The sequence below is a fragment of the Carassius gibelio genome, chromosome A5 (genome assembly GCF_023724105.1).
Source record: "Carassius gibelio isolate Cgi1373 ecotype wild population from Czech Republic chromosome A5, carGib1.2-hapl.c, whole genome shotgun sequence".
Taxonomy (NCBI): Eukaryota; Metazoa; Chordata; class Actinopteri; order Cypriniformes; family Cyprinidae; genus Carassius; species Carassius gibelio.
In genome coordinates, this window is record NC_068375.1 from 18,650,465 (window position 1) to 18,722,553 (window position 72,089).

The following is a 72,089-nucleotide window of genomic DNA, read 5'->3' on the forward strand; positions in this document are numbered from 1 at the left end:
TTGTTGCTTATCTTTCATCTTCTGCCTTCTGCTCTTCCTCCACATTTGCCTCTTGGCTGGTAGAAGAGTTATCATGACAACCAAGTTGACTGACTTTTGACAAAAAACAAAAAAAAACTACACTTAATCTGACATGCCAGAGTGAGATCAGTGTACTTCTACAGAGATGTTAACTGTAAGTCATAGATAAATGAAGTCTGTAGTGCCCTGTCACTGATTTAGGGATGAGCAAAATCAAAGCTGAGCAAAAGAAAGTGCAGAGACCCAGAAGCAAATGCTTTCCTCCACAGGTATCACTTCTTGCCTTGCGGCATACTGCAGGGGCTAAAATGTTCTGCCCAACCGCAAGCGGAATTTGAGCCAGCAAAAGGTATACCGCAGATTAGCTGCCTGCGCTGTAGCCGTGGGCAACCTCTGAGATTCACGTGTGGCCCCTTTCACGTGTGCGATTTCCTCCATACATAGCGCAGAATGGAGTCGCAGTGGATGACGGACTCAGATGCACTCTTGGGGAGAGGAGATGTCCTTCAAAAGAGGATGGTATCAGCAGATTTATCATAGCTTTGTTCCTATGGAAACTTATATGATGTCCAAAAAGGCCTGTGAACAACTGAACCGACTTTCTTTTGATTAAAGTACAAATGCGCTGAATGAGTTTTAACTTGTCTCCTAACTGATACCAATATATTGAATTACCAGGGTTAGAATCCCAGATGTGAGGTCTGAGATACAGAAATTCAATATTTTTGCCACCCTTAATTAGCTTCAAATGATAGTCACTGCATCCTCACTCTTTTCCCAACGCTCTCTCTCTCTCTCTCTCACACACACACACACACTCATAAATACTGTGATTCCCCGCCGAGTGCCTGAGGAGATGAAAGCCATCGCATCTGCACCCACCTTAGTGTTGTGCAGTGCCTCTCAGGAGGGGTTCCCAGCACGACACAAAGCAATAGTGCAACCAACACACACACTTACCTCATAATCATCATGTAGATAACCCCTCAGGAAATCTAAACAAATACATATCTCACAGGTCACCAATGAAATGTATAGCCATCTGTAGGACTAAATGGATTTACAGTAATAACCAATCAAGGTTTAAATCTTTTACTGCACCCAAGACCACCATAAAATATTTTTTTATAATAACAGAGATGGTTAAAGTCACAATGAAACAGAAGTACCGACAGATCTTTTCTCGCGTATTATGTATATATATGGGGATTATCGGAAAATTAAAAAAATGTAGGGGAGGGGACTTAGTTCTGTCCATTGGTTGTTGATTGGTTTGTAAGATGTGGAGAAAGATGAACGTGAGCTTACAGGACTGGGGTTAAGGTGGACTAAATTACTGAAGTCCTGCAATACATCATCACTGGAAAATTTAATAATGGAATTTTGATTGAAAACTACAAGGTCAAAAAACAAATAAAAATAAAAAATAAATAAATAATTCCCAATAAAATAAAATACATTTAGAAAATTGATGGAATGAATTTTCATTTCACACCAATGTTAAAATATATCACTCCAGAATGGCTTCTTGCATTAATGTGGGCTGTGGGTGTTTATAATATTATTAGTGAAGGACCATCACCTTTTCTATGTCATGTATTAGAGTTATGGATTATGTTTACAAACAGCATTTTTAAACGATAGCCTAACAGCAATAGATTGTGTTGATCTTTAAAACACTCTCACTAACACCATCTCCCTGGTCTCTGCACTCGACTAATAACATTTACACTTTTGTCTGGGCAACTCTGTGCCCTTCGGTACTCTGGCTCCATTCATTCTTCTGAACAATCGCTTTAAGGATTGTACCAGCGGGGCCATAAGTGAACACCCCGGTAATGGTGTGGGAACCTTGGCCATCTGGATGAATATTTACTCTCTCATTATGGCAGGGTGATGCAGATAAATAGCTGTCCATGCTAAAGATGGGATGGAGAATGGAAAGAGGAGCAGGGCGTGAGTGAGAAAATGGCTGACAGTCAAGGAAGCAATTACTGGACAGAGACAACCGTTATGCACACTGTGAACTCAGGCAGATATGAATTTATACAGGACAGATATGCATATATTTATACTGTGTGAATATTTCAAATAAAAATTCCTTTTTACCTGAAATGTGAAACAAACATCTTGAATGTTGAAATGAAAGTGAAACATTATTTAGCTGTTTTGTGCGATGTCAATATTCACTTTGAGTATGTAATTTGTAAATTAAAGTGATACTGAAGGTGAAGATATCTTTTATAGACTAGTCAAATAGATATATTATTTCATTAATCTGACCAGACATGTTCACATTTCCTTGTATTGTTCCAGATAGTTCCAGTAGTTTAATGTGACTGCCATTCTCCCCTCATTATTGGCTGTTCTGAGCACATGGGCCAATACTAGCCAACCATGCAGCAATGACTTCACCACTGCAATGATCTCATCTTGCTTCTCCAACAGTTTTACCCTACTTTCCCATCAGGCCTTGCTTTTCTACCTTTATGCATGCTTTTTATGTCTCCATCTTTCATACACACACACAGTCAAAGAACCCCTCCTCAATGCACTGATTAGAGAACCTGTGCACTGAAGGCCTTTAAAGGGGCAGCAAGCTGGAAAATAACCACATGCTGTCCTGGGCAACTCCACCACTCCCAGTTATTCAGTTTCCAAGGGAGCCATTCAAGAACTTAAGCTGCAAGGCAGGCTCCCACCCTAGGTCTGTCATTCACCTAGCACCAACCCTCACTGGGTCAAACATTGGAAGAGCTTCTCTTTGATGAACAATAGGGAACATGCGAAAAGTGACTGATGGATGCATGGAATGAAGTAGGGCAGTGAACCTTAGAAAGTGTCCCAGGAGACCCCTTTTGTTCATCTCAGCAGAGACCAGCTAAACAGAGGTTAAATATTTATTTAAACATATTCATATTCTTGATGAGGGTCTACTGTTTCCGAACTGATCAGACTTATTAAGGGAAATCAGGTGTTACTTACAAACTAACTGTGTATTCTCCAACTATTTCACACATTCCTTAAAATAAAAGACCCCCTCATTAAACACATCTTAAGGCCAAACACTTACTTGTAGATCCAAGACAGTTTTGAACTCTTGCCCTTGTAAACATTCCTGGGCCCATATTCACAAGACATTTTATCTTACCACTAAGAGTTCTCCTAAATAGCAGTAAAAGTTTTTAACAAAGAGTTTTCTCTTAAAACCTAATCATAAAGCTGCTGAGACGAACTTTTACTATGGAAAAGAGAGAAGTCTTAAGCGAAGAATAAGGATGGGTTTGACCTCGTTGCTATGGATGATATCAGCATGCTTACTAACTATGCCCACAGTTGTTGTTGTTGTTGGGATAACCTTCAAAACTGAAGGTGATACCTTTATAAAAGATAATTATCGTCAAATATTTCTAAAATGTTTACGTTCTGAGGCAGATTGCCAGCAACAGCCTTTTATGGATAGTTTGTGGCTTGGTCTTAGTGACTTAGAAGTCCTCTTCACTACTCCTAGCGTTTCACAGACAGATCTAGTTTTAGCACTAAAATGCTTTGTGAAATACTTTTAGATTAAGGACCAACAATGTATGAGTCCTTAATTTAGGACTGACACACCCATTATTTTTTGGAGTTATGAGCTACTTTTAGCCTTATGGTGTTTAGAGAATATGGGCCCTGATTATTGAACCTTTGACCCATGGGATGTCAACCATTCTACTTGCCCTGCCCTCCATATGAACCTAAGTCAATAGATAAACTGGTAAAATGGCTCATTTTGTGTGGAAAGGGAGGTGCTTGCTTGACCAGTTCATGTTCTAAGAACATACACAATTTGTTTCTAGCTTGTTTCTGCTCTCAGAACAGACAATAGGCCTTGTGTTTCTTAAAACCCCATGAGGGACTACTATCTAGGAGCTTGTTTGAGCTTGAACACAGGCCTGGTCAAAGATGGGAATGGTCATAGCCCTTAACAACTTTAACCTATGACCTTTTACTAAAGGACCTGCCCCAATGGCCAAAGAACACGGTCACAGAATATGTGATGTAGAACTAGAAGAGAATGGCAACATTTCTTTGTATAGAGATTTTATATTTTCAAATATAGATTTATAAAAAGATTTATATCAAAGCTCTCAATTTACACTAGTTACACTAGTGTTGTCAGTCTCGTGAACGTGGGTCACAGTAATTTCTGGGCAAGATTTCTCAGCTAATGGCTGATGCAGAACTTATGATGTGTGATATTTTAATTGTGGACTATTAAATTGCAGCGTGGAATGGTCACAAACATTGTACAGAGACACCTGAATTGTTGCTTTGTATTGGGGTCCAGAAAGGGCAATCTCAAAGTAAAACATGTCAAAATAGCCTTTGTTACAGACATGGCACACTTGAACAGCCCTCCAGGTCTACTCCAACATAACAATATTCTCAGTAAGACTGATGGACTTTTGCCCCGACCTAAAATTTTGGGCCTCTCAACTGAATAAGTAGAGCTGCAGGGGCAGTTGACGCTGGCGCCTGGGCCTCTGAATAATCCCATGCATCTCCCCACAGCTCCATTTCACCCCATACCCCAGCTCTTCTCCCTTCCCTGAATTCCTCCCACTGTCCTCCCAACCCTGACTGTGCACTGGCAGGTAAGGACTCCGATCAGGCCGCCACTCACACTCCAGGGTGATGGATTAGAACACGTCCACCCGCCGCCTGCTTTCATCTTTTGCCAGTGCTTGGATAGGGGGCTCGTCCGGAACAGGAGCACTTTCTCCTCTGGCCCTCCCCCCCTTTCGTCCTACCTCGAGGAGGTGGCTTGGGGTGTGGGGCGGGATACAAACCAAGTGGCATGAAAAGGAGGGTAATGGGGGAGGGGCGCCAAGAAAAGCTGTGGAGAAAAAGAACGGACATTGTCCTTTTCAAATGGATGGGAAACGATTCAGTGGGATTTGCTGGCAATTATACGGTGCAGGACTAATCAATTCAGACTATTCTGGCTGTGGAGTGGACTGATCCAATAGAACAAAAGGTCGGTCAGCAGGAGAGGTACCTGAGAAATGGGTCTGCTCGGTGTAAGTAGCATGGGGCAACACTTCTCCCTCCTGAACAGCACCAGAGCATATGGACTGGCTATGAACTTATTAGCCAGCGGATTAAGGGGTAAAAGCAAGGACTCGGGGGGACACCACAAACCTCTTTCACTTCGGCACTTAGGGGTCTTACCCCTAATAATAAGATGATGATACCATTAAAAAGACCTAAAAAATATTCCTGCTGAAAGCACACATACTTCAAGAGGGGTGGTAGTTTATCATGTGTCATCCATGCTTAACACACAACCCACAAAATCCTTATCACGCTAATAAAAGGGATCATATTGCCCAGTATATTCATGAGCAGATCCCTCACACAAGGAGCTTCTACGGTGTGTAGGCTTCTATCCGGACTTTGATGTGATGAGGCGGGTGACAGGTGATCCTTGGCCCTTTCATGCCTGTCAGCAAGGCTCCATGCCTTCAACAACCTCTCATCACCTAGAGACAGTCAACAACCTGCTTCAATGGGCCTGAGGGACCCGAGGAGGCTCTATCTGGTGCCTACACAAGATGAAGCTCACAACACTTAGGCCCCGTCCACACGGAGACGCGTTTCTGTGAATACGCACAGATATTTTATCAGATAGGCGTTTCGTCCACACGGATCCAGCGTTTTCACAAGGTGAAACCGCTATTTTTTTAAACCAGGTCCCAGAGTGGATAAATTTGAAAACGCCGTCTTTGCGTTTTCGTCTGGACGGCTAATCCATATATTTTCTGAAACGATGACGTCATCAGTCCACGTCTCCCCACTAGTCAGACACCTCTACATCCCGTAACAGTAACAAAAACATGTACAAACACTGAACAATTGTCTTTTTATTAACTAACATTAACACTGATTAATAAATGTATTGTTCCATGTTTGTTTGTGTAACACGCGCAAGGTTTACGAGCATAGTCCAAGTCTTCTTCTCTGTTTTTAGTGTATCTCTGTGGCAGAATTACAGCGCCACATAGTCTGGCATGTATACTACATCATTTTGCGGTTTCGTGTGGACGCGGATATTTCTTGAGATGAGGAAAAAAAAGATCGGATTGGGGTAAGCTCCGTCTTCGTGTGGACGAGGCCTTAGTTCCAAGCAGGGTTAGTATTGTCATCATCTCAGCATGAAGGGGATAATCTATCAGTCCTTTGATAATTCTTACCACAAACTAAGGACCCTGTAGTGTGCATGGAACTGGAAACACCTGGTCATGAAGACCAATCCATAGAGAATGGACCTAAAAGTCCAAAAAGACAATAACGTAGAGGACAGCTGGAGTTATGACATTCCATGTTATTGTCCATTTTTATATTCTATGTGATTCCTCCTTACTCTGTTGTGTGACTCTGTGTAAACTGTTTTAAGTATTCACTCTTTCTCTAATGTCTGTCTCTCTTTCTCACAACCTTTCTTTAAATGAGCATTAAAAGCGAGAGGCAAGAGTTTAATAGTGAGAAATTTTACTTTGTGTGGATGTTTGTTTTTTACTTCGCCTGTACCATCCCCTTTTTCTTTTTCTTTTTTTTTTTATACCATGGAGGTCAACTTCCATAAGGATTCTTTACAGAAGAGCTAAGAGTTTGCTCTTTAATGAGGGGGGATCTCAACAGAGCTTCGAATGCTTCAGTCATTATCATCTGCTTGTCACATGATGCTGGGGTTATCAACTTCAGAGGCTTGCATCTTCACTGGCATCTCTTGAAACTTCAAGGGGAATCATAGAGTATACCTCTTGCTTGTAAACGTAAAGACAATTCGGCTCCTCCATTTCCCTTCCCACACATAAAAATAGGATGAAAACAGTCGATGGCCTTGCTGTATGATCAGTGATGTCATTTCATTCCAATTTTTCGCTCACAAGTTTCTGCACATTTTTACCATTGGAGTCTTTCTATAGAATGATTTCAAAGCACATTCTTTGACAAAAGAGCCACGGGTAGTACAGAGCTCTCTATGGTATGTCTCAGCATAATTGAAAAGCTCTATTGGCTGGCGAATTCATGATCTAACTGTTAACGGCTAAGCCTGTGTACTATAGCATGTTTTTATAATGAAGACAGATAAAACGCATAAGAGGCCCAAGCTTTTGTGACTACACCTTTGACATTCAGCCATCATAAAATAGATGCTTAGCTAGCACAGAGCCACATCCTTTCTAGTCTGGCTATATTAACTTAATTAAATCAAGTTAGATCCTGTCTTCTGTCTACAAGTCTTTCAGCTCAACCCATCAGTAATGACATGGACATACTGCATTTAGGCTATCGAAAGCCACTACAGCCATCTTGAGTGCTAATGTACAGTGACCCATGTCCAGTAAGGTCACGGATGTTTGGGTATGTGACCGTGTTCTGATGCAGAGGGTTTGGGGGCTACGGGAAGCAAAAAGTTGTTGACACCCCGACATGCTCATACCGTGACGGACACATGGAGAACTTTTGCCTTCCCCCCTTCTTATTCTTCCTGGTGCTGTCAGCCTGGGTCAGTCGGCTGTCAATGTGGCTATGTCTGTGTGAAGTACCGTGGCATCACGCCTGCCTGTCAGTGTGTGATAGCATGCCTGGAGGTGACCACAGGGTTGTGTGTGTCCCAACCTCACCCCTCTGGTAGCAACTGACATTGCCCATCCATTTCTCTCCATGGGTTTGTCAATCAGATCATCAGTTAAAACAAAGATTGAGATATTGGTAAATTATGAAAAAAATCTGTCTATAACTACATATTAAATTTACCTACATCATTCTGTAAAATTCTGAATATTTTATTTATTTATTTATTCATTTATTTATTTATTTATTACGGGTTAAAACAAAAGAAAAAATTTGACAATTCCATTATCATGCACCCTATCTCATGTTGTTCCAAACCCATATGACAATCTTTCTATGAAAGTATAGAGAACCAGGGATGGTCAAATTAAACTACAACAACAACACCAAAGCACTTCTGAAACATTGGTACATATCTGTGTCAGAAGCTAAAATTTTGTTATTTAATTTATTTTTTATATCTCAGTTTTTAAACAGCTTTTAAATCTGATTTGAGCTTGTTTAAATGTGGTGAGTCATGATCAGCCATGTGACGCCCATGAATTGACATTTTTAGCATCTCTTGCGTCAAACCTGGGTAACACATTTTCAAGTTCCATATTTGAATATGAATTAAATATTTGACTACACAAATGAGATTTGAGAGCAACAGAGGGGAACAAGAATTTCAGAGAATAATGACTCAAATGTTGATCTCCAACACACAAAATTATTGCATGTATGGCCTCACAAGGACTTGACCCTTATTGTTAATAGCCTACTAATCCAATCATTTACTTGCTTGCCTTTCAAAAACTTGATTTAGCCAGAATTAAGATAAAGGAGAAAATGACAAATAAAATGTTAAAAATCTGGATTGTTGTTAATGCATATTATTTGTGTAGTATACTGTAGCATCGTCCATATTGTAATATTTATTATTTAATGTTGTGTGTATTGATCATAAAATATATTATTTTAATGATTTTTTTAATGTAAAGTTCTCACTGCTTCACATTAACAGTTCCTCAAATATATATGTGAGTATTAAACTGTAAATGATGAATTCATGCTCTAAGATATAACAATTATTATTATTTTTTTCTAAATCCAATAATATATGAAATAGCATTCATAAATGGATTGCTGCAAATTCATTTTACACTCACAGGTTATTCCATGTAATTAAAAATCGATTAGACAAATTTAGAAAATCCTTAAAATGGCCATTTACCTTATATACATTTTTTAAACCGCCACCAAACATGATAAAACATATAAGCTACTGATATAAATTGAGAGGAAGGGTGATGTAGAGGAAACAGAGTGACAGAGTACTGATCAAGCTTCTATTGTCATGGATGCAGCTTGTCAATCCTGAAGAACAGAAGCATGGCATCTACATTTTACGACGCACTTCCTTCTTTACTTTTCCTCCCTCGTCGCAATTACGGGTTCCCATGTCACTCACCAACACCAAACACTGCATGGAGGATGAGACGAAAAAAACCTTGTTTGAAGTTCAGCTCTCATTTGAATGACAAAAATTAGGCCTGCTAACACACCGATAATAGAATCAATTTGCACACATTTATAGGCACCAGAAATTAAAAGCGACAGAAAATGAAAGTCTCCAAAACAAACGAAACCGCAATATCCGACAAAAAACTGATTAAAAAAAAAAGTCTGATGACAAACAATGTGAACAGTTCTGTAATCCTGCTATGTGCTTCTTTCCTTTCCTAAAAATTCCTTTTAACGCAACAAGGGAAACTGGCAGACGAGGGCATGCAAAAATTAATAAAACAGAGTCCAGATTTACCTTTGAAATCTCTGAATTAATCAGCAAGTAAACTATTACATTAAAGCATATAAAAGACCTCTTTTTCTTTTGCTTTCTCTCTCTGTCACGCTCACTATACACATGAAACAAAAGCTAATTGAAGCGTACTGTTAAAAGGGTCTGAATTTTTAAGAGGGGCTCATACAGCTTTTGTTGATTTAGGTTTTGCACCATCTATCAATGGGTTCACAGGACGAGGTTTAATCAGGTAGGAAACCCGGACAGAAAGAGGTGGGACGGGGCATTGTGTTGGCGTGAAAGCAGAACCGAAAAGGGGCGTCATTTTACGTTTCTTTACTTTCACCTGCTGGGATCCATTTGGTCTCTTTCAAGAAGAAAAAGGGGCGAATGCAATGAATAAAGAAAGACAGGCGAGTAGCCCATAAAGGCAAGTAGCTTAATCAACAGCCACTTGTAATCACCACAGTATTAAACTCGACTGTCTTTCAGTTTACCACAGTTTGAGCTCCATCTTTGCCCATGTAGTTACAAACACATAATCAAGTAGTGGAAAGCTAAATAAACTCTCCGATTTCTTGGTTCTTTAAGTATGTTATGTTCAGAATGTTGCTAAACATGCAAGGGAGAAAATGCATACATTTAACAAAAGCACATCAGAGCAATTTTTCTCGGCACGGTCACCCATTCAAACAATGAGCTCATTGCGCCATCTTGGGGTGGAAGTGGGAACCTAAAATAATTAAAAGGTGTTAAGAAATATACAGATTATATATATATATTTATATTATATATTATATATTATATTTCTTGTTTTATTCCATTTTGTCAAATTTTGTACTCTTATGTTATTTAAGAAAAAAAATTAGCAGACATCCTGAGGGAAAAATAGAATAAGGGATGTGAAACAAATTCAGATTTTCAAGGGCAAAGAATCAGCGCTGTTTTATTAGATTGTGAATGATTTACCATTAGTTTTTCAGCTTAGTCTATTATGAAAATCACTTTGGAACTAATGACCACAAGGGGGCCATCTGCAGTTTTAATATAGAGTCTAATTAAAGTCAAATCCACACAGAGGCACGCATTTCACACACACGCACGACTCAAATATTATTATGGAAACTACCTTTTAAATTATAAAACCAGCATGCAGTATGATAAAACAAAATCATGTGGAGTTGTTTGGAGGGAAATATTTCAGATGTCATCTAAAATTTAAAATGCATTTATTGTCTGCTTTGACAGAAGTGCCATGAATTGAAGTTTGACAGTTTTCTGATGACCTACCAAGAATATCCCATAAGCTTAAAAGTCATATTGTCATGTTAATCAATAGGACATTTATTTGCCTTACAAACCAAAAGTTAAAATAATAATTTGCCATACAGTAACCTATTGCTTTTCTCCCCCTGAAACAACTGTCATCAATTTGTGTAGAAAATGACATATTTGAATGGCATATTTTTCATTTGTCAATGTCAGTAAACCCTTCTTACTCTAAGATGACCACACTGTCATTTCGACACCCTTATTTTGTCGGGAAAAGAAAATGTTCACATGTGAAAGCCACATAAAACACATTTAATGTGCAGTATGCCTGAACATAAGAAACCTATTATAAAAAAAAATAAAATAAATAAACATACCACCGACAACATACAGACACACCCTCACAACACACACACACACACGTATGGCAGGGTCAGAGACCCAGTACATTGTGGAGACAGGTCATACATTACTCAGCCAGGTTTGTACATGCATCTTTCCTTGAGAGTGCACTGGCTATTTAGAGAGCTACAGACATGGCACTTGGATAAAAGGGTCATTCTGCAGGCTTTGCAGGGCTGTGTACTGTGAAGGATTGGATTTTCACATGAATGCTTGCACTCTCAGGCTGCCCGTCCTCTTCTTCGTCCACATTGAGATAGCTTTTGAATGACAGATCTCAGTTTCTGATTGCTGTCTGATTATCTATTCACCTCCAGCTATATTGACAGGGCACACTGCTATTGAGAAGCGTGGCAGAATGAGAGTGGTCAGAATTTAGATTTGGGCATACTGGAGTGTCCACTTAATTAATTTTTTATTAGTCACCAGTAGTGAGGGAAAATTATTCATTACTTTTATAAGCTTTGCAATAAATTAAACACTTAATAAAAGCATAGTTTACCTAAAAAATGACAACTAAGGCTTACTTGACTAGCCCTAATTATGTTCCAAAGCTATATTACTTTCTTTCGTCTGTGGAACACAAAATGTATTTTTAAAAATGTTTTTTTGTTTGTGTGTTCCACAGGAGAAAGAAGGTCATTAAGGTATGGAACTATATGAGGATGAGTAAATTATGACATTTTTATTGAACTGTCCCTTTTAATATAATCTGATAAAATGTGATTTAATTAAAGCCTCCCATAGAATCTTACAAGCAAAGAAATTAAAAAGGAATTGTGCACCTGAAAACATCAATGAATGAATGAATCATCCATGGACGAACTGTCAAATCAAATCAAAGTCACCTTTATTTCTATAGCACTTTATCCAATACAGATTGTGTCAAAGCAGCTTCACAGAGATAAACAGAAACATTTCGGAAGTGATTCTGGAAACTGGAAGCTGTATGCAGCTCTTAAAGACAATAGTGTCATTATTTAGTTTAAGTCAGTTTAGTGTTGGTTTAATTCACAGAGAAGTTAATCAGCTATAAGCAGTTCTACAAAATGCAACAATGTCATTATTTATCTTAAGTTCAATGTTGAATTATGTTTTTTTCAAACTAGCCGTGTAACCAGTTTTGAAACTAAAACTTAAAGTAGGCATTGTAAAGCTTGAAATGCCCTGAAAACAATAGGCAAATAAGATGCAGTATTAAGCTGAGGAATCTAGACAGAGCCCAATTAGAGAGAGATGGTTAGGATGGGACCTGTGGTGTGTGTGTGTGTGTGTGTGTGTGTGGAGAGGATGGAGCTGATGGGGGAAGGGTGCACGATGCCAACCTGAGACATTTTGACTCCACACTTGGATTCACAGGCATACATTCACTCCGTTAGCAGACTAATACACTTCCACACACACATGCATAAACACACACACAATTGGCCATTGCAGGCAACATGATCTGGGTGGCAACACAGTCAACACTGTGCATGGTGTTATGACGCCATCATGTCTAGTGCAATCCCTTTTGTCACAATGAGGACCAGAAACCAATAGCATCCTGCTATCATCTAAAACGTTTTATGTGAATATTCATTGTTTCTGTCAAATGCATTTTCGAAATAGTTTGGTTTTGTCAATATAACACTTCCAATGAGCCTAACAGTACATCTGACATAAATCGTCAACGGGTTTTCAACCTGAAATTGTAGGTAAGCTATGAATACATTACATCCCTTGATCATGGCACAGTGCCAGCCAGTCTGCACGCAGAATAGAGAATTGATGAGGTCATGTGATTTAGTAGCTGTTTGCTTCATGGAGAGAGCTGCACTTGTCCATATTGTAGCAGCTAATATCACAACAGCCCTCCGTCGGTGTCCATGGCAACGGGCGACAGAAAATGAAAGGAGGAAATTAAATCATGCTGTCATGGGGGCGCATGCATTAATTTTGCATAAAGAGTGGATGATATGTGAATGCCTGGGCTTGCCTTTGTTCAGTGCTAGTGTCTGGTACACATCCAAATATGACAAAGCCGAAACCAAAAACTTGGGTTTAAAAGCAGTTGAAAAGAGAAAGAGAGAGAGAGATAAAAAAATAAAATAACTATCAATTGTCAACTATCAGTTGAAAAATGGTTCTTTTCACTTCAGGAAGAGTACTTTCTCTTTTTTTTATCTATTAAATATAAAATATTATAATTATAAAAAGACATTGATTTCTTTGTAAAAAATACAATAAATGGATAACATAATTCTTTAATGTCTAAAATGTTAAAATTAAAACAAAGAAATAAAATAACATGTCTTAAATGTGGATTTATACATCACTACAGTGCAAGAAATTGACATTATATATTGATAAAAAAATGCTGTGTTATTAAATATTAAATCTACCTATGATGTCAATGCTGTCAATGACTTCATCTAAGTGTAAAAATACTAAATCTGATAAATGAATATAATAAATTGTGTAAAAAAAAAAGAATTTCATTATACTCGCCTGAAGAGGAATAATATGTACAACATTTTACAAAAGAGGTCCAAGGTATTGCACCGTGGGTATAAATAAACATCTTCCGGCATATTGCACTGAACTTAGTGAGCTGGGGTTCTCTAGAGTTGAAGACTGGTGTTAAGTTGATAAGGGCCAAAACGGAGCATCTGAACGGATGTTCTTGATCATTTTGATGGTTAACGTTGAATGACGTTCTGCAGGTAGTAGTAGTAATAGCCTTTTAAATCCTATGGATGGCTTTGTGATGCAAGGTCACTATTACAGAGCCTATTGCAATCAACTATAACAGAGATAAAGGGCAGGGTCAATACCACAATAGAACACACTACATACACCTTCAATATGTGCATAAGACATACTTCAGCCTGAATACAACAAAACAAGTTTATTATTTGGTTAGACCAAGGAGCTTATCAAGGAGCTTCGGTGCAATAATTTTCAACTTTGTGCCTTGCATATCGAGGGGCCACCGTGACAGCTGTTCATCACGGCGACAGTAACACAAGACATTTCTATCGCTCCACACCATCAATTTGCCAAGCCTGGACATTGATTTATTCATAGCCATCAGTATGCATAAATTGCCCAAAGTACAGAGAGGAAATATTGACAGAAGATAAATAAAGATAAACTGAGTCACAGTGGACAGTGTCAGATAAATCTGATTTCTGTACAACCCAGTTTAAACAAACTGAAACAACAATACTAAAAGACATCAGTTGATAACTAAAGTCATCTGCCAGAAAATAATTCACAATTTAAGGATTAAAGCACGAGACATTTTACTCATCTCCACCTGTATTGAATACCAATACAGACAAAATGTCAAAATTGTAAGATTCCTTGGCAGCCTAAAGCTGCGTTTCCAGGCTGAAGTTCAGATCAGCTGCTGCGTGACAAACAGATCATGCAAATGACCTCTGATAGATTCAGAAGTGGGAATCTTACAGTCTATCTGTCTATACCTGTGCTACATGGAAATTAGATTTTAATTCGACCAGACCGCCTGATAACAGTAAAACACTGATTGAGGGTCGAAGCTGCCATCGAAGATGTATTTATACATGAAGTATCGTCTTCGAGTATCATGATCCATCACTTTACCAGTTTTTGCATCTTCCCAGCTGCCTATAAGGCAGAGCTTGGATCTCATCAATAATGCAACAGAACATCATGTTTATGCAGTTCACACAATGACAGAGCACTAGTACATTACAGTGATTGTAGCAACAAACTGACAACATCTCTACAAGCATACAACAGCCTGAGCCCACTCAAAAGCATAAAAAAGTTATTTAGGTTAAGATACAGTTCTGTAACAGGAGAAGAAAGTGTAAAAAAGGCAATGAATACTCACCTTCTGATTCTGTTTTGAGCAGGCTCTTATCGCTTCATGGTAGCACAGCACACAGGAAAAATAACTGTAGTGCAATGGTGATATGCAAATTAATGGATCACGCTGAATACAAGGACATTTATTATTCATAAATTACTCATGTTTATGCAAATTAGGGTACGCTGCCCTACGCAAATAAGAGGTTGGAAATTTATTCCGTCTTGCTTAATACGCTTTAGTGGCGTTTTAAAAAGGCAAAAATTAACTTACTGTTATTCATGTTTAAAAAAAGTTAATTGTCATCATCATACATTTTTGTTAAAAGTTTTTATTTGTGTGTAAAAAATAATTCATTTTACAAGGTTCAAACATTTAAATCAAATTCATAGGACAAATTAAACCTAAATAATGTTATTAATTATACAAAATAAAAGCTGGGTTAAAAAAAATACTACTTGATGGAACCACCTTTCCAACAAAGGGGATGACTAACACTTGGCGCCCCCATGTGGTCATCTGAGAGAGCGTCTCTGTGTTCTACATGTCCCGATACGATTGTGCTGAAATAATAAAGAGTTATATTTACACTACAAAATGGACCAGTCTCTAAAAATCGACAACACGCATTAGTCCACATTGATGTTTGGCTTGAAAACCGCCACAGATTTTCCCAAAACATTATCAACCTCTTTTTCAAATTTATTAAGAAGTTTAAAGTGCCAGAATCCAGTGACCAGTGTTTTCATAGCCTCCTTCATTTTCCACAGTGAAGATACAGTGACCGTGTGTAAATCACAGTAGGCTCAGCTGTGACCACTGTCGATTCGAGTTTCGGAATGCTAAGTTAGATCCTTCTTGAGTCACTTTAGTCTTTCTTTACTCAGATTGTTGATCGATCGCACGCACTTGTGTCAGTTTGGTCAACACTAATCGAGCTGAAACATCTCTCATAAAGTTACTCGAGGGTTTAAACAGTGTTCAAATTGGGGGGAGGGGCATAAACATTAAGGGGGAAAATGATTCTAATAAACACAATTATAAATCTGCATGTGTGGAATGAATGAAAATGACTTTAACTGGGTGTGATTCGCCTCTTGTTCAGTATGAGGCTCTGTCTGTGGATCAAGGAATGTGGTACAAAATATCATGGTTTTGAAAAATTGAGCTATTGATCTCCTTCAGATTTTTTGGAGGGCCACTTTCCTGCTGAGTGTAGCTCCAAAACACCCTGCTGGAAGTCTAGTAACGTTGGTCATCAAGCCCTTGATTAGCTGGCTCAGGTGTGTTTAATTAGGGTTGGAGCTAAACTCGACTGACCTTGACACCCCTGGGGTTTCAAGTGAAAGAATTGCTATATTTTGTTAATATGAACCATAGACTAAAAACAAGTTTGATGTGGATATTTTAAACAAACTGTTCAAAAGAGTCGATTCACATAAATGAGTCAGATTCGTGTGAGTGAGGAACACAATCGACATCATCCAAGAGCGACTAAAGGAGGCGTGATTCGTATGCGACGCATCTCGCGCATGTCTACTGTTGAACCAAGGCAGAAGGTTTAAAGAAAGATTAATAGCTCAATCGTTCAAAACCATTTGATACACAGACAGAGCCTAACTGCGTGCCCAAGAGGGGTGAGACTGAAATTTTGTAATAATTTTAATGAGATCTGAAAACATTGCTTTAGTTAACTGTCTCGGTAACGCACTACAATAACTTGTAGTAATTCGTGAGTAAGTTAGTAGAAAAAATATACTAAACGAAATGTTCTTGTACCTAACGTTACTGGACTTCTGCACGAGAGTTCAATGCACGTTATCTGGTGTGTAATCCTAGTTGTATCTTCTATCGACAGCCTTGCATTCAACATGTATCACAACAGCTCTCAGAAGAAATTCTGGACTTACGAGAAAGAGGAAAACCTGGATAAATTAAGACTAGAAGCTAATCGGAAGTTTTGTTTAAAAGGCATGTCTAGTGGTAAGGTAAGTGACACCTGCAGGGATTCTCTATATGTATTTATTTTACATGCTAGACTACAAAATATCTATCTATCTATCTATCTATCTATCTATCTATCTATCTATCTATCTATCTATCTATCTATTTTTAAAGTATCTGTACAGTAATTCAGTCATTTATAGTGTTAACCGCATAAACATCAATCACACTTTGACTTTGTTCTGTCTTTCAGCCTGGAATAAATGAATCCATGTTTCTTGATGAACAAGAAGAGAAAGTGCTTTTCAGACACTATGAAAATAGACTGCTAGAATTCTGCGCCATGTTCAAGCCTATGATGCCTAAAACTGTTGTGGTAATAATGAATATCACTTTTATCAGTTAAAGGTGGGATCATCTAGCGTGCCGTTCTGGCTCTTTGTATTTTAAAACCTGTATATGAATTTCAGGGCACAGCTTGCATGTATTTTCGAAGATTCTATTTGAACAACTCTTTAATGGAGTATCACCCTCGGACAATAATGTAAGTGTATTGAGTTGAATGAGATGTACGATCATGAGTTATTAAAGTTCTGACCTCCAAGTCCTATTTTGCAGGTTGACCTGTGCATATCTGTCGTGTAAAGTGGATGAGTTTAATGTGTCCTGCACTCAGTTTGTGGGGAACCTTCCGGAGAGCCCTGCAGGACAGGAGAGGGCTCTAGAACAGATTCTGGAGTATGAGCTGCTGCTCATCCAGCAGCTCAGTTTTCACCTTGTTGTTCACAATCCTTATCGGCCCTTGGAGGGCTTTCTAATTGATCTGAAGGTGAAGCTAAAGTCTGGTTGTAGATCGTCCCACCCCAAATGCACATTCTTGGTTGAACCAATGTTATAATGTCGGGCTGCACATTTAAAAAAAGTTGCTAAACATTATTTAAGGGCATTGTTTCTCTATTCTCAGACCAGATACCCATTGTTAGAAAACCCAGAGATGCTGAGAAAGAGTGCAGAAGACTTCCTCCACAGAGCAGCAATGACGGATGCCGGGCTCCTCTTCTCTCCGTCTCAGATCGGCCTCACTGCCGTCCTCAACAGTGCTGCACGTGCTGGCCTCAAGATGGAGGCGTAGGTTCCTCCTTCAGCATTGAGATTCTAGCAGTTGAGATGGTAGGACGTTAAAAAGTATTTTCTTTGACATTTACAGATATTTGACCGAATGCATGGGGCTTAAGGAGGATAAAGAGACCCTCTCAAAGATGTATGAGTCAATGAGACGTAAGTATTCTTCTTGTCTTTTTTTTTTAACTGTTAAAATGTTACTAAATAAGGGATGAATGCCAAAAACTTCTGCAAAACCACCATAAAAGGTCTCCGATATTCAGTGGGTAAATCTGTGGCCTGTAATTTCATCAAAATGATTTTATGAGAGGTTTATTTCCTGAAAGATCTATTGTGTTGTGAAATGCCATTTTGATGAATACCGATCCATTCGAACCCTTTCATACCTTTACCCTATGAAGACTTCATGTACACTACTCAGAAGTCTAGAATGATTTGACTGAATTTATATTTCTAATGGTCATAAAAACCTTTTTATGTAAAGACTTAAATGGCCAACAGACATGTAACACTGAAGACTGAAGGAATGGATGCGGAAGGCTCAGCTTTGCATCACAAGAATAAAGTACGGTTTAAAATTTATAAAAAATTATTTGAAATACTTGTTACTTTAAATACTTTTTCACTATATTTTTGATTAAATGCAGCCTTGGTGAGTGAATTCTTTCAAAAATATAGAGAGAACTTACCAACGTAGTGTACTGTATATCCATCCATCAGAAGTTTTGATTTGTTATATGTTGTGCATAGTAACTTATTGGACAAATTAGTTATTTGGAAGTTTGCTGTGCTGAGGATACAATGTCATCAAAGATTATTATTTACCTGTTATTGATGCATTTAGGATATAAATGTACAATGTGGACCATAATATTGTGTCTGTTTTCGTTATAGGAATAACTAGTCTTATTAAAGCATATGAGCTTCCCAGAGCTGAGGAGGTCAATACCTGCAAACAGAAACTGGAAAGGATTCATGCTGAATTTGCCACAAACTTGTGAGTATTTGCTGGAAAATATAAAATTGATGCTACAACCCGTGTTTAATTCGATCAGTCTGTTTAAAAAGCACACAAAATGAATCATACTAAGAGTTTTATTCAGCCAGGTTAGTAATTTTTTTTTTTTTGTATCTAAGATGCAAAAGTAGTTGGTTTTTGAGTATAAAATAGAAAAATAAAAATGCGTGAGCTACCTGAAACACACACACACACACACGCAGACAAAAGGTAAATCTGCATCATACTTTTCATAGATTTGCTGGGTCATAAAATGCAGCTAAATGTACCACAGTGAACAACGCGAGCGGTTTCAAGTCAGGTGTAGTGAATATACACCTTCTTCCACTAGCATTGATATATCACCATGTTTTTAGGACATGGCACATTGGTTAATCCAGACTTGTACTATGGTAATCACTGATTACAATGATGTATATCAGAGTACCATGGTATTGCCATTTCTACTGTGTAATGGTACCGTCGCCATACAATGCATCTACTTGTCAAATCGACCAAAGGGCATTATAAAAACGTAAACTGGAGATAAGTTTTGAGGTTTTAGATAATTCAATACGTAGTAATACACATCAAGAAACAGCCAAATTAACTGAGTTTGACAAACACAAACAGGCTGATATAATATGAGATAGTTTTCTAGTCCATAGGTGTTGATGGTTGACTCCTTTATGATGTGAAATAAACCAGGAAGCCCACCATCTGCTTGCCCCATTCTGAGGAAAAGTTTTAAAATGAATATGAGCTGGAGTTTGTTGTCATTGTAGGTTAGGTGGAAGAACAGGGGGAAGGTTATTAGAAGTGAACGCATGCACCAGCCTTGTGTAATCTATCCTCCAAAATTGAATCGGTCTCACTGATCAGCTCATGTATCACATACAAACACTGGTTTGGAGATAAAAGCCAGGATCCAGCATCATTTCAAGTGAAGCAGCTCAGAAGGTAAGATAGGAATCTTTAGATCTAAGCCTACCTGCATCTGAAACCGCAGTTGAAAATTGAGTGTAGAAGGTTTCTTAAGGCTTGCATCGTAAGTGCATCTCGCTTCCCTGATGGACAAGAGCAATGCAGTGCCAAAGTTCTTGCTTGCTACAGATGCCAGTCAGTCTAGGGCTCACGGCTCCCAAGTTGATTTTGCAGACGTCTCCATGAGGGGTTAAATCAACAGGCATTTCAGATTTACGCTCCGTTTTGGTTATTCTGTTGAAGATTTCCGTGTAGGAAAATCCAATAGGTAATTTCTTCAGAAATAACATCTCTACGCATCTCTTTGATGGCTCAATTTTGAATCTGTTGGTTTGAGAGATTGAGATCGGCAGTGTGTTGCCTAACTAGAGTCCGAGCATCCACCTTATTCTTGCTGTCTTCGCTACCAATGTTTTCTCTCAGAGGATCTGGATCGTGGTTGCTACAGCCATAAAGGTACATTCAGTTCTGCAAAATAAAGACAAAATTAGGCATGGTGACCTTTCAGGATTAAGTCTTGAGGGATTGATGATAAGATCAACTTGATCTTCACAGTGTGTGCATAGAATTTCTTCTAGTTCACAACAGTTATAAAAGTCTGATTATTTCTGTTGATACTACAGTTAAAGAGCAAATTGACAGATGAAAACTACATACGATTGTGTAGAAATAGAGTTATGAGCTACGATGTTGCACAAGTTTGCATGCTTACATGTGTGTGAGAGTGATGGGTCACTAAAGACAGTTACTAAATGAATGCAGTCTTCTGACGATGACGGTTTATGGTTCTGATGCTTTCCTCTGTCCATGTCCTTCAGGAAAAGAAAACATGGATATGAAGATGATGATCACGTCGTGAAAAGGCAGATGGTTGCTGAGGAAGTAAGTTTATTTGAAGATCATTTGTTCCTCCGATGCACATATTCGGCTACCGCTTGATGCGTATGGATTTTCTGTTTTGCAGGAGTGGACTGATGAGGATTTGGATGCATTGTGATGATGAAATAGTTTTTTTAAATTGGCAACATCCTCAACAGTTATTTCATTGAACAGTTTTGAGTTATTCCTATTGCCATCAGTGACGGAGGATGCAATTGTCAAACTAGATTTGTAAATATTTCAGCAAAAGTCTTCTGTAAAAATAAAAAAAATATTTTTTTATTGTTCACAATTGTTGGGTTATTTTATTAACACAATATTACCAAGAGCATAGTGCATTTACAGTACTGTTCAAAAGCTTGGGGTCAGTATTTAATGTTTTTTAAAGAAATAAAAGCTTTTCAGCAAGGAAGCGTTACATTGATCAAAAGTGACAGTAAAGACATTTATGCTTCAAAAGTATTAAAAAAAAAAGTATCATAGGTTCCACATAATGGTTTTCAGCTGACAAAAAATAATAATAAAAAATTTCAACAAATGCATATTAAAATGATTTCAAAAGGCTCACGTGACACTGAAGACTGGAGGAATGGCTGCTGAAAATTCAGCTTTGTCAACACAAGAATAAATTACATTTTAAAATCCACTGGATGAACAAGAATTGCCTGCAATTTCAATTACTGCTGTAACATTTGTACTTTTTTCAGCCTTTTAAGTTTTCTGGGTTTTGCTCAATAGATACATAACAAATGCTGTTGATAACCATAATAATGGTCCTTTATTCAAAACCAAGAACTGAAAACAGACAAAAACTCGGAAGTCTTATTTTCAAAAGCCATTTGCATGAGCTGATCTGAGACAGTCAGTACTTTATAAAACATTTTTAATAAGTGCATGCATTCCTGATACAATCTGTACTAAATTTTACTGCTGTAAACTTTTATTTTTTTTTACCTTAAATTTTCTCCTGAGAATGTGTCTGGCTTTGAATGCGTCTCAGGGAAGACTGAACCAATCAAACATTGTACAATATGGAAAACAAATCCAGTTACCTCAAATTATATACTCCTGAATCCAGCAAAAGAATTTATTGTTCTGAAATAAAATAATCATACTCTCTGAGGATGATTAAAAAAAAAAAAAACTCCAGTCTACAGCACAATTTAAACGGAACAGTAAAAAGGAAAAAAAGAACACTAGGCTGAGCACATTTTGCATATTCATAGCCATGTAAATCAGTAACAAAATTACAGTATAAAAAGCATTTTAGCTCATAATCCAGTTATAGAGGAGAATCGTTGCAGCCTTGTGTCAGTTCCGTTTCAGATCAAGCAGATGAAGAGATACACTTTTGCAGCCTGTATTTAAAAACCTCATTCTGTTGACTTGATGGGTCATTCGTTTGACCCCTCTGTTAAACCGATATGTACCCAAGATACCGAGAGCAGTCGAACCTAACGAACTGGTCGTGTGATTATAAAGTCATTGGTGAACGGACTTGTTTTGCAGCTGTAGTTTGCATAGTTCTCGTGGCACAGACAATGAGGCGGAGGAAACGGGATTGATGGAAATACGTGGAGGGTGGGAGCTGGCATGGGGATGAGGGTGGAACATGCTGGGATCCCATTGGCTACTCCATGAAGATAGAGACAAACTGACAGATAAAATGACGGAGGTGGAACTACCTGGTGATGTTGGATATGGCATATTGCTCCTGTTTCTGCTGGAGGAGCTCAGCGATGGCCAGCAGCTTCTTCAGCACATGCTGTGAAGAAAGGAAAAAGCCAACAAGCAATGACTGCATTGAAATGAAGTGAAGCCAAAGGAAATGCATTTTTTTTTTTTTTTCTCGTTTTCTTAAGATCACAACTTGTGATGCTGACAGACATTTTCTGGTCTCTGGTGGCCTTTTCATTAATGTTTACTGAGCTTCAATGATGCATAAAAACAACTAGATGGAGAACAACAGAACTGAAAAGAGTCAACACCATCTTAAAACTGCAGCACACATGAACTACAGGCCTCAGTAAACTTCCAAGGAGCCTCAAGATCACCTTATATAATTTAAAGTAAGATTAAACAATTTAAAGTAAATGTTTTGAATAATTTGATGACCGGCTGACTGCACATTATGTTTTATCTATGCCCTAGCTTTACTTATCTTAAGAGAGACACATACCTGCTGTACTCCTCTCTCATTGCTGAGGGTGCGAAGTTCATCAGAATGAGTAGCACAGATCTCATGCAGGGCAGCAAGGTCACGGGACAAATCAGTCCTAAAGTGCTCAGTAGATTCCGGGAGATCAGGAACATTCTGGAGAAACAGTACAGAAAGAATGTTATAGGAAAGCTACTTCACACAGAGCTCACATACGTAGCCGCAGACAACCCATGCTGCTTTAAAAATGGATTCAGGGCAGTTTACCCCCAGCTCATCCAGAAACATGATCATCCTTTCTTTGTTGTTCTTGATGAAAGGATTCACCCCCTCCATATAAGGCTCCTGCAACACATCACCACAAATGCATCTCAACATTAGCATTCACGGGACTATTTGACCTATTCAGCTTTACTCATTTTCTAGCAGTGTGAAAATCCAAATACCTTAGCACCAAATTCCACCAGATTGGCCAAGTTCTGCACAGACTTTGCTACCAGGGTGAGCGTTCGGCCTGCTGTGGAGGATGGAGGGTCTGCAAAGACAAGACACATTTTCAGCATTGCTGATATCATACTTAACAAGTTTGGGTACTGATGTTCATTTCATTTTGTACACTTTTTTTGGACATGACTTTTACACATTAAAGGGGTCATATGATGCAATTTAAATTTTTCCTTTCTCTTTGGAGTGTTACAAGCTCTTGGTGCATAAAGAAATTCTATAAAGTTGCAAAGACTAAAGTCTCAAATCCAAAGAGGTAGTCTTTATAAAAGTTACGAGTCAACCATGCCCTATTAAAATGACTCGTTCTAACTCGCCTCTATGTCTCCGTCACCATGTGGTGACATTGGCACTGCCAAATGTTCACGCAAACAAAGGCAGCATAACTTTTATTCTTGCTGTTGCCGCCACCACCACCATGTTGTTTAGACGCTGTGTTTCATTGTTAAAGCGAAACTACTTTGTTTGGCCTTCCAACAGAGGACAAAACTAGAAATCAGTGGTTAAGTTGTATTTACAACACTGTTCCAGAACAGATGAAACCAAAAACCGTATTTTCCGGACTATAAGTCGCACCTTTTTTCATAGTTTGGCTGGTCCTGCGACTTATAGTATTCAGACATGTGCAGTGCATTTTACGGAGGACGAGGACTGTTTCCTGTGAGGGTAGCCTACGATGCCGATGTCTGTTTTTATAAAGTGGCAATATCAACTTTGCAAGTACAGTCTTGCGCTTCTGACTCACAGCGTGTTAGTACGTTTACATATTTAAAGAATTTGCCACTGATGATTCAAACGTGAGTTTTGAGCAGCGTAGAGTAGCGCTTGTTGTTTGTCATTTCTCCGATCACAAATGCAGGTATCTGCGACATGGCTTTATGTTTAAGCAGCGCGATATGCAGGACAACATGTAAAAATACAGTAGAAGTCATTATAATTAGTAAGTATGTCCCTACTGGATGCAACAAATGCCTCGCTTGTAATGGGTTTCATTGTTTCTATTTCGTCGTGCCTGGACACGTCACTAGGGTGTAACATTTCCGTCACAACCTTGAGACATTCAGCCAATCACAACACACAGTATAGCTGGCCAATCAGAGCACATCTCGCTTTTCAGACTGATGAACTTTGCAAAAATCAATGTCTTTCAGAAATGTGGGGCATAGAGGAGCAACAATAATGTACATTATGTGGTTTTTGAAACGTAAACCGCATAAACGCATTGCATTACACCAAATACACAAAAATAATTTTCTTTTCAGCATCGTCATATGACCCCTTTAAAATTCAGTCTTTTTTTTGTCGTATCACATTAACTTGGGTTTGCTAATGTAGTCTGTTGTTCATTAGCTTAACTAAATAGTCTATGAAGTCTAATGGTAACTAAAACTGACAATATATTTGTGGAAACTGGGCTACATCTTTTTTTTTTTTTTTTTTTTTTTACCTTTGCTGTATAGAAAAAGAAAATAATCTACTGACCCCAGACTTTTGAACCCAAAAATTCTCAAAAAATGTAAACATCTATGAATTTGAACACTTCTAAACAACTTCATATATACTTAAATCTGATAACCTGAAGGCACAGAGTACTTTGCCTCACTATGACATTTTTTTTGCCTTTTACACATTTGGACCGTTAAGTGCTCTTCTATCAGACTGATGCTAAGAGGTGCAGAATGAAATATCTGAGTGGGTACTTGACCTATGCTGCATCTGAAAGAAGCACTCACCAGCAATGATGTTGAACATTCTGGGGTTGAGAATGGCAGGGCAGATGAGCCTCAGGAAGACAAAACCACTGGAGGACAGAGGCAAACACATTTTGACACTTTGCAAGATGTTCCTTTGTAAACAGGAGCAAATGTAGCTTGATAATGTGTTACCTCACAACTCGGGTTCTCATCGTAGTGTTGGTAGGCCATTTCTCTTGCACAGACTTCTGTAGACAGCCATAGATGTACCTCAGGGTCCTTTGACGGGGAGGAAAAAGACAAACTATGAATACTGAGGCCGTATAAACAGCATTTTATGATAAAAAAGTATATAATCAATTTAGTATGACATAATAAGGATGCACTGAAATAAAAAATCTGGTCTATATGATAAGCTAAAAATTATTTTCTTGTTGTGCCTGACCAATAAAAACACACGTTAAAATTTTATTTTGTAAAAAAAATAAAAAAATAAACATGTTATATTCAAGCATATTGAATTATATTATAGTGATTTTTTTTTACGTGTCAGTAAAGACATTTATAATGCTACAAAAATTTTAATAAATACAGTTCTATTGAACTTGCTATTCATCAAGGAATTTAAAAAAATGCATCACAGTTTCAACAATAATATTAAGCAGCAGCTTTTAAAATTGATAGTAAAAATAAATGTTTCCTGAGCAGCAAATCAGCACATTAGAATGATTTCTGAAGGATCATGTACCACTGAAGAAAGGAGAAATAATGCTGAAAATTCTGCTTTTGCCATCACAGGAATAAATTACATTTTAAAGTATAATAAAACAAAAAACATGTATTTTTATTTGTAATATTATTTCACAAAATTACAGTTTTTACTGTATTTTTTTATCAAATAAATGGCTCCTTAGAGATCATAATAGACTACTTTTAAAACATAAAAAAATCTTTCCAATCTTAAAAGTTTTACTAGTAGTGTATATTACATAAGAATATATTCTGTTAAAGAATTAATATTATTGCATTGTCCATTTAAATGAGTAATTCAAAATCTAAATTAAATATCTAATCTTGACCTAGAAATATTCAATATTTGGCAAATAAAATATAATAAAAAAAATAAAATAAATAAATAAGTTTTTGCATCCCTACCCTACATAGAAGTTATTTTAAAGCTGCAGTAAGTAAATTTTGTAAAAAATATCTTTTTTTAAATATTTGTTAAACCTGTCATTATGTCCTGACAGTAGAATATGAGACAGATCATCTGTGAAAAAAAATCAAGCTCCTCTGGCTCCTCCCAGTGGTCCTATTGCCATTTGCAGAAACTCCATCGCTCCCGGTAAAAAAATAACCAGTCAGAGCTGCGGTCCGTAACTTTGTTTGTGTTCAAAATGTAGAAAAATGTATATAATAAGCAAGTACACCATGAATCCATTTTCCAAACCGTGTTTTTAGCTTGTCCTGAATCACTAGGGTGCACCTATAATAAGTGTTTATATTCGGACTATTTTAGATTGCTTCGGGGGTACCGCGGCGGAGTAACCCAGTACCTTTGTGATTCTTCATAGACATAAACAGAGAGAAGTAGTTCCGGCTACGATGTTCTTCCGCAAGACGCAAGCAGTTCTGTTTATTAACCGCTAGAGCATCAAAAGTTACCTACCGCAGCTTTAATGAAACGTTATGCCATGGGAAATGGTACAGTACCACATTTATAACTTTGTATTACAAGGCAGTAATGCTGATAGGACACTGCATGGTGATGTGCTATCATGCTTACGGGGGCAAGATTTCAGCAGCCATGAATATCTTCTCCACCAGCTCCGACAGGATGTTGAGTAAATGAGCTAGATTCAGGTTAACATCCTCATTCTTCTCCAGTTTAGACGGGTTCAGCTATGGAGGAAGACCAGAAAACACTTCACAAGAGGGAAAGGGTTTCTCACTGCTAGTCTAATTTATTCACTATTCAACAGAAACCCAACAAAAGCCGATTTGCCCAAAGCTTTAGGGAGGGAACATGTTGATGGATTTGGCTCAGAAAACACTGAACACAACACATCAGAACAAGGAGATGAGGACCTCTACAGATCTGAGGCACAATGAAGCATGATGTTAACAGAGAGACATGATCGTTGTGTTTAGTTCCATTACTTCACAGGACTGCTTGCTCTCCATGATCTTCAGTATGGTGTCTTTGAGTGCGTGGTGGACGAAAGGAGTTGCTGTGGCCTTCATGTACTGCTCCATCAAAGTACTGGCCAGAGTCGTGGCACGGAACAGTGTCGTGGCTTCATCTGCAACACCAAAACAAAAAGATAAATTGTAGGGATGTTCACGATAAACAATGGCCAATTAAAAAAAAGGTGCACAATCCTTTTTTATAGCAATGAATTAACGTTACACTAATCATTCCGTTTATACTGAACAGTCTAAACCTTTTAAAATTCTGTAGAAAATGTAAATGACTGTATCATAAAATAAATTGTTCATTTAAATATATAAAATTACATTATAATTACACCACTATTCAAAAGATTCTGGTCAGTAATCGTTTTTTAATGATTTTTAATGGAGGCTAACCAAGGCTGCATTTATGAGATCAAAAATAGTCCAAATGTAATATTGTGAAATATGATACCAATTTTAATTAATTTATTCGAAAGGTAGAATATTTGGAATATTTTAAAATGTAGTTTATTCCGGTTATTTCCTTCAGAAATGATTTTAATATTTGCTGATTTGCTGCTAAAGAAACATTTTTTTATATTTTTGTGGAAAGCGCGATAATATATTTTTCAGGATTCTTTGATCAACTGAATATTAATTAGGCCATGCTAATGTTGCTTCATAACCTTCCTGCATAGTCAAGTCACGATCTAATTAATATTCATGAGTCAAAGTTTTACCATCATTGAAAAATCCATCCACATACCATCAGCACTCCTAATACTGGTATCGTGACAGCTCTTCTCTGAACACACTGCACATTTTCAATGTTACTGATTGGTCAGTCTATTACATAAACAATCGTTCATTGTCTGAAAAGTGGCTCTGTATAAAATGCACAAATAAAACTGTCAAAGCTTTGTTATGCGGCTGAAAGATGATGAACAAGCCTGAGGGAAGCTGCCTAGCCTCAGTGCAGCTGTGACATCTGTTTGCTGTTGAATACCGGAACTGTGAATATTACAAAGAGAGCCCTACCCTCCATATTAATTTCTCTGTCATTCAACGTCCTCAGTAGTGGAGCTTCGACTCGCTCGTGTCTTAAGATACGGAGCAGGATGCTGGCCAGCAGGGTGCGGTCCTGCCCACACACGTGAGCCAACGCATAGATCACATGATAGTCTCTCTGCAGGATGAGCTGGGGATGGACAGTGAGAGAATGTCAGCAAAAGATACTTTTATCATGAGGTTAAGTGACAGTAATAGTTCAAACCTAAAATCCTTTAATATCAGATCATATCTTCAACTACAAGGCTACATCCCCTTCTGTGAAAAGTGTAGAAAATGACCATGTGTAAGCACACCTCTTTGAATTCACTGTACTCTTCCTCAGGCATGATCTTCTCCATGGAGTATCGCACTCTTACTCGGAGTGAGCCTGGCTCGATTCCCTTCAGCGGCACATAGGAGCTCAAAGGAAACCACTCATCGATCATCTGGCCCCTCTGCAGTTTGCTCAGCTGGCAACGCATGAACACTGAGACAATATAGAAGAGACACTAATTAGAGAGGAGCAGAAGGCCTGCTTTGCTTCATCTAGTACCAGCAGAGGGCGCACTTTTGCAAGGAAAAGTAGCACAGGGGATGTTAAAGAAAGTCGAAATTGAAATTGAGCTCTATGGTAATCAATAGTCAATTACCACAGACAATAACTTATACAAACTGATGAAAAAATAAGTCTCAAATCAAGTTGCATTAACAATTAAAATGAATAGACCCAAGCACAAATCATAATTCTATTCAATAAACTACTGCTCTAGGTTTGGGGTCAATACTTCTATTCAGCAAGGATGCATCTCTGTTTCAGATTTCAAATAAGCAGGTTTCTTTTTTAACCTTCGATTCATCAACAAATCCCCGAAAAGAATGCATCATGGTTTCCACAAAAAATGTTTTGCAAATATAATGATAATTAATAATAATAAATGTTAATAATAAAAGCACCAAATCAGCATATATATATATATATATATATATATATATATATATATATATATATATATATATATATATATATATATATATATATATATATATATATATATATACACACACACACACACACATTCCTTTTGTCACACCAGCCACTCAAATGTCTTACTGTATACAGTTTTATTTTTGTGTGGTTAACACAAAGACTTTTTTGCAGTCAGAAAACCATCCTTATATTCAAAATCAATAACAACAAAAGTCATCTAGTCAGTATCTCATTTCAGTATCTAAAATAGCTTGCAGTGTTAATATTTAGACCAAGTGTGAGGTATTCTCAAAATACATTTAATACAATAATTAATTATATGGAAATCAACAGGTAATGATACTCACAGATGTCACTTTCTTTGCTCTTCTTGGACTTGTTGCTTAAGCTTATTTCAAATCTGTTGATTTCGCTCGACAAGTCACTGTGAGAGAAGAACAGTCATCGGAACCTTAATCGAGCATCACTTTTTCAAAGCCTCCCAATGAGTCTTGAGAATCACGATGAACTCACTCAAAGATGAACTCCTCGGTGAACACAGGGTTCTGGCCCTCTCTAGGATGAGTCTTGGCCACCTGCACACTGTTCAACGAGATGGTGCAGTAGGGGTTGGTGAAGTGTTTGATGGGAAGTTTGTGGGCCTCCTCCACATACAGTACTAAACTGCTAACCTAAGGTGAGAGAATGACATGTAAATGTTAGATATGTCTGTGCTCCGTTATGAATAAGTGATGAGATGTCAGAGGCAGATGACATGTGGAGCTCTTTTCTAAAAATATGCCTGTGGTAATGAAGATGATGATGTTCTTGTTAAATTAAGCCGAAACTGCGTGACTGGGATCAGGTGCTCTGAAAGCGGTTTTCATCATCCTGCTCACCAGCATCCAGACAGCTCAGCTGTGGCCCCTTCTGACAGCACATTCAGAGTCATCCGAACACCTTAACTCATGATTACAGGAACGGAAGCTGGCACTTAATGAAAACTGTGAGACTTCTCTCTTACCTGACGCAAACGCTTGCTGAATGTGATCTGCAAGGGTTTCCTAAGGTTACTGCAGAACGTCTGCAAGCATTTCATCCATTCCTGTGAATGCAGGACACAAGGTTTGTTTAATGACTTTCGTTATTTAACACTTTTACACAGGCTTGGTTCAGACATGCAGTAAACTCAGCAGTAACAATTATGTGGAATTTGTCAAATCTGTTTAGTGTGTGTTTAGTGTGTAGTGTCTTATTTTCTTTTTAATTTGGGTTACATTTGAAATTATTTTTTATTTATAAACTAATACCTTTATTAAGATAGGATGTGTTAAATTGATCAAAATTGTCAGTAAGGACACAAAATACAAAATATTTATATAAGTTACAAAATATAATGTTATTTCAAATAAATGTTGTTCTTCTGAACTTTCTATTCATCAAGGAAGCCAGAAAACAAATGTAGCATGGTTTGCACAAATATTAAACAGCACAACTGTTTTCAACATCGTTAATAATAAGAATTCTTTCTAATGCACCAAAAATTTGAATGATTTATAAACTATCATGAAATACTAAAGTAATGGCTGCTGGGAGTTTGCCATCATAGGAATTAATTACATTTTTAAATATATTCAAATTGAAAATCTTTTAAAAAATAAAAAAAATATTTGACTGTCTTTTCTGTATTTAATGTAGCCTAAGCGAACTTTTACTTTTAATAGATTTGTACATTTTTCAAATTAGTGTATATATATATATATATATATATATATATATATATATGAGAGAGAGAGAGAGAGAGAGAGAGAGAGAGAGAGAGAGAGAGAGAGATGTAGTACCTGTGCCAGTTCAGGTGTCTCCCCAGCAAAGTAGAAAATGTACTGCTCCTCGCTAAAGTGCTGAATCACAACCTGGAAACAGTTTGGCCTGGGCAAAAAGACAACATCAACATGAAACAAGTGCATCAATATTGCTCCTCGGTAAACTGGCCCCAAATACTGTGGACACTTAAGCTATACTTAAATGTTTGAATCTTAGAAATGTCTTTCTAAATATGCATGCAAAATATCATACCAAGCGCATCTGCAAACAAATAATGATCAGATTTAAGGACACCAGGGACTTGAGTTGCATTATAATTTCATACCTGCCAAACAGACTGTCGTGGACCCCGTACACAGAGCAAACGCTCAGATCGATTAGTCCCTTGGGTTTGGTGGCTCGTTTCTCACTCTCAAAGTAAATGAGCTGAGCGTCGTTGCCCTCCAGGATGAAGTACAAATGCTTCCAGCGCTTACCCTTACCTGTGGAAGTACAAGTGAAAATGTCAGCAAGATGCTTCAGACACATTAATCTACTTGAACAGTTCTGTTTAAAAATTCTGTTTAAAGCAGCCAAACCACGGGAGAATATCTGATTTATGTCATGAATTTAAAAGATAAGTAAATTAATTATTGCACAAGGAGCCTGTATGATAAAATATTTTACTAAACATAAAACCAGCTGAATACGAAATACAGCAACAGCTTAAAGGGTTAGTTCACCCAATAATCAAAATGATGTAATTAATAACTCACCCTTCATGATGTTCCAAACCCGTGAGATCTCCGTTTATCTTCGGAACACAGTTTAAGATATTTTAGATTTAGTCCGAGAGCTCTGTCCCTCCATTGAAACTGAGTGAACGGTATACCGTCCATGTCCAGAAAGGTAAAACAAACATAATCAAAGTAGTTCATGTGACATCAGAGGATCAGTTAGAATTTTTTGAAGCATCGGAAAAAAAATTTGGTCCAAAAATAGCAAAAACTACGACTTTATTCATCATTGTCTTCTCTTCCGTGTCTGTTGTGAGAGAGTTCAAAACAAAGCAGTTTGTGATATCCGGTTCGCAAATGTATCATTCGATGTAACCAGATCTTTTTGAACCAGTTCACCAAATCGAACTGAATCGTTTGAAACGGTTTGTGTCTCCAATATGCTTTAATCCACAAATGACTTAAGCTGTTAACTTTTTTAATGTGGCTGACACTCCCTCTGAGTTCAAACAAACCAATATCCCGGAGTAATTCATTTACTCAAACAGTACATTGACTGAACTGACGTAATGGCGTCATTGGCGATGATTCAAGTCTTCGGTTTACCTGAGCTCATAACATTAGCACAGAATCAGTTCAGAATCAATCACCAAAAGAATCAGTTCAGTTCAGACGCTCTGTGTGTCGGTCTGCTTCACGCTGAATCACACATGCGCAGTATCATCAGTTCAATGGTTCACGAATCGGACGCGTCTGACAGATATGGTTCTTGACTCGAGAACGAGTCAATCTTTCTTTTGTTATCTGGCTCGGCTCTGTGTTCATCTTCAGTTCTCTCTTCACAGCAGTTCAGTCAGTGTACTGAGTAAATGAATTACTCCGACAATGCTGAATAAAGTCTTGATTTTTGCTATTTTTGGACCAAAATGTATTTTCGATGCTTGAAAAAATTCTATCTGACCCTCTGATGTCACATGGACTACTTTGATGATGTTTTTCTTACCTTTCTGGACATGGACAGTAGACCGTGCACACAGCTTCAATGGAGGCACTGAGAGCTCTCGGACTAAATCTAAAATATCTTAAACTGTGTTCCGAAGATAAATGGAGGTCTTACTGGTTTTGAACGACATGAGGGTGAGTTATTAATGGCCATTTAGATTTTTGGGTGAACTAGCCCTTCAATGTCAACAAGAAACAACAGATTTCAATTTGATTCACAAGCTCTTGATTTGAGTCAAATTTTTAGAATAATTTAAATATGTCAGTTGGTTATTTATCAGGTTCAGTATGTGTCAATTTTTCAAAGGGGAAAAGTCCATCAAGTTCATGGACACTGAATGACTCTTCTGAGCGAAGTTTACCTGTTTTATCGCCCTTTTTCTGCAGAAAAAAAATTGACTGATTATATGAGACATGATGCATTTCTGTAATTTATACTGTCTTTTAACATATTTCATAATGTTAATTCTTGTTTATTTGGTACTGTAACTAGTAGATCTGTCATGCCACGTTAAGCACCAAATAAACATTAATTGTTAGAAATTTCCTGATAAAGCTGGCATAATTTGAAAGCCAAGACTTTGTTTTATATCACAAGTACCAGCACAAAAGCTTATCGTGACTGTTTAATGACAAGCATCCTGCAGTTCATGTTTCGTGAAGTTCTGTTCATGCATCAACTGAAAACAGTAAGAGACTAAAAGATTTCTGGGAACTTAGGATTGAAGAATCAATAAAAATTGACAATGGATTAAAACAACCAAGCCCTAATCAGAACTCTATAAAAATAAATGTGGCAATGCACAAAGAGGTGTATATCGGCTAAAATACTTACGAAACAAACAGGTACTCACTTCCTCATTTATTCTTATCATCAATTGTTAAGAGGAAATTGAATTTGTACATGTGGAGCCTGTATAATGCAGCCAGGATTTGAGACATGAAGATTTTAGCACACATTAAACCCCCTGAATATTAAATACAAACAGCTGAATACTAACCAGACAAGATGTCAGAACTAATTCAGATTCATAGCCTTTGATCAGTGAGCACACCCCACAGAGCGCCGAATCTCTTATTAAGCAAAGTCTCTGTCAATGAACAGGACAGCTGTGTTCAGGTAAAAGCGTTGCTGTTTGTTCTGTGTAGCTGATCCTGAGCTGACTGTGATGAGTCTTCCTGTGCATTTCACAGGTGATCAAAGACTGTCATGGTTTGACAAAACCACACTCACATGGGGCTTATGTGCTACAAATTACCCACATCCTCTCGTCCCACTGAGAATGACTGAGCACTGAATTCAAATGTAACAAATGTGTGTCAAAGAGCCTGATAACAAGTAAAAAGTCAATGGATGCAGCTGGCTGCATTAAAGTAGCCTGCAGTACCTTTGTTGAAGAGAAGATATCCTTTCTTGACAATGTTTTTGTAGAAAGCATCTTTTGTTTTCCGTCGAATAGTGTTATAGATTTCTCTGCCGTCGACAAAGTCGGAGAGGACTTGCTCTTTTTGCTAGATGGCAAAAAGGACACAGTATTATGCTTATTATTGAGACTATCTTCAGTGATTTCTGATATCTGAGTTTATTGGTATGAGCTTTCATTTACCTGGACCGAGACAGGATCTTTTAGAGTGTAGCCCTCCACGATCTGCTCTTTTCGGTAACGTTCGATAATATCGTCAACACTGCCAGGAAAAGCATTGTTTAATTAGAGACCAGCTAAATGTAAAGCGGAGTGGCTTTTAGTACTATGTGTAAAATTACATAGTGTTACATTTTTATTAAATCAGCTCTGCAGCATAATATATGGGACCGGGTTTAATCTCTAAAATGCTTTGTTCAGCATCAGGCAGCAAAAATATTCGGACAGGCATATTTTTAGAGTATATGACTGAAATCTGTTTAGTTATTATTAGTGTGAGTATAAATGGGGTTTGCATGCAAGTTAATTAAAATAAAATTTTGTGCATGTTCTAAATTATTCACCTATCTATGTAATAATCAAACACTTAAGTTAGATGTGTTCTTTTGTATACAGTTGTGGAGCAAGTTTTTAATCTTTGCAACCAAATCATTAATATCATAATTGTAAAAAAAAAAATGGAAATCCTTTTTTAGCGATCATTGTGCAATATGCAAACACTGCTATTTCCTGATGATGGAATCCAACATGGTGCCCTCTGCTAACTGCTTTGCGTGGTATTGCTATGCTTTTGTTTGGATATTGCTGTTATGTATGTGCACACATTCTGTTACTATTGTTGGTGAGCTCACCAGGAAAAATCCCAGACAACTATGTTGTCATAGCAGTGAACTATTGTATTGTATTATAAGATGAGAAGACAAAAAGGTGTTTCAGAGCAGGATATGAGGTTCTGTTTTCAGGCAGACCACACAGGATGCTTTCAAGTATTGGCACTTTAAAGCATTAGTCTGCAGTCTTACCTGTCATAGTACCGCCCTCCCATCATGTACTGGTTGTTGGGAGTGGGGCTAATCTTGAACCTTTGGATGTTCTCATTGGTACGAAAGAAGAGGGAGTAGTCGCCCGGTGTGTTGTCTGATGGCCTGACTAGAAAGCTGCAGACCTGACCAACTGAACAGAGAAGCAGCATATTAGAGGTGGTTTAAAACAGATTTAATTGGAAGTTTAAATAATGCCAGCTTCTGTTATCCTCTAATCTAATAGTTATCTTTAATGAATTTCCCCTTTATGTTTGGGGGGGGGGGTATTAAGAGTGTGTAATCTAAGATAATAAAGCCAAATACGGGTCTAAAAATTACTACAAATTATGCATATAATACCTTATAATGAAGCCTTTAATGCATTAATAAATCAAAAGTGCAAAAGTCTGTTCCTGCCACAAAACAATTGTATAACTTCAGTGGGTTTGGAATGACATGAAGGAGTAAATGCACTGATAGGCAGACAGTTATTTTGGCTAATAACAGATAAAAGACTAGCATATGATAAATGTACATTCACTTTGACATTTGCTAAAGATTAACTTTAATTAAGATTAAAGATTAACTTTAAGTGAGTGTTAGATAAGGGCAAAGGTAATCTAAATATAGAGAATAAACATGTATAATTAAATATCCAATATCAACCGAACACCTTTATTAATTTTTTTTATTTTTTTTATTTTTATTTTTATAGAATATTGGCAAATAATTACAGAAGCCTGTTTCTGCCACAGAATAAAATGAGATAAAAAAAGGTAATTGGAAGTTTGACTCTCACAGACTTTTTCCCTCAAATCTCTGAATTTATGTCACGCAACTTTAAATTCACATTGCAAAATTGCGAGATATAACTTTAAAATTTGTAGTAAATGCAATATGTAGTTTTGCAATTGCAAGAAATTAAAGTCAGAATGGTGAGATAAAAATCGATTTAAAACCAGAATTGCGAAGAAACACACACTTATAAATAATCATACATTTTTCTTTAGGAGGAAACTATTACTTTAATAATGTCAAAATATATGTTAGTGAAATTCATTGCTGTCTGGTTGTAGCACATCATCTGATATCACCGATATTTTTTTTATTATGTTTATTACACAAACATGTAACAGCCAGTGGTTTATGTCACACTCATGTACCTGTCATTAGCAGGTTGTATGCTTCTTGTTTGCTGATCTTCCTGTGGTACCAGCTATGAAGATAAAAAAGGAAAAACAAGAGGAAACAGGAAATGAAACACAAGCAAGCAGGGCAGAGAGGGCAGCACCCCAGGCCTCTGTGAGTCAGAGCAGCGTACTACGGTCACAAACCCGCCTCTATCAAATCAACAGCCTGAGGCTCAAACACTCAGATTCATACACATAAGTGCAATATTTTCCCCTGATTCTGCACATGTTTCTTCTGCTATTGTACAATGAACTAAACTTAACTGGGCAGAAGAGATCTACATGTGAAACTACAAGTGGGTCACAGAGAGAATTCTCACTTCTTGATTTTGGTCAATTTGGATACGATTATTAGTATTAGACAAAGAGGACAAGCTTTGGCTGGTTAACATGAACAGTTTACAATTAGATGTTGTAAAACACCATTCTGAGGGCAAAAAGCATGTTGCTCTATTGACAGTTATTCAAAAATAACCATATATTCGGACCAAAAGGCAAAAGATAAAAATCACAATTGTTTTTTTTTGTTTATTTTTTTCCAAGTAAATGTTTCACCAGTTCCCATTTTTAGAGGGCTATTATAAGGTCAAAACAGGCTTGTGCGATAGTCCCGTAGGCAGTGTGCCAACGATAGCCCTATTACATTTCGAGTGTCCCGAGTTCAAGTCCCAGCTCGAGGACTTTTCCCGATCCTGCCACCCCCACCCTGCTTCGCTTCCTGTCAAAACTTAATGTCCTATCAAATTAAAGGTAAAAATGGCAAATGAAATAATATATATATATATATATATATATATATATATATATATATACTTACATTTTTCCCTCATGGGGATCCTCTTCTCGTCCCTGAGAATAAATTCAAATCAATCTATGAATCAATGTGTGAATCCTCAGGAAGTTTACTGGAATCTTTTGTAAGGAGCTTTCGAAGAACAAAAGCTCAGAGACACTTACCACCTCCTCCACAAGATCATCCACGATAAGGCCCTGTTCTTCTGTCCGAACATTGGTTACCCACATCCAACCGTCATCCAGTTCATTGTGAACGATAAAAATGTCTCCTTTGAGAAAACTTAAGACAGACAATAAAGTTTAGGATTATATAGAAGAGTAAAAACTGAACAATAGAATGAAATGATCGCAGAAATTCCAACAAATTGTTTAAGATTATAAAGGCTATAAAAACTTGTTATTTTTCAGATCAGCTTTTTGAAAAAGCTTCTGCATTTTGAATGTAACAGGAATAATAATTGTGAAATGTTTCCCAAAATATGTTTCTCAAATAATGAAGTTACTAGAGGGTTCCTGTAAGAGGTAATACTTAATGATATTTTGAAATTGCTTTTTCAGAATTATAAGGCGGCTTGAAATGTTTAAATTAGGTAGGGACTTAGTCCGTTACACAGGATTTTTCCAGCTTTTATTGCAATCTAAATTGCTTGCTTTTTGTAACTTTCTGTAAGAGCCACTGAACACCACAGAGGAAGAAGATTATTCCAACCAGCGAATCATCTCATCCCTGGTCCAGGAGAACCCCAGCTCTACACATTTTTGATGTCTCCCTTATTTAACACCTAATTTCTGTCAGCAGCTCATTACTAGAGGCTCCAAGACCTTAACTGCATCCAAGTCTGCCAGCTTCACTTCTATTAAGTACATGGAATGAATAACCACGTCCAAATACTCATTAAATGGCATGCAAAAATACTAAAAAATGACTTTCATCTGACAGTGTAATGCACACTTTAATATTGCATGAGGACACAGGAAAGTCTTCTTATACATAAATGGTGGGAAACAGCATCATTTGTCATTTTTAGACCCGCACTTAGACTCGTTAGCTTATATTACAGAACACACTTTTAATACTTTTTTTTCCAAGCCTTAAAGGGGAAATCATTCAAGATAAGTATTAGTTTAAAGGATAACAGAAGCTGGCATTATTCCTAATATTAATTCCAATAATTTTAAATGTTAACACAGACTTAAACAGAGGTTGCATTATTGAATTTATTCTGCAACTACATTGCACAATATGGTTGAGATTCATGCTTGGATTTACTATATTTTGTGACATTAAACATGCAGAAAAAAGTCTGAATCCTGAAATGCGAGAGAGGGTTTTTATACCTGATTTCATCAGTTTCTGGCACTTTGGTGTATGGAAGTATGGCCCTCACTCGCCGCCTGTCCTCTACTGGCTGTAAGGAGAATGAAATGTTAAAGCAGCACCACAAGGGACCACAGCACATACTACCGCTATGGTGATCAGCACTGACAGATTAACAAAACCTAATCTGGATGCACAACCTCAGATATAGCAACAAATAACGAAAAGCACATGGACGCGTTATCAATTGTAAAGTTAGAAGTTCTGATGTACCTCTGGGGGAGCCACTGGAGATGACAGTTTTTCACCTTTCAGTAGGCAAGACACATAGCTGTAGTAACCAATGAGGTCTGACAGGGACGAGAAGCGCCGTCCACCGATGTAGTAATCTCCACACATCGCAATGATCCTGAACACACACACAAAGCAGAAACGGTTTCGCCTTTCCGCAAATACAACAGGAGCACATAAGCACTTGTAGTGGTTGTAAAACTCAAGTTTTGCATGTTTACTGAAATGTAAGAGCTTTAGTCAACTGCAACATGACAATGCGACTCTCAAGCATTTGCCATGGAGAATTAAAATTGATATATTACTGGAAGAGTTGTTTGTTTGCTTATTGTTTGTGTCATTATGAGCTGCACAAGTTGGTTCATTATAGATGAAAAATGGCTTGAACTGTAGGTTCTTCCAGGTTTAAACTAAATGACAAATAATGTCAACCGTATGAAAAAGCTATAATGTGCAGCCACAATGTTAGGGTGCTGGAATGGGTTTTCAGGGAATTGCTATGTGGTTGCTTTACCGGCCCAAGTCACCTCTAAGTCTCTGTAATATTCTGATCTTTAGATATGTGAATGTGTACTGTGGCAAGGTTCAGTGTGCTTGATCCTGACAGCCCAGCTCACCTGAAGTGATTGACCACATTGGTCACACTGAGAAATGACAGTACAAAGGATCCAGGCCGGCGGTCGCTTTCCCTGATGAGGTAGCTGCCCGGTACCCGAGCCTGACGCAGTCGCTCTTCTGCAATGGTTCTGTCCAACATTCCATGGTACCATCTGAAAGAAAGCAAGCCAGCACAGATGACGGAAGTTAGTCGACAGTAAATCAGATTTTAGTGTCTTCCTCTATTTGGTCCATCAGCATTCATTTTAATGCAGCCCTGAATGTTGGAAAGTGCTGAAGTAGGTTTTTTTGAAAGGCTCTTTTTGGCCTGTTAACATAATCAAGCCTATATTTAGTACATTATATTCCAAAGCTCTTTGCAGATTTGAGAAAAACCTTTGCTATGATTCAGTAACTGAAAAAAAAAAGAAACTTGCAGAGATTGCATTAGAATTATTATTTTGTATTATTTGAGTTTTTAAACTCACTCAACAGAGATATGACAGAGCTCCGGACGCAGAATGTCTCTTGACAAAAGCTCATGCGGAAATATCCAAAGTGAAATCTTGCTCTAAAAAAGGAGCCTCAGCACAGCGAGAAAATGTAAAAAGCTTTTACCGCAGAGCCTCAGCCATCAAAAACATGGAGCTCTCTAAATTAAACAGTAGCTTTTCTAACAGCACCGCTTAATTTTTCAGAGATTTTCAATCCCTGTAGAAAAAAATTAAATAAAACATTCTTGACTGATTTTAGTGTTTTGCAACAGGGTGTCAAGACAGACAGTAAAAGACAGAGCTGAGTTTATTTAGCTTAACACTACAAAAATTATATTAACCATTGTGTCATGTTTCCTTGCCAAGCCAACCAAGCATAAGTGTCCTCTAATAAATATTCAAACAGGAAGAGAAAAAAAAGAAAAAGAAAAACCTTCATGGTCCATATGTGCTTACACTATTTAGATTCACTCTTGCTGCACAGTTAATGTCATTCAAACAGAAACTAACAGCAAGTCAATTAGCACTTCAAACTTGACAAAAAAATGCACAGTCAATTACAGTACACAAGTCAGCACATATGTGTGTGTGTTGTTGATGTGGTGGAGAGGAAGTGAATGGAGGAGGTGAGAGATGAGAGTGAGACACAGGAACGACTGTGATATTTTCAGTGTCTTGGCCATAATGAAATGCCACACTGACTGCAGACAGCATGCATCCCTCCCACACTCAAACTCACTGTATTCAGACGGAAGCACAACTTCTGTTTTATGCTGAATGTCAGTTTTCTGGGAAGATTTTGTAATGTTTTGCGTACAAGAGATGATGCATTTCAACTCTTGACATTTCTGTTGCGCAGACTGTGCAATTAAATCAAAGAGAAAATGTAGGCAGGTAGGTGACAGACAGACAGAGACCGATAGACTAGAAGTTAGCATGACTAGAGGTTGTTGGAGACCAAACATGAATGGGGGGAGAAACATGCTAAATTACATTAAAATAATCTTTCAAACTATAACAATACACATTATACTATAACACAAATCCTTGGTTCTAAAAAGTGAGTCCAAAAATATAAGAATTATCAGCCAAAATGTAGTGCTGTGATGATCCCAAGTGTACCTTATAGCACATATTATGCAGTTTGAAAAGAAAAAAAAATGATAATTTAAAAGATGAGAATCACACTTGGTCATGTAAACTGTTGGCCCATTTTATCAAGCACAGTGATAAAGAGCACAGGCATAATTTGCACACTACAGGCTTAACTAGGCTAAGCTCATCCCCCATCTATATTAATTTATTGAATATGCAGGCTCTATAAAGCAAGTGCTATGAATAAAACTGCACCGTTAGCAGAAGGAGAGTCGCTCGTAATTCCCAGAGGCTGGGTTTTCTTCTCAGCGGGACTGCCCCGCAGCTCTGTATGCTATAAAAATGACATCAGTACAGGGTTATTAGCACACTAGATAACGTGCTCTATTAAAACTTCCAGTCAAATGATTCAAATGATGACTGTCATCCTCGATACTGGCCATGATGAAGGCAAGATGATGTACTAGCAAAAGCATAAGCAACAAAACTTACACACCCTTGAGGTCTGTTCACATCGACAAGCCTTTAAATGGAAATACTGCCCATTACATATCACATGATTTTAGTGACAACGTCTCTTACAAATATAAAATGATATTTTAGAATAATATTATCATAAGATAATCACTCCAGTATTTTTCTTTTCCTAATATATCATTTTATATTAAGTATTATTTTTATATTTTATTTATAAAATACTGTTAGGTTTGGGGTTTTTCAAAACTCACCTAAGCTAACCAATGCTGTTTAAACAGAAATATTATTCAACTGTCAATTATCGAACTACATTTTTGTGGAAATTTTGTGGATTTGTTTTCTGGATCCTTTGATGGATAGAAAGTTCAAAACATCAGCATGCATGTTAAATCTAAATCTTTTGTAATCATTTTTGTCTTTACTATCACTTTTGTTCATTTGAATGCATCCTCGGTGAATAAAAGTTAGGGGTGTAACGGTACACAAACATGACGGTTCAGAACGTACCTTGATCTTGATGTCACAGTTCGGTACGTTTCGGTACAGCAAGGGGAAAAACTTTTTTTTAAATAAATTAATAGTGGTTTACTGAACAAATTGCTCTCTCTTTAAATAAATTCACCTACTACATATATATATATATATATATATATATATATATATATATACACACATATACACACACCTACTCAATACATACACTCAGTGCCGCTGCTAGACATTTTGGTGCCCTAAGCATAATTCCTTTATGATGCCCCCCACCCCGACCCCAAGAAAGAAAAAAAAATGTCTGTTTTTGCCAGTTTAACTTTTTATTACCAAACATAACTCAATACCAATAACACACAATAGCAGCATCACAGTATAAAACTTAAGAACACTAAAAAGAGAAAGAAACACAGCTTTCACAGCTTTGCTGACTTTGTAAACTATCAAAATATCAAAATAATCAACTTTTTTTTTTTTTTGCAAATTCAATGTCACTTTGAATAAATTAAATTAAATAATCATCAATAAGTACTAGGGCTGTCACTTTTGTGAAAAAATCTTTTTCGATTTTTAAGACATAAGTGTTAATTGAATCGATTGTAAAATCGATTTTCCATGTCTAAAAAAAAACGTTTTTCCTTTTTCAACGTCAAATAACGGACGAGCGTAAAGAGAGAGCTGGAAACACTCAAGTCAGCAATATTTCTTATTTATTGGCATGAAGTTTCATGGCAAAATTTTTGGGGTCCAGAGAAGAGCGTTTTTTCATTACAATTGTTCATTACAATTAGCAGCAGCACGCACATGCAGCACATTTCCCGTACTTTCTAGACTAGACCGGACTAGACTAGAGCAATTATTAAATATCTTTTTTGTTCCCCCTTTTTGTTACATATACATGGCTAAAATGTGCATAATATTTCTATAGGCTAATGAAATAATACCGGCATTAAAAAAAAAAAAAATTATTAGGCTATTTTTAGTGCCCCCTCAGCACTTGGTGCCTTATGCACAGTGCGTGATGCGCGTGTTGGGAGCGGCGGCGCTGCATACACTTAACAACTACCTTACTAACTATTAATAAGCAGCAGATTAGGGGAAAACAATAATAGTTAATATGTGTTCCCTAATGTAAAGTGCTACCAAATAAACTTACACCAAACTTTTGAAAGGTAATTTACACACGCACACACTCTGTAATATCAATGAATTTCTTCATTCCATGTCTGAAATGTTGTACTGAGGTGTATTAATGTCATTTTATTAAAAAGCTTAATCGACATTTAACTTGTTTGCATGCCCCCCCCCACCCACCCCCACCCCCAAATCATTCTTCCTTCATAGCACTGGAGTTTAGCTCCTAAGATGCCAAAGCCAATAACATGGCCTATGGGTAAACAACAGATCCCTCTGCACATCCAGATGGGATAAAGACAAGCTCATCGTCCTGAGGAATGTCAGATCATGTCAGAGCTTGATCTCTAGCTGGTGCCTTCAATGAATAGAAACCATATAGTCAAAATAGCAAATTACATCATAGTCTCTTTTCCTCAAAGGAAACTGATACTTGGATTACATTAGCTGACGAGTGTACTCTGCCAAGCGTCCAGTGGCTTGCCTGGTGTACTTGACAAGGTGCAGGTGAAAGTCTCATATCCACTTATGTGACTACTAGACTACATAATGGACTACACTGATGAATCACTCAATACAAAGCCTGACAGCCTTTCTGGTTTGGCTCTTGGATTTCTGCAAAGGATCAAAAGTGATTTAAAGATGAAAGTTTGAATTTTAAAATCAAGTTTTGCTGAGCTAAATTGAGACTTCAAGACATACAAAATACTAAAGGACTACCAAAAGAAGGGACTTTAAATATGACTGCAATACAGCAATTATTAAGTTTTACAGTATCTTACAGCAAATTTGTCTTAAAAAAAAACAGCTATATTGAAAACACAAGGAAATAATTGGAAATAATTGGAAGAAATGTATTTTAGAACTCTCAAAATTGACGTGTAGGTCTGTTTTTTTCCCATCACATTTGTAATGTATTATTAATTACAATAATTACATTTTATTTCAATGGTTTAATAAAATTGTAATACTCAAAAAACAACCAATTAATGAATACATAAAACTTACAAATACAGCATTAAAGAAAATACAATAATAGGTACTATATTATTGTAACATTTGTAATAATATATGAAATTATTTTTTCCCCCCAGTAATTATTGGTTAGTCTGTTTTACTTTCTTATCAAAACATGCATATTTGTAATGGACTTCATATTTAAAAAGAAGTCTTTTTGCAGTATAATATTCATAGATGCTGGTCCATATCGTGATTTCGTAAAAAAAATTATCTTTACAACTGAATTCCACAATTTCATACATATTTTCCGCATCCCGGAAATCATATGGCCCTAAATGTGTTTCTCAGTTGAACCATCAACCATGACAACTAATCCATCACAGCTAAAATATGACAGCTTGAATTGGAATATCTACGTCAGATCTGCAGAATAAACACAATGTCATTTAGGATAGGTTGCTTAAAAAATGTGCTATAAACATAATTTCTCAAAATAAAATTAAGCAAGAGCAGGAATCAACGAGAACTGAGGCTTCACCTTTAACTTCTCAATAATAAATTACCCTCTCATGCAATAATCTGCCTATTTTTCAGTAAAGGTCAAAAGCCAAGTGCCCTTAAAGGAAACATCTTCAACACACTTTGATCTCGAGAGATCTGCGGCTACACATTTGCATTCGAGATGACTAATCCAAACAGATATCGAGCTTGACTGCGAAAGGCTGTTGCCTAAAACCTGATTCATGCAAAAGCAGAGGAACAGGAAGTATGCTGAGGAGGACAGCTGACACTTTTTCAATAACACTCAAACCACTCACATGCCTTGACACTCGTTGCACTTTCTGTGCCTCGCCGTAATGGAAATCAGCTGATATATGCAGCACTGCGGACAAAAATAAATGATTACAACCACAGACAGCAGCGGGTCATCAGCAACTTCATTCACAGCCTTGACAGTCGGGAGCTCTGTACAAGTTAACCATGTGTTCGTTAGCCCACAAACAGGACATTATAATGTCACTCCACAAGAAAATCACAGGCAGTTGCTCATTTGACTGCAAAATTAACCCAAAAAGAGAGTGAATGTTTCAGCACTCAGGCACTTAAACATCAGAATTAAACACAAACCCCTCAACAATGGCTGCATTTTTTGATCCATACTAGCCTTTTGAATCGTTCACCAAAAATGCCATGAAAAGATACCGCAGAAACAGGGCAATATGGATGTTTTATCTTCATCACTGGCTCACTGAAGACAGGACATGACCTTTTTCTGGTTAGTCCATGCCAGCTATCAGCGAGGGAGTTGGACCTCTCAATTTACAACAGTTCATCTTGGAGGAAGCCAGGGCAGAGCAGGCTTGTTGAGACTTGATTGAAGGGTCATATTCACTCTCAAAAGCTCTTTCAAGTAGCTACTTCAACATATCCGTCTCTCTTGATGGGTCTTGACTACATCAGAAACTCCTCTAAAGATGTCATGTCACCGCTCATCAGCATGACAGGGTACTAAAATTGCATCGCCCTATACACAAAGAGGACACCAAAAGGCCTGATGCTCTCCGCCTGAACTACAGAAAAACACCCACCCACTGTTGGAAAAACTCCCTGAAAGTTTGAAACTAATGAATATTCAACTTTGCCCTCAAATGGTTTGAAACATTCATAAAGAAGAAAACGCATCACTTATTCAACAACTCTTAGTACATGCACTATGTAACCACGCTCAACAGCAAATTCAAGCATTTAACATCTTTCCAGAGACAACCACTTTTCATTTGAAATAAGACACTGTTTTTTTAGTGTCTAAACACATTTATGATTATACTAAAAGTCAAATTATAACAAATATAACAAATACAAACCTTTAAATATCAATACAATGTATACAAAATAACAAAAATACAGTAAATTTGCAATATATTAAAATGGAGGAGAAATATTTTGGCCAAATAATAAATCTTTATAATAATAATAAATCTTAAAGCTTTAAGGGGTCATGAACTGAGAAGTCAAAATTCCCTTGATCTTTTGACATGGGGTCATTGTACTATAAAAACATCCTAAGTTTAAAAATTCTAAACTTTCATTGTTAGTCTAAAAACAGCTTATATCGAAGCCAATCTGCCAAAACACCAGGTTGTGGAATGTGCCTTTATGACGTAATAGTGTGGCTAAAGACGTCTGTTTAGCCCCGTCCACCAATCTGCACACATGTAGTGTAAATAACTATAGAGGCAAACACAGGTCTACACAGAAATCAAATGATAAAGATGCTCCGAAGACAACAAGACGCTGTTCAGTGCCAAGTTGTACAAAAAACACAGTCTTTGCATTGCCTTCCATTTGATCCCAATTAAAAAAAGAGTGGATGAACTTTATTTTTAATGAAGATCCAGACTGCATCAGGAAAAACAGCATCAGGTTTCAAAAGCAAAGCACAGGATTTTCAGAAAGATTGAAACTAAAAGACGATTTGTGCCAACTAGATTGGATCTGACAGTAATGTCGCATCACACAAGTGTGAGCAACTGTTTTTATAGTGTGTTCACTATTGCTTTGTCTGTTATTACAGATAACGTTTGATAAGTACTGAGTATTTATGCATTTTTAACCTAAATCAGAACAGCGTCCAAAACAGGACAGAAAATAGCCTTGTTCTTCTACATTATGATTTTTTTTTAATGCAAAAGTCTTGATAACATTATAAGTGGACCTCAGTGAACAGTACAAAATAATAAAATAGGCAGTTCATTACCCCTTTAAAAAGAATAATAATAATAATTGAATATGCACAAATTAGTTTTTTAAAGGAAAATTCTATATTTAATCCTTTTAATTTATGGACACGAAATATTACAAGAAACACACATATCTTATAAATGATAAATGCCATTCTTCCATTACATTTTCGAGCGATGAAGATGAAACAAAGTGTTTTACACAATTAACCGAAAGAACCAACTAGATGCTGCTTATTTTAAATCAGAGATTATATTTAAGCATCTGTCTTATCAGTGTCAAATTCACTGTGCATAGATCACAAATGTGCAATAAATCAGACAGCTCTTAATATTATTAATAATAAGTGAACGTAACAGATTTAGCAAAATCGAAAATAAGGAAGTCCTTCACGCCATATTCTGCCAAAGTCTGAGCTCTGAATGGCAGCAAAATTATAACTCGTGTCCCACTTACGCTGAATTCATCCTCTGCTGCATCCTCCTGGGCTGTCCGGCTCGCTCTCACTCATTCACAAAATAATCCCGCTCTGCTGCCGAGTCGCCGGGGTCTGTCTCACCAGACAAACCTCCCAGCTGGTTGTTGCCATGTCCCAGAAAACCTGCTGTTTGAGCGCACTCACCACACAGCTCTTTAAGTCACAGAGTGGGGTGGGTTCCACCTCACATACATTTGCACAGTCTTAGCTGATGTCCACAAGTGAAATAATCCACACTGGTTATCACTCCTTTGAGGGCACAATTTAACTAAGAAATACTGGAGAATGTAGATTGGCCTTTTATGTCTTTGATCTGTCAGTCACTCAAATAATGCAAAGTATGAAACGGATCGGCGAAGGAGAGCAGGCGGGATGTGAAGGGAGGGGACAAATGGAATGCAAGATACTAAAAGCAGTGGGAGGACACAGCTTGACCACACTCCTATTGTTCATTGTGTCTGTAAATAATATTAAATTTTGGGTAAACTATTTCCTTAAGCAGGATTTATGGATCTCACACCCTCCAAATTCAAACTTGTGTATTCCATTCCTGCCAAAATAAAAACGTCACAGTCTGTAAATGAGCGAACTCGGCAGGTCAGAACATCAGTAACCCACTGGTTTGCTCAACAGCCAACCATTCTACAAAGTGCCTGGACTAGCAATGCCATTTTTTTTTTTTTAAGTTTCCACACTGGAAAAAAGGTGGAGATGAACAGGGTCTGGGAGCAGCTGCCAAACAGCTTTGTTTTCCTTCACACATGATGGAGTGTCACAGTATGTTAGAGTCAGCACACGGGGACTGTCCTCTGCCACACAGATGGATGACTAAAGAGCCCATCTTCAGCAAGCAGTTACGGTGCGGCAGGAGCCGAAAGGGGGTCACACAAAGGATGGATTAAACATCCTCAATGTGCTGTGTGCTGAGCCATGAATCTGCTGCTATCTGCGTCTTTTTCAAAGAAAATATTCTTAGTGCCTAAATGTAAATCAGAAAACTTTACGTTGTGATTTTACATCTTATTGAAGGTAAATGAACTCTTATTTTAAACAACAGCCCTGCTCCAAAACCTAATGAAGAAATGATGAAGAAAACTGGTCCAAACTTAGTAAAGTTGGTCCAAAAGTTAAGTAACATAACATAACGTCACAAATATCCTTTGCAGGGATGATAATCACAGACTTCAGTGAGACAAGCTTAGTGAAACATTAAATCCAAGAGAGTGGATCACGCGGCAAAATTGTGAGTTAAAAACACTTATAATTAATAGTATTCATTTTATATTAAAAACAGATATTTCACCAAATATCTGTTTATGCTATTGAAATGTACACACCAACAATAAAATATTGCTTTGTTAATTTTGCACTGCCTTCACTTAAATAAATAAAAGTTTCTCTTGCTGTTAGCGTGACATACAGAGTATGAGACATAATTATCCTTGTGTGACAAAAACCTTAACATTTCCAAAAATTGGCTGATTATTCAGCTTTCACAATATATTGCTTTGTCTTTTTTGTCTTTAGATAATCCATATAAGAGCTGAGCTTTTATAGCATTAGACCATTTATAATGGGGAAAAACATCCTATCAGCTTGGCCTACATGACCTACATTCTTCTAAAGAGAAATCAATAGATGTCCAGAAACAGCCAGTGAATGTTCTTGCAATAGCTACTTGAATATATACTGGTGCTCAGATGTCTTAAAACATGGAACAAGGAGGTGGTTAAAAGTTAATGCAGAAGACTTTAATTTAGAGATAGTTAAACACAATCCTTGTCAAATAAAACTGCTGCTTTAACTAAACACAAAAGGTAATGAACAGTCAAAAACAATGAATTAGATAAGTTGTTCAAGGCTATTTGAAAACAAAAAAGGGCAAAGAGAAGACTTTTTCTCGAGCAGAAGTCTCTTGACAGTTCTTTTGTGCCACTTGGCATTCCAAAGTCCCTGTATTTCTCAAAAAAAGGCAATAAAAGGCACAATATGTCAATTTTCGCTGGTAGAGGTCGCATTTTCAAAACATTAACAAAGGCGGAGCTTGATGACACTATGACGGAGAGGGGAATGATGGGAGTTTTCGTTTTCACCATCCAGAGATGTCTGAATCATGGTCATGGATACAAGTAGGTTTTTTTATGTATAGTAAACTATACAGAGCAAGTGAGCAATGTATGACTTAAGTCTAGCATGAGTTTAAGTACTCTCAGAAAACTAAGTAAAGCTGTCTATACACTGTTGATGAATGAATATCCTACTTACATCATACGTACATCTGCATTTTTTGTTTAGGATGAGGGAATTCATGAGAGCAGAATTCAGTCAGCGAGTGTACGCACTGAACAACAAAACTCCGGTGTTTCAGCGATGACTCATCTGAACGGCTCTGATTGGCTGCTGCATTCATAAACTCAATGGACTTGTCTGTTATTGGTTATGAAGCAGAACACTATAAAAACACAGAAAGTTCAACACTGAGCAGATCTAATTTTAACGCTGCAGTCAACACTCTAAGCAGCATTTTTGTCCACGTGTGTTGCCATAGTTTCTAAAAGCAGAAATCAATAGTACGGATATTATGTCATTGATAGGTAACAATGAACAGGGATAAGTCATTATCTAAAACTGGAATTTCTCTGGATGTACAAATCCTTTGGAACTTTTGGGATAATGTAAGTACACAACTGCATTAAATATATCACACTATGCAATCGTTTTTTGGGATATTGTATTGCAAAAATCCTACATACTGTGCCTTTAACCAGCATGGGAGCTCAATTAACCCTTGACTGACAGTGAGTTTGTTGTTCAACTTCTGATCTAGCAGACACAATATGCATCGCTGTTAATCTCCAAATACAACTCTCTCTTCCTCTCTTTCCAGCTCTTGAGAGAAACCGTTTATGACTCAAAATCCTTTCTAATCTTCACGGAAACAAAAATCAACCTGCTCTTTCTCCACAGAGCTGTTTGTTTGCGTTCCAAGGCCTGGTCCCGCTCTTCATGTGCTGTCTTTTTTGTTTTTATTAAACAGTAGAAAGCATCTGTGAAATATGTATTTCGCTTCTGGCATCATTGTTTATGAATGAAGTGCACAGCAGATAGGCGTGAATGATTGTGGCTGTCTTCTGTGCGCAACTAAACACTAACTTTAGTCACACATTCTGACACACAGCACCGCATCCAACTCAGAAAATGTGCGCCATGTTGTGCTGCCATTCAACCTACCAGTGTAAGAAAACATTGAAACAACTGCCACCGTTTAAAAGAAAATTGATAGTGGATCAGGAATGATAAAATCAAGAGAATATGTTGCTATACACGATGTACAAGTCATGCACTGCCTTCGCAAGAAGTAGGGTTCATTTTGGTGTCAGAATATATACCAAAAATAAAACAAGCCAGCAAGTTGTTAATGTCACCTGCATCTCATGAGACACCCGCATACTTCCTCTTCTCTGCTAAAGACATGCCTTGAGTCATAAGCCGACACTGGCTTTTATTATGTCACAGCCCAAGTCATTTTGAGCAGATGAGGGCTGAAATGTGAATAATACCTCATCGTGGTGCAAATTCAGCAACCGCTGTGTGCATGTGGTAATATAAGTTTATGGAGCACCTCTGGTTCATTGTAGGTGCATCAGAAAGCAACACTGTCCAGGCTTATAGGCGAACGAGTCTGTCAGAGTAAATAATCTGGAAGCTCTGAGGAAACTTTCATCATAAATGGGTCACCAGTCTACGGCAAAAGTGTATCTCAAGAACTAACAACTGTATGCAGCAGAGCAGCAATGCACAAATCACAAATAAAACTACCGTGGCATCACTTCTATGAATTTTGGCATTTTCTCATTTGTAGTATGCAGCACGTATAAAAAATAAATAAAAGTTAAATTCTGAAAAGACCATCTATGTTATTGAAAGCCAAAATAAATCACCCTCTATTTTCTGTGACAACATTCAGCACTTTCAAAGAAACAACTGACAACCAACAGGAAATTATATCTGAACTATCATTGCGAAACACTTGATTCACTTTTTTTTTTTTTTTTTTTTTTGCTGCTTTCAAGTATCTTATTAAAATATTCTTTATAATATAATATATAATATTTTTTTTCTTTAAATATTAAGTATTTTAAATATTGAACACCGACAATAGTTTTTGTATTTTTGATGAGCTGAAACAACTGTGCACTATATAAAACTTCAGGCCTGATTATAAACCAGCTCAAGCAACCAAAGATATGAGAGAGCTACAATAAATTACTGACTATCATTTAGCTTTTTGTGATACAGGCCTGACATTTTTCATTAGAATCAGATAATGGTTAATGATAATGGATGACACAGAAAGCAATCACAATCATTTATCAGAAACTGTGGTTTCACAATGTGTGCGGAAGGAAGGTCTAGATACACCAAAGACATTCAAAATACCATATTACTGAAATGCATAGGTCAAAACCCTACTCTACGACTAAAAAACTTATGCAGTGGCAGAACACAGTGAAAAAACTTGACACCAGACTATATATATCTCATTAGGAAAAGTTGTACAGTTATATGGATAACCCATAACTAAATAGCACAGCTTCAGAATACATAACCGCACATTCTGCAATATGAGGAAGTAAAATATATCATATGAAAGTCACCACAATGACTTAATAATAGTATCTGTTAAATGTAAATAATATGCATACAAACAGATACATGTGCTAGTTATCATGAATGCTTGTCAACGGTCTCAAAACCTAGTAAGCTTTACTGTCCAAATTGTAACGGAAAAATAAAAATGTTACAGTAAATATATAGCTAATACCTGGTTAAATGCAAGTTACTTTACAATATACAGTAAACAAAAACAAACAAAAAATGGTAACAGTAAAATATATTGTGGATATTTTTTGTGTAAAAAAATAAAGTAAAAAAAAAATAAAATAGAATATGAATTACGGAAGATTATATGTTACACAAACGTTATATTGAACAAGAAGTAGTTTTATATATTTATTATGGGTATATTGTATGAATTATTATTTTGTTATGAGTTATGTACACTGGATTGCTGTAAGTTAAAGGGAAAAAAAATGTAAAAGCCTGCATTTTTTGGTAATCGACCCATTAGAGGTAGATAGCTAACTTCTTTTTGAGACACAGCCATTAACAGAGCTGCAACCGTCCTATGTTAGAAGTGCTTTCCCATAATGAACTCCTAACAGAAATGATACATGTGTACGAGATTAATTCTTACTGATTGGTGGGCGGCGCTGAGAGGGGGAAAACAACCTCCTCTTCCTCATATTCTGGCCCATCCTGTTGATCACTTTCATCCACACTGCCTTGCGGCCCGATTTCAGACGGCAGAGGGGGCAGCGGTAAAGGTGGGAAGAGTGTGGGCCCGTCGGTGGGCGACATCCTGCTGCTGCCCGGCCCATCCGAGGAGGGGGACTCGCAGCCGGCCGCAGCAGTTCTCCCCGTGAGGTCCTCTCCTCCAGCGCTCGGGTAGATCATCATGTCAGGGTCCGTCACCCGTGCTCGCTCGGGTTTACTGTAATGGAGAAAGTGAGTCGAGTCGGGGCCTCTGCTGCCGTCCGATCCCCTGTCCTCGCCCCTCACCTCCATACAGAAATCAAGAAGACAGCCTGAGCGTCTTCTCCAACTCTATTAAAGCTTCTTCTGCTTCCAGGCTTTTAAAGCGACGGGAGAAAGTTTCCTTGAGGAGAGAGGAAAAGAGCACTCTCACTCTCTCTCTCTCTCTCTCTCTCTCACACACACACACACACACACACACACACACACACACACACACACACACACACACTCACTCACATTAAGCGGCTAACACATGAGTTTAGGTCTTCATTGTTTCCTGAGTTTCACCAAGAGAAGAAGGGCTTTTCTGAAATAATAGAGGTTAAATGTCCGTGTTAAGGAGAGGATGGTGTACCGAGGCCCTGGTTCGGTCTGGTGTCAGTTGTGGGCTTTTATTGTCAGTCTTTCGGGGTTGTTATTTTGTTTCCAGTGAGTTCAGAAAACGCGCCGATCTGTTACTTTGAACGCATCGCAGATGATCACGGACGTCTGACACGCTCCTCCTTATTCGATTCCGCGCAAAGAGTGCCTTAAAGTGTATTCTTCAGCCGTGAATGGTATTTTCTTCTCGAGATTGCTGGACTGGTGAAACATTTGCCACAGCTGCTCTCAGTCCCACTCCTCACCCTGTGCGTCCCCGCTCATGCGCAGACCAGGCTAGCAGATCACCGAACTGATGCATTCACATCAGTGAGCTCGGCAATCGTACATCATTTATATCAGCGTAATGATTTATGTGCGTCAATTTGTCATTTTAACATAGGTTAATATAGATAGATGCGTTGTGTTAATAAACTAGTTTTGTGAGATCATAGGTACCGCAGATGAGTGAGTCATGGTTTCCGCACGTGTGTGTGTGTGTGTTCAGATTCTTTTTTGTAGTCACTGTAACTTTGTGTGGCATTTCAGTTTATTGCCTGTCATACACAGATCATTGCTGTTCTTACATCAACAGATATTTCTGCTCTGTAGTAGGTACTATTTAGTGTCATTTAAAAACACGAATAAAACCGTGATTTATCTTGTATCTTCCTAATTTGCGTAGTATGTAAAGTAGCCTATTATATGTATATGCAGTGTGCGATTTGCAGGGGCGATGGGGATTTCCCCCCTTCTGGTCTATGCATCTCTCTGCTGAATTATTATAAAAAAATGCATATAATGTGTGTGAATACATAATGTGCGCACTTTTGTAGTAAAAGTTTGTATGTTGAGTAACGAAGCACTGATCAAAATAAATTGAAGCAAACGTAATTGAATAGGAAGGCTACAGATTTGTCACGTACTTCTATTCAAAATATCATAAGCTTGATGATTGATTTTGCTTTCCTGGCAGAAATAACATTGTAACCAAGAATTATCATAAAATATCAAAGCTAAAATCTCAAGGTCAAATCAGAATATTTGTTCTAAAAATGTTTCTGTAGCTCCCAAAAATATTATTTATAGCTCCACAGTGATTTGTGATATTTTCAAGAAAAATATAAAAAGAAAGAAAGAAAACATAACCCATTCTGGTTTGTTAACAAATCGCACCCATAGGCCTATGTATGTTGCTCTTAAAATTGAGCTGAAAGCGGACTGTCCTCAGCATCTTGACTGCCAAAGATAAAGCAATTGATGGTTTTCAGTCACTTGACTAATTCGAAGCCCTGGCCGTCAAAACATCCACAGATCTGCAGTACAAGACTGTCAATTTTCTATCTGTTCCAGTCCAAAAGTATTTAGATTAGGCTCCCTCTCAAAAGAATAAAACAAAGTTATGTAAACAAATTGCAAGTTTTGTCCATTAGCAATCCATATAAAGCACCTGTAGCAATAAAAACAGCGGTAGGCCTACATTATAAAACGTTTCATGTAAATTACACTTAAAGTGCCTTTAAAACAGCGGTCAGCGAAGGAAAGCCTTGTTTTGCCCTCCACGTTATTTAAAATCTACTAATTGTGAATTTACTATTTAATATATTTTTTAATCTAAGCATGAATCAAACAAACATTTTTAAAGTCAATTTCAATGTAAATTATTTATTTAATGTATTTTGCAATATGAATTAATATAGCTGTTTATGAATTTGTCTGTTTAAAAAGTTATTACTGTATTCCTATTTGCACATTAGAATTTTTATTTGCACAGTTTTCTTCATTTTATTTTTAACTGTCACTAGACCTCCATGACTGGGCTGGTGTTTATATCCCTTAAGAGTTGAGACCATACTCACAGCTGTGCTTGAGTGGAGGGAAAGATGTTGCTGTATGCAAGGAATCAGGCAATAATCTGATGTAGCCATGGGAACTAAGGGCTTGCAGATACATCTGTGTTCATTGTTCCCCATCTACAGTCAAAACATATCTGCCTCAATTGCTGAGGACACTATATAAAGCTCAATGACATTTCTCAAATGTCAAAGGAGGCGACTGAACACTTGCCTCTGTCATGTTGATATGGACACAGCCTGTACATTGCTGTGTCCATCCAAGTAAAATGATTTGCACCTATTTTGTGCTCTTATAAATAGTTTTTTAAATAGAATTTCGGGGATATCAGTATTAACAGGGAAGTGTTCCAATTTGTGAATACAGCTTGTATTGAATTGTTTTATTTTGTTAATTTACTAAAGAAAAATATCTTTTTTCTTTAGTAAAGTTTTGTCTTTTATCTTTTTTTTTCAGTTTAATTGTCTAGTTTGCATTTTCTTCTGTTTATATTTCATTCTTACAAACTGATTCTTGAATAGTAGTGTACAGCCACTATACAATTCCAAAGTCTGCAAGATTTTATTTTATTTAAGAAAGTTTGCTCTAAAGCTGCCTTTATATGATCAAAAACAGTAATATCATGAAATATTACTGCAACTTTAAGTGTTTTTCATTTTATTATATTAAAATGTAACTATTTTTGTGATGCCAAAGCTGAATTTACAGCATCATTACTCCAGTCTTTAGTGTCGCATGATCCTTGAGAAATCATTCTTATATGCTGATTTGCTGCTCAAGAAACATTTTAATCAATGTTCAAAACAGTTATGCTGGTTAATATTTTTGTGGAAACTGATATATATATATATATATATATATATATATATGTGTGTGTGTGTGTGTGTGTGTGTGTGTGTGTGTGTGTGTGTGTGTGTGTGTGTGTAAAAAAAGAACAATATTAATTTGAATTAGAAACATAAATATATTTACAGTCACTTTTGATCAACATATCCTTCAGGAAGTTACATGATTGCTAATGGGTTTATCATAATTTGGAGCCAACAACACTGAAGAATCTTAATGGCATAAATTATCACATAATAATGCAATCAAATAAGAATCATAATGAAATATTTTATAGATTAATTCACAATTTCAGTACATCCAATATTATCAGTTCTAAGCAGAGTCTTATATTATATTAAAACTAGTAATAAAATAATAAAAATTAAAATGCAAATTTTTCTATGAAGGTTTTTTTTCTTCTTCTCTCTCTTTAGTCAGAACACTGAAATATACTGTTAGGAAACTGTGCAAGATAATAACCCTGTCCCATAGATTCTGTAATAATTCATTCCTTTGTGCTCATAAGGAGTGAGGCCATGTTGTCTCAGTGGTGTGATTGGGCCGTGCTGCGGGAAGCCAGTTTCTGTTGTGTGGATGATTTGTAGGGATGAGGGATGACTCTTTGTCCTGCTGCACAGGCTGCTGCTGCCATGGCGTCTGCCAGACCCACAATAATGAGATTCAAAGCAGAGTGCAGCTAATCGTCCATCTTAAAGTGTTAGCCAAGTGGAGGAGCACAAACACCTGCTGATGACAACTAGCCCCTCACTTTGTCATTATGGACATCTTTTTGTGTGTGTGTGGCACTGCTGAAGCCTCTTTCAACATAAGATGATATAGGGCAACCTGAGATGAAGAGTGCAAAAATCCAGATATCTGTGCTGAGAGCAGATCATAGGGAGCTCTTACACCACAACCGGTGCTGGTCATATAATTAGAATATCATCATAAAGTTGATTTATTTCGCTAATTCCATTCATAACACTCATAACATCTGAGCAGTGCCACAGACTGATCAACTCCATGCCACGCTGCATTGCTGCATTAATTCAGGCAAAAGGAGCCCCAACTATGAATTGGGTGCTCTACATGCTCATACTTTTCATGTTCATACTTTTCAGTTGGCCCAGATTTCTAAAAATCCTTTCATTTGTATTGGTCTTAAGTAATATTCTAATTTTCTGAGATACTGAGTTTGGGATTTTCCTTAGTTGTCAGTTATAATCATCAAAATAAAAATTAAAAAAAAAAAAAAAATTTAAAAACATCAGTCTATGTGTGATGAATGAATACAATATGCAAGTTTCACTTTTTGAATGGAATTAGTGTAATAAATCAACTTTTGATGATATTCTAATGATATGACAAGCACCTGTATATCAGCAACAACCAGTAATGTCAAGAAGGTCATATTTTCATGCCTATGGCACCCCACTTCTGTGTCTTCTAAATAAAAAAGCCCCAAAATAATTATAAATGTATGAATACATGTCACTTGGCTTGGCATTTTGTTGTTTAGTAATCCAATGAAAAACATAAAAACTGTACAACACAAACTATTCTGGGGCCACTGTATATTGTAGCATTGAATAGCCTAAGAATTATTTTATTCTACACCTTTCTAAAACAAATTGTTTTAAAATTTGCGGTGCTACTAGATGAACCATTTGGGTTCCCCTTTCAGTTCGTAGTGTAAAGAACATTTAAATAGCCTAAATAATCACACAGAAGAAACTCTGGTGGATGTTGGAGGGTCAAACTGTATGCCAATAAAGAACCTTTAAGTTAAGAGTATATGTATTCTTTTTTAGGTTTCTGTACCTTTAGATAAATAGAATAATACTTTTAACAAAACCCAACATATATGTATAAACTCACTAGTTAGGTCAAAATGTCAGCAAATCTTTCTCTTCATTAATATAAAACTTTAAAACAGCTTTAGATTTATAAAACGTCTAGGTCATGAAGTGTATGTAGGGAATTTAGCATCATCACTATCTTGTTGAAAGTCTTGAAGGAGAAAAATTACCAAAAGCAGACAGTGCCCTTAAAAATAAATGTGAATTTTATATTTATAAAATGAGGGAAAACCATGAATGTTTAATCAGTCTTCTAGCTAACTCAGTGCAGTGGAGAAGAGTGCTTTCATACACATACAGTATACAAAACATTCTGGATTTGGACAAATTAAGGTCAACTCATGGGAAACCTCATCATTATCCTGCATTTCTGTTGTGATGTACGGCAGCATGATCTTAACAAGACCATGACAAGAAGCAGATTTATATGTTTCTGAAAACTTTCCCAGCTAACAAACATGTCCCATTGATTTAAGAAATGTTGTTTCTGAATGATTTCTTAATCGTTGCAAGACTGAGAAGAACATTCAGTAAGCCTGCATGAGTCGTTGTCTCTGGGAACCTTTTCCTCTTAAACTTTACTAGGCTGAAATATCAATAACAAGACAGACTGAAAGGCTCTCAGAAGACAGGCTACTGAAAAAATTATGTCAACTGGATGACATCATCAAAGCCTGAGAGCTCCACAGTCAACATAAATTCAAAATGGATTGTTTATTTATTTACTTTCCTAGTGCACATTACTGGTCTTATTGTGCATGATTATCTCAAGTAAAAATAAAATAAAATAAAGCACATATATATCTTAGTTTTTCTTTAATTTAAATGCTCCACCTTTGAAATCACTTTGCTCTTTGGATGATGTTGCAAATTCTTTTTAGTTTTCATCCCTACCCCTCAACCCACCTGGCCTTATTCTGGTATATAAACCCCACTTTTAATGAACCTTGCAACTGAAATAGGCTACATCAGATTATGAAAATAAAAAGGGGTTATAAACTTTGTTTGATATAAATACTACAATTTTAAAAGCACTTAACATTTTTGTATTGATATAATGCAAATTATGTAAAAGTTGTTGCAGTACTTTTTTTTGTACTTGTATTTTTTTTTTTTTTTTTTACTGACTACCTCCAGAGTCCAGACTATGATTGATTTTTTAAGCATATGATTTGCATAAACCAAATGTGATGTTGCTTGAAATCCGGCAGTATGTGCATTGAAGTTTCAGTCTATGAACCTTGCCTAAGCCTGGAACCTGTGATGTATCATGCTTATAATCTTCATTCCACTGGTGTACATTCTGCCTAATGAATGATATAATGAGGTATTAATATCTGCTGCTTGTTTGGAGACTTTGGGGCCACTTAGGGATTTACAATATAGAATCTTAATGAGATTGTGACAAGTGCTTTAGGATACTGAGCTCTACTAATACCATTTTGGCCCTGAACAAGGCACTTAGTCCCAAGCTGTTAGAAAGATTCTGCAATTAGGATGACAAGCATTTGTTAAAATTAGTCATAATGAATGTTATCTGCTTATGTAAACAATGGGGTTCAAACTCTGAGACTTGAATTATTCAAATTAATTATTTACACTTTTGAAGTGAAGGTGGACTGGTTGTTAGGTAGACTTGACCGTTACTATAGAGTGAGGTTGTTATCTGGGCGCACAGTGTGATGAAACAAGCCACTGGTCAGTGGTGAAGTTTGTTTTTTATTTCAGTCTTTGCCTGATCGAAGTAAAAAAATCCAGGGGATGTGGTTATTACTTTGCCAACAGACCACAAAGCATGATGAAGTTGGTGGTCTATGATCATCAAAACTGTTCCGGGTGTGAGGTTGCTGGATTCACTATTCCATTTTTTATGTGATTGCAGGGTCAACAAGTAATTCTTAATAAAACTTCCAAAACTGATCTGCCAATACTTTAATGGTGCCATCTTTTCTTTGACGTAGAATCTCAGATTCTGGGTAGACCACTTGTTGTAGTGATGCATCTGGCCACATTATCAACAGTTAGTTTGGGATAACCGGATCTGGTTTCACCACATCAAAGGAGAGTGGAAAGTGGTTTTGCACTGAGAATGGCCTCAACCCCTGCATGAAGTGTTTGTAGGACTTCCTCTGTGAACATTTAGGACCCTAACATGGTATATAGAGCAGTTTAAAAAGAACTGATTTCATGCTCCCACATACCTCTGAAATGTGGGACATTTTGGGGGGTTGTAATGGAATTGTGTCTACCGTTTCACTAACTGGGTTTGAAGATGTGGACTCATGGCAGTAAAAGCTGTCTGTAGCTCTTTATCACCTCCTTGGAAATTGGTGCCCTGAACTGTCAGGATTTCAGAGGGAATTCCTACATGTTGTGCAATCATATATGCCAAAGAGCCATCAGAAACAGATCTGTATCCATGTTACTCAGCAGATCTAAATGAGCACAGTGGGTAATCAAGAAATTATTCTGCACCTTTTTTCATTGCTCCTCCTTTATTTTATCAGGAATGGGCCAAAGTAATCCACCCCTGTGCAATAGAAAGTTATTTTCATGAGGCAGAGAATTTGATGAGGGAGTTCTGCAATCTTTGGAGTGTTCACTTTAACTCTCAACATTTGACATACTGTACAACACAGGAATGTTGATAGTGACGAATTGCTTCTCTCCCTCTGAGGATCCAGTAATATCTTTACATTTCTGTGAAGACTTTTTTTGGATCAGGGTGGCAGAGTTTGGTATTGTACTGCTTTACAAGAAGATTGTTTATATATAAGGGTGCTTTGGGTCCATGGCTATGTGATCGTGTAGGTGGCTTGCCGTTGTCGTCCTCCTTCACTGATGAGTGCAGTTGTTTCATCCATCTTGGGTGAAAATGTGAGTAGATGGCTGAATGGCTGAGTGGGACTGGCTTACCACTTGTGAGAGCATGATACTCTGTAAGAATACTGTCTAATTGGACCTCAACAAACTTCTTTCAACCTGCTGGTACTCCGATGCTCCTGGTGCACCTGTTTTTCCCACCACCCCATGCGTGGATCTGCAAGTAGCCTCCAGGACTTCCTCAAAGGTTAAGAACTTGTTAGGATCTGGCAGTGATGATCCAGTACCAGCTAAAGTGAGGCCACAAAGTGTAGTAGTACGGAGTTCAATGGAGTCCATGTTTAGTCCAATGGCAGGGCTCTCTGGCCGTCATTCAACTCATTCATCTACTTTCACCTGCACTGTCTCAAGCAGGTTCAGTAATTTTTGGTCTTGTTGTGACTTTACTACCATCTTCACATTTTAAGCACCATTTATTGTATTTGATCCAGCCAACCACTTGCTGTTTGCTTAATGCTATAAATGTGGTACACTGGCTGAGGTAATGTTCAGCTCTGCAGTATGGGCAGATGGCTTTATGCTTGGAAGATACATTGAGGTGAATTACCCTGGATTTGGTTATTGGTTCTATGGCCTGCCATTGTTCTATGCCATATGAGAGTTTTTTGTGGTTTGTTTTTCCCCAAATTGCTGCTCCTTGATCTAGTTTTGTTGCTCTTGTATCATCAGTTGAGTCAAATTCCATACAGTTGGCTTCCAGATGTAGCCAATCTTCAACCTCGAGGAGGGAGAATTTAGTCTTATCAGGATTTCTCTTGAGGTGATGCCTCCTGAATTGGGCTTGCTGTGCACAAGGAAGATGTTTCAAAAGATGTTTCATATTTGACCCACTGTGCAGTTCTTCAGTATCATCCCCTTTCAGGACTTTGAGCATGCCGACTATGGCTTGGACTTTGAGGGAGAAGTTGTTGAATGGCCTCTCTTCACCAGCATGGATAGGTGGTAGGTTAAAAGTCTTTTTTTCCCTCAGCACAAACTGATAGAGCTGGCCATATGTCAAGGGCTTGCAGCGTATTAGTGTAGGGTGTGACTGACTGTGCATGTGCTAACACCAGTCTGTGAGAATTGTGGTGCCTTCAAATGCTTCATAAGTAAGGAGTACTTATAATGCTCTGGTAAAGGCCAAGATATACTTCAAACAAAATGTAAAAAATTTTTTTCAAGTGCTCAGATTTTTTTCATGAGTGAAAGGCGTGAGGGGCCAATCACACGGACCACATTTTTGCCTTTTAAAGCATGAGATGGAACCCAATTTATGTATTTTGAACAAAGTTGAACAATGGTAAATGATAGTAAAATTTGTGTGATTTGGGTTTAGTAATCTGATTTATGGATGTCTGCTTAAAAGGCTTTAGGTATCACACAAGCTATTAGAAAATGAAGGAAAATAGGATATTCAGTGATAGGAGCCTTGCTTTATGTGATATTAACTCATCTCCTTTTGTCATCAACCCTTGTGTCAATCACCCTTGACCAGCGGCAACATGAAATCCACAATCTACATTTCTCTCTTGCTTTTAAGAACCTGTGGTTTTATTCATGAGCTTCTTATGGATGCTGTCAACTCACATTGAGTCCACAGGATGTAAATAATAGAAATTCCCAGAAGACCTCTTTTGAGTTGGCCTCCTCTTCTCCACAATCTGCCTCATAAAGCAAAGTCAAGTCAAGTCAAGTCAAGTCAAGTCAAGTTATTCCACATGTACAGCACATACATACAGATAACTGAAATTGTGTTACGCTCAGACCTTTGGTGCAAACACTAGATAGCACTAACAGTAGAGCATAAAAATACATATAGATACAGATGAAATATAAAATACAACTATACAAATATGGACGTTAAAAAAATACAGTTAAATAAAGCAGCACATCAAACAAATAGTGCAGATAAAATGATGGTAGTGCAAAATAGTTCATCCAGACTGTTTTAAAGTGACAAAAAGCTCTTTATTTATACTGAATGAAAAGGTAGTTGAATGAGGCAGTGAGCAGACAAGTGCACAAAAGTGCACAAGGTGACTGGTGCAGGTCATAGTTTGTTAGTGGAAGGGAGGAGTGTAAGGATCTGTGGATATGAGAGCTGGTGGGGGAGGGAGTTCCACTTCCTGATAGCCTGATGAATGAATCTGACCTTCAGTCTGCTGGTCCTGGCCTGGAGAATCTGCAGTCTCCTCCCTGATGGCAGCAGACTGAAGAAGCTGTAGGATGGGTGTGTGGGATCACCTGCGATGCAGAGGGCTTTACGGGTGAGACGGGTTCCATAAATGTCCTGGAGGGAGGAGAGAGAGACACCAACGATCTTCTCAGCTGCTCTTACTATGGGTTGAAGTGACTTGACACCATACCACACCTTGATGCAGCTCGTCAGGATGCTCTTGATGGTGCCTCTGTAGAAGGTGCCCAGGATGGGGACTGGGGCTTTGGCTCTTTTCAGTTTGCGGAGGAAGTAGAGATGCTGCTGTGCTTTCTTGGCTGGTGCTATGGAGTTGTCAGTCCAGGAGAAGTCCTCTTTGATGTGCACACACAGGAACTTGGTGCTGCTCACCCTCTCCACAGTTACACCATTTATCAGAGGAAGATATTGAGTGTGCACTCTCCTGAATTCAACAACAATCTCATTCGTCTTCTCCACATTCAGAGAGAGATTGTTGTCACTGCACCACCCGGCCGTCATGTTTCATGAAGAGTAGGGGGCTCAGCACATATTCTTGGAGGGCCTCAGTGTTCAGTGTGATGGTGCTGGATGTGTTACTGCCAACTCGTACTGCCTGAGGTCTTCCAGTCAGAAAGTCCAACAACCAGTTGCACAGCGAAGTGTTGAGCCCCAGTTGGACCAGTTTCTGAATGAGCCGTTGAAGGATGATTGTGATGAATGCTGAACTGAAGCCTATGAACAGCATTCTGACATATGAGTCTTTTTTGTCTAGATTAGTGAGTGCTGAGTGGATGGCAGTGGCGATGGCATCGTCGGCCGATCAGTTGGACTGATATGCAAACTGGAAGGGGTCCAGGGAGGGGGCAGACTTGATAAGGTGCATGACCACTTCATGAGTTCAAAGCACTTCATGAGAATAGCAGTAAGTGCAACTGGACGGTAGTCCATCCTTGAAACAGGGTGGAGACGGCTTCTTCGGGACTGTAATGATGGTGGAAGCTTTGAAGCATGTGGGGATAAAAGTCTGACTATGCGAGATGTTGAAAATGTCTGTGAAGACTTCACTGAGTTCCACAGCAAAGTCTCTCAGTACATACCCAGGAATGTTGTCAGGACCCAGAGCTTTGTATGCGTTGATCCTGCTGAGGGATCTTCTCATGCTGGCTGGGGTAGTCCGTAATGGTCTGTATCCCCTGCCATAGGCTCTGAGTGTCTCTGCTGTTGCTGAATTGATAGGCTATCCTCCTGGAGTACTATCTCTTAGCTTTGGGATAGGTTGACCCCAGCTGTCCTCAGGCCCAACTCATCTCAAGCTCTGAAGGCAGAGTTCCGAGCCTTCAGGAGTCTGTAGACCTCCCCTGTCATCCACGGCTTCTGGTTGGCCTAGACAGTGATGGTCTTTGTGACTGTTACAACATCAATATACTTGTCGATGTAGGCAGCAACAGTCTCTTGAGTACTCTCGGAGGTCTGTGGTGTTATTGTATGTGGCAGCCTGCTGAAACATGTTCCAGTCAGTGGTTTCAGTGCTGTCAACAGTCTTGAAGAGCCTCTGACGACCCTTCCGGCCAAACTTGTATCTGTTTGTGAACTGGTTTTGTGACTTTAACGAGTGGTCTGTATGCAGGCATTAACATGACAGTGATGTGGTCTGATGCACCAAGGTGGGGGAGGGGGAGGGCCTTGTAAGCTCCTCTCTGGGTGGTGTAAACAAAGTCCAGAGTGTATTTACCCCGTAACAACTCAGAAAAACTCAGAAAACTCACTTCTGGCCATTCTTAATTTTTAGTGACATTAGTAAAACATTTGGTGACACATCTTCTCAAGAGAATAAATATTTATTCTGACATTGCCATCAAATGCAGAAATGTGAAGTGATATATAAACAGTAGTGAGCTAGACTGGTTTATCATTTGTGAAATCTCCAATGGTGAGCTAAACCACGGAGTGAGTTAAATGGTATCACTAGCAATGGTGACTTTTGCAGTCGATCAATCACAAAACTTGTCCAGATGATTCAATAAAGCCACTCAAGAGAGAGCTGGATCAATACTCTTCCATCAGACGGTTCATGGAGCAAGAGGATGCGAATGGTACGTTTAATTCCTCCCTCAATGAGCCTAAGTAGTATATTTATAGTGTATAATTGTTACAGTAGAGCCAGACTGTACTGAGTCAGAATTTCACATTAATTTGAAAATATGTGAAGCAATTTCCTAATCTTCTAAATGCAACAAATATGAAAAAAATTGTAAGTGGCCCTTGTCTCAATCATAATGTTATGAAAAATAAATAAATAAATAAATAAAAATAGCAGGACTTTTGCCAAGAATGGGAATCCATATTAAGAATTGGTACTCTGCATTTAACCCATCCAAGTGCACACACACAGCAGTGAGTAGGGAACACACACACACACCCGGAGCAGTGGGCAGCTATTTGCTCCAGCGACCAGGGAGCAATTGGGGGTTTAGTGCCTTGCTCAAGGGCACTTCAGCCATGGGTACTGAGGGTGTATTGACATGTATTGCTTCCACTTGACCCTGTAACCTTTCTGTTGTGAACAGAGAGAAAACAGACACTCACTGCAGTCTAATGTTTGTGTGTACTTAAAAGTGGCTGGAAAGTGGGGTCGATAAATGAGAAATCACATTCACAATCATTCTTGTCTCCTCTTGAGGCACACTGTTTGACTGAAGAAACACCAAATGACCAGCACTTTACTGAGCTAATGTAAAATTGTTGTAGCAAGGATTTTAACAAAATCCCTCTCGCAAAAATGGCAGAATCTGCATTTTGTTGAGGTGGAATTTACATGTGGACACTAAATAGGACACTTTTCCTCTTCCCTTTTTTAGGAATTAAACAGGCAAAAGGAATGGAAATTTGGATAAGAACATCCAGAAGTTATATTACTGTAGTTAGCAAGCCTTGTGTACCATATTAAAACATGTTAAAGACAATGAAATCCTCTTAACCCACAACTGTCTAAATCTCAGTGAAACACCTAATGTTTTGGCCTCACATGCAAATTATGCCCAAATAACTCATCAAAACAAAACCTGTTATAGGTCTCAGCTTTCACATCCCAGAGAAGACGTTGATTTGCCTGCAGATCACAAGGCATGCTTTTGTCCTTACTGGCAACATGGGCTATTTTTTTTTTTATCAAACTTTAGTCTTCTAGTCTAAATTGCAGGGCAGAAGCCTGTTCATCAAAATGAATTCTCTGAACATTTAATCTTTTGTTGAATAAATAGATTATGGACAAAAAACATGACAAACCTTATCACTAAGTGAAAGCTTTTTTAAGTCATTTTTACTATATACAAATTGTGTCTCTGACCTCAAGTCATGATTATGAATACGGTAGAAGTAAATGTAAAATGTATAAAGAAATACAGCGTGCCCACGGTTATCCTTGTGTGAATAACTCATTTTAAACCCGAAATCACACATGTGAACTTTTAGGACTCACAACTGTATTTTCAGCAGACCCAGCTCAGTCAAAAACCTAGGATGGCAAACTAAAATGAACACTAAAAAAAAAAGTAAACTGATATTGTTATTTCAAGAATTTACTTCTTGAATTTTTGTTTCAACTGGATCTATATCTTATTTATACAAATTAATTCCTTTTTAGTTTAACTTGATATAGTCTAATTCAATTATATTTTGGAATAAAATCAATTATTAATTAGATGTTACAAGTAGCACCTTAAGTTAACTGCAAAAACATGAAATTAAATTCTATGCTTTAAATATTCTGTTTTTAACCACATTCAATACTTCTTATGCTCTGTTTCACTGTGTGAAAAAAAGCTAATACATTTTAGTATGAAGTGTTGATCTGGAGTTCTAGTAACGTTTTTGACATTTCTGTCTGTTTATAATAACTTTCATTAATAAATCATTACATAATGCTTAACAGATCATTAGTTAATCTATTCACATATCTAGAAATATGAGATAATGTGCTTGTTAATGTTTACTAACAAACTTATCAAACATTACCTAATGATTAACAGATCATTATTTAATGTAAATGCCTAATAATGCTGGAAATGCTTACAAATGTAATTCAACTTTCAATTCATAAGATCATGCAATTAAAAAAGAATCGACAAATGATTTTGATAACAACAAATACAATATTCATTAATAAATCATTAACAAACATTATATAATGCTTAATGGATTATTACTAATATATATTCAAATATCCATGAGATAACATGCTTGTTATCTCATTAAATTATATATATTACCCAGTGCACTTTTTTTTATCTATAAATGTTGTGAAAAATAGTTTAAATACCAATTTTAAGCACTTCACACACTATTCATGTTAACATATTATTCAATCCCTCATAACCACAGTCTGTAAAGGTTTTACGCTTGATCTTCGATTGTTGTGTTGTCATATTTTTAACAAATAATTTATTAAACATTTGTTCTTGTTTGTGCAGTACCCAATCTATAGTTGAATCTATTCATTATTTGGTGATGTTACTAAACGTTTGCTAATCATTTAGTAAATATTAACATGCTTCCCCAGTCATCTCAGTGGCAAATGACCTGAATTCTTACAGATCTTTACTAATCATGTATTAATTATTGGTTCATGTTTTTGCAGTACCCAATCTAAAGTTGAGACTATTCATCATTTATAAATGTTTATAAATGTTTACTATTTATCATTTAGTACAGATATGGGCAATGGACTTTTAGCTACTGTAGAGTTTGTGTAGAGGGAGGCTAGTTAATCTAAACCAAATTATTAAGACAAACCTATAACAAATAATAACTGTAATTATTGCCTCAATACTAAGCATACTCTATCCTTAAATAGAGGATATTCCTTGAATCATACATCAACAAGGGAAAACCAGTAAATAGTTTTCAATAAAATAGTTGTTCATTTATCAGAACAATTAATGTAAACATTTTAACAGTGTTGGCTTTTCAAATTGACATCTTTTTACATTTGTACTTTCGTAAATCAAAAAAAAAAAGTGAACCAGGTCAATTTCACAGGAAAATGCAGACTTGGCAACACTGTGATGGATAATGTATAGAACGCTGACCTGACACGACCACAACAGCTTGAATTTGTCTAATTTGGCATGGTCTCCCTGCAACACTAGTAGTATGGCTTTCCTGTATGAATACATGTCCTTACAAGTAAAATTTTAGCTGGATTATTTGTGTCCCCTACATTATTGTTGCTCCTCTATACTCTGCCTTTCTGAAACACGTAGATTTTTACAAAGTTCATCGTTCTGAAGAGCAAGGTATATGCTGATTGCCTAGCTATCCCGTGCTTTGTGATTGGCTAAATGCCTCAAGCGCGTGACGGAAATGTTACACCCTTATCATACTGTGATGCCTTGTGTCCAGGCACGACGCGACAGAAACAATAAAATCCATTACAAGCGAGGCATTTGTTGCATCCAGTGGGGACATAATTACTGATTATAATGACTTATACTGTCTTTTTACGTGTTACATTGTATATCACACAGCGTAAACAAAAAACCATGTCTGCATTTGTGATCAGAGAAATTACAAACAAAAAGCGCTAATACACTGCTTAAATCTCGCATTTGAATCATCAGTGGCAAATTCTTTAAATATGTAAACGTACTAACAGACTGTGAGTCAGAAGCGCCAGACTGTCCTTGCAAAGTTGAAATCGCCCCACTTTATAGAAACAGCCTTTGTGCCACAGATGCACTGAATGCTACTAGTTCAGGAAACAGTTCTCATTCTTCATAAAATGTGCTGCACACATCTGAATATTTGGGTTGAACTGTTCTGAAACAATTAACTTAACCACTGATTTCTAGTTGCGTCCCCTTTTGGAAGGACAAAAAAAGTAGTATTGGTTTCACAATGAAACACACAGGGTCTCCACACCATGGCGGAGGCGGCAACAGCGAGAGTAAAAGTTACTCCTTTCTTTGTGTGAACAGTGTTATGCAAATCTTCACACATCATTGACATAGACGTGGGGGAACAAGGCATTTTAGGAGGGCGTAGTTGACTCTTAAATTTTATAAATAATATCTCTTTGTATCTGAGACTTGAGTCTTTGCAACTTTACAGATCTTCTTTATGCACCAAGAGCTTGTAACACTCCAAAGAGAAAGAAAAAATGTAAATGGCATCACATGTCCCCTTTAATATAATTTGTAAGCATTTCAATTTACATTACATCTTGACTGATTCACAGATCATTAATAAATGTTTAATAAATTAATTTGTAAACATTAACAAGCACATTATTATATATTTCTAGCTATGTGAGTATATATTAACTAACAATCTGTAAAGCATTATATAATGTTTGTTAATGATTTATAAATTAAAGTTATTATAAAGTGTTAACAACAAAGAAAGGTCACTGACATTGTTTCATATAGTCATGACTCAAATTAATAATGTATGTATGTGTGAATATGATGAGAGTCACTCCTGTTAGAAAATATGCTTGCCAGTCCCAAAGACTGTGTTGTCAACAAACAACAACAACATATCATACAGAAACATACTGACTATCTGTTTTGAATAGCAACACAATATGTTCCTCTATTACTTGTTTGTTGTTTCTGAAAGTAAATGAAGTTTCTTCAGTGCAGCTTCTCTGGATGGTTGGTTACAGGAAGCATTACTGGCTCTGATGAGGTTGAGTTTACATGACAGCTGCCCATCTGTGAATCCTTCCTGCTCAGGAGCCCTGTGAGAGTACTGCTGTGATAGTACGTGCAAGCCTTCTGCTCAAAGCACACACAGAACCATAAAAAAAAACAAGCATTGCCTACATGTTGTAATTGCTCCTGATGCACTTTTAACAAAATATTAATTCATTAGAAACACTAGAACCATCACAATACTATATAAATAACCATATAAGAATGTTTGCATGCAGTAATAATTTATTCTGCTCTGATGTATCAAAAAAGACTGTTCTCTGCTAGTTTGGGAACATAACAAGCTGTTCCCTTGTAAGTCTGTCGTGTATGTTATCTGCACAGAGTTTGATGCTCAGTCTGCTCCACTCAGGTTTTTCATTAGCTTTCTCCCAGAACACCCTCAGGCAAGCTGTATCCAAGAGCGCCTTCATGAAAGACCATAACAATGACAGAAAAAAATCTGGATTGGCTCAGAAGCCTCTAGGCCTCCTTTATTTCTGAGCTCCAAGTACGGTTCTGTTCAGTAAGATGAGAAATTATAAATAAACAAACAAGCTGACTGAAAGTAACTCTTAGGGCTTAGAAAGTGAAATGCATTGGCTTTATTAGCCTCTGAGAAATCAGTTAATTAATTCAACCAGAGAAACACCAGATTCCATTCAAATGTGCACATCCAGTTAGACGTATTTAACCCTCATTTGCAGACTGAGCTGTGTGGAGGTTATGCTGTATTCAGGACATTTGTGGATCCTTATGCTAACTAATAATGTTACATTATAATATAATATAATATAATATAATATAATATAATATAATATAATATAATATAATATAATATAATATAATATAATATAATATAATATAATATAATATAATATAATATAATATTTTTTATATTTTTATTACATATAAAATAATTATGACACTTTATAAAATTTATATTTTATCAAATATTTTTGTTGTTATTAGGCCAGTTTTTAGAAAGAATTTGATAATTTAATAAGTTTAAGAAATAAATTTGAATTATGACTGTAACTAAAAAAGCATTATATTAAATGGAAATTAACATACATTTTCGGTGAGATTTTTCCAGGCTTGAAAATCTGATTTTTTTTTTTTTTAAGAAGCATATGTGACTGTGTGGCCATCAGTGCTTCATAAACAATTCATAATCATGAAATATTCCTGATTTGGCTCAATTTAACCAAAGTTAACTTTATGATCTGCTGACCTTTCAGTGGCTGCCATCCCATTAGCCATTAATAAAAGTTATGAATGTAAACTGAACCGTAAAGTAATCTGAAGTGACATGAGTGCAAAAGCGTGTTTTGTGTTGCCCTCGTTTGGTTAAACTTGGTATTACAGTGGCAGTGACATTATAAAAGTGCAGGAATGAAAGCTTTTGAATGCTTTTACTGCCCATTGAAAAGTACATTTTCACATACTTCGATTTCAATCTATTTGTATAGCCCCAATACATATAGTTCAAAAGCAGATTTACAGGGAATAGTGCCTTAAGCTGCAAAGTTGGCCAGACTTCATGCAGATAGTCAAACATTAGGGTTTTTGAGTTCCCACTATTACTTATAATCAAACTTATTCTTTCTAGCTCACATACAACAGGAAAATAAATAAATAAGTAAGTAAATAAGTAAATACATACATGCATTACTGATTGCCCTGTACTCACTATTCCTCGAGGGACACATATATGCAGTACTACAGTGACAATAGGACAGTTATTAGGTCCTTCCTGGTGAGTAAGGCCCATCTTAGTAAGCATTGTGTACTCTCAGCTACATGTCCTGATTTTTGTTAATGAACACTGGAATGCAAATTTAAAATGTGCAAATGTGCAATGTGCATGAAAGCATTATGATTGCAGTGAAATAAGCAATGCAAGTAAACACTGTGTTTATGAGCTTTCAAAAAGCATTGTGGGAATTTGCAAAGTGTGTCAACTGTGTAGGCCTACACACAACACAAAAGAGTATCAATGGCATTGTGTGTGTGTGTGTGTGTGTGTGTGCACGTTTGATATTTGTATTAAAAGCAGTCGGATAAAAACACAATGCGCTTACACAAAAACAGACAGATTCAAATAATATTTTTTTTATTTCTCTCCAGCAGGGGTCCCTCTTGCTATAGCAACAAAGGCAGTTCAGTCATCCAAACAGCATACCCTAATTCAGTTCTCTGGATAGAGAGCGAGCGTTCTTTACGGTGTGCTGTCCTGATATATCCCCCCTGATGCCATAGATAGTCGAGGACAGCCGTAAAAGTGACGGGACAGCAACTTTATGAATATTGTGAAGAACAATGACGATGTCTTTCCCAATACACCTATCAGTATGAATTAATTCACAAAGTTTTATAGTTATCTAATATGGCATCTT

The 72,089-nt window shown here is 37.2% G+C and overlaps 2 protein-coding genes across 4 annotated transcripts; one reads left to right on the forward strand and one right to left on the reverse strand.

Annotated features, from left to right (window-relative positions):
* The first annotated feature begins 16,031 nt into the window (after nucleotides 1-16,031).
* LOC127999398 (cyclin-H) lies at nucleotides 16,032-21,154 on the forward strand. 2 transcript variants are annotated; one of them, XM_052592182.1, is made up of 10 exons: nucleotides 16,032-16,672; nucleotides 16,795-16,924; nucleotides 17,134-17,256; nucleotides 17,351-17,424; nucleotides 17,499-17,709; nucleotides 17,845-18,008; nucleotides 18,088-18,158; nucleotides 18,897-18,999; nucleotides 20,802-20,865; nucleotides 20,948-21,154. In XM_052592182.1, exons 2-10 carry the CDS (start codon nucleotides 16,808-16,810, stop codon nucleotides 20,978-20,980), a joined length of 960 nt encoding a protein of 319 aa, XP_052448142.1. In that variant the 5' UTR covers nucleotides 16,032-16,672; nucleotides 16,795-16,807; the 3' UTR covers nucleotides 20,981-21,154. The 2 variants fall into 2 exon arrangements, with proteins under 2 accessions (XP_052448142.1, XP_052448141.1); XM_052592181.1 differs by having other exon boundaries at nucleotides 16,034-16,573.
* On the reverse strand, nucleotides 19,084-53,715 carry LOC127999356 (ras GTPase-activating protein 1-like). 2 transcript variants are annotated; one of them, XM_052592178.1, is made up of 27 exons: nucleotides 52,716-53,715; nucleotides 39,610-39,762; nucleotides 38,975-39,110; nucleotides 38,722-38,792; nucleotides 37,546-37,663; nucleotides 37,406-37,437; nucleotides 36,562-36,614; nucleotides 35,399-35,549; nucleotides 34,560-34,638; nucleotides 34,341-34,464; nucleotides 31,560-31,716; nucleotides 31,252-31,339; nucleotides 30,435-30,515; nucleotides 29,945-30,102; nucleotides 29,779-29,855; nucleotides 28,758-28,930; nucleotides 28,432-28,591; nucleotides 27,379-27,521; nucleotides 27,005-27,120; nucleotides 25,411-25,497; nucleotides 25,258-25,325; nucleotides 23,467-23,555; nucleotides 23,288-23,365; nucleotides 23,042-23,176; nucleotides 22,548-22,627; nucleotides 20,696-20,795; nucleotides 19,084-20,451 (listed from the first exon to the last, which is right to left on the reverse strand). In XM_052592178.1, the coding sequence occupies exons 1-26, from the start codon at nucleotides 53,084-53,086 to the stop codon at nucleotides 20,732-20,734; spliced, it is 3,042 nt and encodes a 1,013-aa protein (XP_052448138.1). In that variant the 5' UTR covers nucleotides 53,087-53,715; the 3' UTR covers nucleotides 19,084-20,451; nucleotides 20,696-20,731. The 2 variants fall into 2 exon arrangements, with proteins under 2 accessions (XP_052448138.1, XP_052448139.1); XM_052592179.1 differs by lacking the exon at nucleotides 20,696-20,795.
* Nucleotides 53,716-72,089: the final 18,374 nt, after the last annotated feature.

Coding starts and splice junctions, on each gene's coding strand:
- LOC127999398 (XM_052592182.1), top strand. CDS start 16,808: ATGTATCACAACAGCTCTCAGAAGAAATTCTGGACTTACGAGAAAGAG. Junction 17,257..17,350: donor TGATGCCTAAAACTGTTGTG/GTAATAATGAAT, acceptor TATGAATTTCAG/GGCACAGCTTGCATGTATTT. Junction 19,000..20,801: donor GCTGAATTTGCCACAAACTT/GTGAGTATTTGC, acceptor CATGTCCTTCAG/GAAAAGAAAACATGGATATG.
- LOC127999356 (XM_052592178.1), bottom strand. CDS start 53,086: ATGGAGGTGAGGGGCGAGGACAGGGGATCGGACGGCAGCAGAGGCCCC. Junction 23,556..25,257: donor AATGTTCAACATCATTGCTG/GTGAGTGCTTCT, acceptor TTGTCTTTGCAG/ACCCTCCATCCTCCACAGCA. Junction 23,366..23,466: donor TGGTGGAATTTGGTGCTAAG/GTATTTGGATTT, acceptor GATGTGTTGCAG/GAGCCTTATATGGAGGGGGT.